This window comes from Ranitomeya variabilis, chromosome 1 (genome assembly GCF_051348905.1).
Source record: "Ranitomeya variabilis isolate aRanVar5 chromosome 1, aRanVar5.hap1, whole genome shotgun sequence".
Taxonomy (NCBI): Eukaryota; Metazoa; Chordata; class Amphibia; order Anura; family Dendrobatidae; genus Ranitomeya; species Ranitomeya variabilis.
The window spans coordinates 730,831,979-730,904,067 of record NC_135232.1 but is presented as its reverse complement, the minus strand read 5'-3'; the positions used below and the strand labels follow the sequence as shown (position 1 = coordinate 730,904,067).

The 72,089-nt window shown below is 44.6% G+C and overlaps 1 protein-coding gene across 1 annotated transcript; it reads right to left on the bottom strand.

Annotated features, from left to right (window-relative positions):
• Positions 1–15,382: 15,382 nt before the first annotated feature.
• Positions 15,383–68,538, bottom strand: TUNAR (transmembrane neural differentiation associated intracellular calcium regulator). The gene is made up of 2 exons (XM_077250107.1): positions 68,065–68,538; positions 15,383–15,966 (listed from the first exon to the last, which is right to left on the bottom strand). The coding sequence occupies exons 1-2, from the start codon at positions 68,101–68,103 to the stop codon at positions 15,781–15,783; spliced, it is 225 nt and encodes a 74-aa protein (XP_077106222.1). The 5' UTR covers positions 68,104–68,538; the 3' UTR covers positions 15,383–15,780.
• Positions 68,539–72,089: the final 3,551 nt, after the last annotated feature.

The following is a 72,089-nucleotide window of genomic DNA, read 5'->3' as shown; positions in this document are numbered from 1 at the left end:
ATATCTGCTCTGATCCGACACAGCTAGCGTTTGCTCCGTACACCTCCTACACACGCGGCTCCGCTTTGTACACACACGACTGCGCTCCATGCACTTTGCACACACGGCTCCTCTCTGTACACCTCGTACACACACAGCTCCACTCCGTACACTTGTATACACACGGCTCCACTCCGTACACCTTGTACACACACGGCTCCACTCCGTACACCTTGTACACACTCGGCTCCGCTCCGTACACCTCGTACACACACAACTCCGCTCCATATACCTCGTACACACGCGGCTCTGCTACATCCACACTGTAAACACCTCCTGAGCCCACACATAAACTTACCCTCATTCAGCACCATGACAACCAGCAGAGTCCTGCATGCATACATGGAGGCCCCGATCATGTGAGCCCTGACTCCTCCCCTCCTGTGACTTCTTCACAGGTCCTGTGCGCACAGAGCAGCCATATATGTGGTGTGCTGCTCTGCGGGTGGAGGGATGAGGCTGAGGCTGACATTGCAGTGCAGGAAAACTAATGTCCCGCCCGTGACCGTGGGCCAGACTGTCAAAATGGGGACTGCCCCGCCGGATCCAGGACGGTTGGGAGGTTTGCATAAACAGTCAGTGTTAACAGAAAAAAACAGACTCTTCCAGCTAAATAAAAGGTATAGCAGAACAAAACGGAATATATCCAGTCTATATAACACACTGGCTCACCTGTTTAAATGTGAGTCTTTACCTCTCAGACTCCAGCAGGGTCTGAGCAGCACATGCAAGGCTTCCTCATCTGGCAAAACACACAGGCCCAGCTGCCTTAAATCAGACAATAAAAAAAAAAAGCAGGCAGAGATGCTTACCTGTCTAAATGGGCCACAATACAATTGCACTACCAGGGTGCAGTGGACCCAAGTAAAATGGCAACTGCACAGGTGCAATACCAAATGAAACAGCCAGCCTTCAATCAGGGATTGGCCGTGTGGTACACCAATGCAAAAAAAATATATACTCTGTATGTGGCACATATATATTTGCCACATACAGAGTATATTTTTTTGCATTGGTGTACCACACTGCCAATCCCTAATTGAAGGCTGGCTGTTTCATTTGGTATTGCACCTGTGCAGTTGCCATTTTACTTGGGTCCACTGCACCCTGGTAGTGCAATTGTATTGTGGCCCATTTAGACAGGTAAGCATCTCTGCCTGTTTTGGTTTTTTTTTTCTTGAATATTGGAGGATTTTTTCCTCTTTTTGTGGTTTTTAAATCAGACAATCCAAGACCTGGAATGGAGGTCCTACCTAGGTCTTTCAGCTGCTTGTAAAACCCGGACCCATAATCTAGGCCCATGAAAAAACACCTCTCAGCATTATGTGTGCTGGAATCTGATTCTCTGAGTCCTACATCACTGAGGCTTGGCACCTGGGGGCATATACCTCCCAACCAGGATCTGTCCAGCTGCCACCTTGTAACAGAGTGTCCCCCAAGCCTGTACACATGGACCATACTATAATCAGGCTTACATTAGCATTCCTTGTTGTGTATCTGGTGGGGGCATGCTTGTCTTTGTTCCTCTCCAATACACAAACCTGTAGACAGACTGCAGAGTTTCTGGAACATTCTTAGTCATTGAAACTATGTTTAAGTGGGTGGGTGTTTGTATCTCTGCTCAACAAGGGGGCTGATCCCAAGAGTGGTAGGACAATAAGCCACATGTTCAGTTAGTTGATGCTGTGTGCTTTGAAGAACAAGGATCTGCAGCTGCAGCTGGATCCTTGTATCATGTATGGAGATCATTTTGCCACATGGACTTGTGATGTCTCACCACCCTACTGGATTTAAGGACCAAATCTAAAGACTGTTGTTGTGTGGCAACTTGCGAGGGCTGGGATCTTATGCTGAGACGAGATCCCTGTGACCGTGTGTATTGTTAGAGGCTGCCAAGTGGGACGGTGTTGTGTCCCTCATCTCCTGGATCCATTGAATTCACCCAAGGACTATTTCTTTTTTCCTGGCGTCGGATTGCTGGGTGGCACCCCTGGATCTACTCCCTTTCTGTGGACTCATTGTGGACTCATTGTGGACTTATTACGGATGCTGCAGAATTACTTTCATTTGTGTTGTCCCAGTTCCCTGCTCCAATAAATCTTGTTGGATTGTTTATCGGTCTAGTGTCTCTTCCTGCTCTGTCGCATACCCCATCACAAACACCTTACATCTCCTAAAAAAAGTATGAGCCCCTCATAGCATCCTATATACAGTATGAGTCCTTCACAATCTCCTATATACAGCTTGAGCCCCCACATAGCCTCCTATACACAGTATGAGTCCTTCATAGCCTCCTATATACAGTATGAGCCACCAAATAGCCTCCTATATACAGTATGAGATCCACATAGCCTCCTACTTACAGTATAAACACCTACATAGCCTCCTGTATACAGTATGAGCCCCCACATATCCTTCCATATACAGTATGAGCCCTGCATAGCCTTCTATATACAGACTGGGCCCATATATAGCCTCCTATTTACAATATGAGACCCAAGTAGCCTCCTATTTACAGTAGGAGCCCCCCACATAGCCTTCTATATAGAGAATGGGCACCACACAGCTTGTCTATATACAGCATGAGCCCCACATAGCCTTTTATATACAGCATGAACCCCTACATAGCCTACTAAATACAATATGTGCCCCCACATTGCCTCTTATATACAGTATGAGCCCCACATAGCCTCCTATATATCGCGTGAGCCACCACATAGCCTCCTATATACAATGAGCCCCACATAGCCTTCTATTTACAGAGTGGGCCCCCACATAGCCTCCTATATACAGTATGAGCCCCCGCAGTACCACCTATTTACAGTTTGAGCCCCCACATACCCTCCTATATATAGTTTGAGCACCACATAGCCTCCTCCATACAGTATGAGACCCACATAGCCTCCTACATACAGTAATCTTTTTATCTTTTTATTTTTATATAGCGCTAAGCTTATAAGAGCCCCCACATAGCCTCCTAAATACAATATGAGCCCCCATAGCCTTTCTATATACAGTATGAGCCCCCACATAGCCTCCTATATACAGTATGAGCCCCATATAGCATCTCTATGTACAGTATGAGCCCCCTCATAGTCTCCAATATATAGCCTTACACAGCCTCCTATATACAGCATGAGCCCCCACAATGCTTCCTATATACAGTATGAGCCACCACATAACCTTCTATATATTGTATAGGCCCCACCTAGCCTCTCTATATACAGCGTGAGCCCCTACATATCCTCCTTTACACAGCATGAACCCCTGCATAGCCTTCTAAATACAATATGAGCCCCCACATTTTCTCTTATATACAGTATGAGCCCCCACATTCCCTTCTATATAGAGAATGAGCCCCACATAGCCTCCTATATACAATGTGAGCCCCCAAATAGCCTCGTATATACAGTGTGAGCTGTCATGACCTGGTGGTTAAGAGGCCACACTGATATGACCTGGTGGCTAAAACGCAACATGGGTTGAGCTCTGAGGAGGTGGTATCTCTACTGACCGCAGTTCCTAATCCTAAGAACAACACTAGTAATAGCCGTGGGATGTTCCTGACTCTCCCTAGACACCTCGTCACAGCCTAAGAGCTAACTACCCCTAAAGTAGGAAATAGAAAGCTATCTTGCCTCAGAGAAAACCCCCAAAGGAAAGACAGCCCCCCACAAATATTGACCGTGAGTGGAGAGGGAAATGACGTACACAGAAATGAAATCAGATTTCAGCAAAGGAGGCCAATACTAAACTTGATAGACAGAGAGAAAAGGATACTGTGCGGTCAGTATTAAAAACTACAAAATCCACGCAGAGTTTACAAATATGAACTCCACACCGACTCACGGTGTGGAGGGGCAATTCTGCTTCCCCAGAGCTTCCAGCTAGCCTGAATATGACATAGTGACAAGCTGGACAAAAAGAGACATATTTGCAGAGCAATAGAGTCCAAACAAATGGACAAACAAGAACTAGCAAAAACTTATATTTTGCTGACAAGGACAGGCCATATGAGAAATCCAAGGAGAGAACCAAATCCAACCAAGAACATTGACAGCTGGCATGAACTAAAGCCCAGAGCAGGTTTAAATAACAAACCCAGGCAAGGCGATCAGTGGAGGCAGCTGCTACAGCTACCTAAAGGAGCAGCAGTTCCACTCGAAACCACCAGAGGGAGCCCAAGGGCAGAACTCGCAAAAATACCATTAGCAACCACAGGAGGGAGCTCCAGAACGGAATTCACAACAGTACCCCCCCCCCTTGAGGAGGGTTCACCGAACCCTCACCAGAGCTCCCAGGCCGATCAGGACGAGCCAAATGGAAAGCACAAACCAAATCGGCAGCATGAACATCGGAGGCAACAACCCAAGAATTATCCTCCTGGCCATAACCCTTCCACTTGACCAGATATTGGAGCTTCCGACTCGAAAAGCGAGAATCCAAAATCTTCTCCACCACATATTCCAATTCCCCCTCAACCAACACCGGAGCAGGAGGATCAACGGAGGGAACCATAGGTACCACATATCTCCGCAACAAGGATCTATGGAACACATTATGAATGGAAAAAGAAGCTGGAAGGGCCAAACGAAAAGACACCGGATTGATAATTTCAGAAATCTTATAAGGTCCAATAAAGCGAGGCTTGAACTTAGGGGAAGAAACCTTCATAGGAACATGACGAGAAGACAACCAGACCAAATCCCCAACACGAAGCCGGGGACCAACACACCGACGACGGTTAGCAAAACGTTGAGCCTTTTCCTGAGACAACGTCAAATTGTCCACCACATGAGTCCAAATTTGCTGCAACCTGTCCACCACAGAATCCACACCAGGACAGTCAGAAGGCTCAAGCTGCCCCGAAGAAAAACGAGGATGAAAACCAAAGTTACAAAAAAAGGCGAAACCAAGGTAGCCGAACTAGCCCGATTATTAAGAGCAAACTCGGCCAACGGCAAAAAGGTCACCCAATCATCCTGATCAGCAGACACAAAGCATCTCAAATAGGTTTCCAAGGTCTGATTGGTTCGCTCCGTTTGGCCATTTGTCTGAGGATGGAATGCTGAAGAAAAAGACAAATCAATGCCCATTCTAGCACAAAAGGACCGCCAAAACCTAGAAACAAACTGGGAACCTCTGTCAGACACAATATTCTCCGGAATACCATGTAAACGAACCACATGCTGAAAAAATAATGGAACCAAATCAGAGGAGGAAGGCAACTTAGGCAACGGTACCAAATGGACCATCTTAGAAAAACGGTCACAAACCACCCAGATGACAGACATCTTCTGAGAAACAGGAAGATCAGAAATAAAATCCATGGAAATATGCGTCCAGGGCCTCTCAGGAATAGGCAAAGGCAAAAGCAACCCACTGGCACGGGAACAGCAAGGCTTAGCCCGAGCACAGGTCCCACAGGACTGCACAAACGAACGCACATCCCGCGACAAGGAAGGCCACCAAAAGGACCTAGCCACCAAATCTCTGGTACCGAAAATCCCAGGGTGACCAGCCAACACCGAACAATGAACCTCAGAAATTACCCTGCTAGTCCATCTATCAGGAACAAACAGTCTCCCCACTGGACAGCAGTCAGGTTTATCAGCCTGAAACTCCTGAAGTACCCGCCGCAAATCAGGGGAGATGGCAGAAAGAATCACCCCCTCCTTGAGGATCCCAGCCGGCTCAAGAATTCCCGGAGAGTCAGGCAAAAAACTCCTAGAAAGGGCATCAGCCTTCACATTGTTGGCCAGCTGTACTGTTATGACCTGGTGGTTAAGAGGCCACACTGATATGACCTGGTGGCTAAAACGCAACATGGGACGAGCTCTGAGGAGGTGGTATCTCTACTGACCGCAGTTCCTAATCCTAACAACAACACTAGTAATAGCCGTGGGATGTTCCTGACTCTCCCTAGACACCTCGTCACAGCCTAAGAGCTAACTACCCCTAAAGTAGGAAATAGAAAGCTATCTTGCCTCAGAGAAAACCCCCAAAGGAAAGACAGCCCCCCACAAATATTGACCATGAGTGGAGAGGGAAATGACGTACACAGAAATGAAATCAGATTTCAGCAAAGGAGGCCAATACTAAACTTGATAGACAGAGAGAAAAGGATACTGTGCGGTCAGTATTAAAAACTACAAAATCCACGCAGAATTTACAAAAATGAACTCCACACCGACTCACGGTGTGGAGGGGCAAATCTGCTTCCCCAGGGCTTCCAGCTAGCCTGAATATGACATAGTGACAAGCTGGACAAAAAGAGACATATTTGCAGAGCAATAGAGTCCAAACAAATGGACAAACAAGAACTAGCAAAAACTTATCTTTTGCTGACAAGGACAGGCCATATGAGAAATCCAAGGAGAGAACCAAATCCAACCAAGAACATTGACAGCTGGCATGAACTAAAGCCCAGAGCAGGTTTAAATAACAAACCCAGGCAAGGCGATCAGTGGAGGCAGCTGCTACAGCTACCTAAAGGAGCAGCAGTTCCACTCGAAACCACCAGAGGGAGCCCAAGGGCAGAACTCGCAAAAATACCATTAGCAACCACAGGAGGGAGCTCCAGAATGGAATTCACAACAGTGAGCCCCCAAATAGTCTCCTATATACAGTATGAGACCCATGTAGCCTCTTATATACAGTATGAGCCCCACATAACCTTCTATATACAGTATGAGCACCCACATAGCCTCCTATATACAGTATGAACCCCCACAATGCCTGCTATATACAGTATTAGCCCCCACATACCCTCCTATAAAAATGAGCCCCACATAGCCTCTCTATATACAGTATGAGCCCCCACATAGCCTCCTATATACAGTATCAGACCCACATAGCTTCCTATATACAGCATGAGGCCCTACATAGCCTCATATATACAGTATGAGACCCACATAGCCTTTCTATGTACAGTATGAGCCCCCACATAGCCTCCTATATACTATATGAGCCCCATATAGCATCTCTATGTACAGTGTGAGCCCCCACATAGCCTCCAATATACAGTATTAGCCTCACATAGCCTCCTATATACAGCCTGAGCTCCCACAATGCTTCCTATATACAGTATGAGCCCCCACAATGCTTCCTATTTACAGTATGAGCCCCCATATACCCTCCTATAAAAATGAGCCCCACATAGCCTCTCTATATACAGTATGAGCCCCACATAGCCTCCTATATACAGTATGAGACCCACATAGCCTCCTATATACAGCATGAGCCCCCACATAGCCCCTCCAATATACAGTATTAGCCTCACATAGCCTCCTATATACAGCATGAGCCCCCACAATGCTTCCTATATACAGTATGAGCCCCTGCATAGCCTTCTATATATTGTATGGGCCCCACATAGCCTCTCTACCTACAGTGTGGGCCCCCACATAGCCTCCTTTACACAGCGTGAACCCATGCATAGCCTACTAAATACAATATGAGCCCCCACATTTCCTCTTATACACAGTATGAGCCCCCACATTCCCTTCTACAGTCATATGAAAAAGTTTGGGCACCCCTATTAATCTTAAGCTTAATGTTTTATAAAAATGTTTTTTTTTTTGCAACAGCTATTTCAGTTTCATATATCTAATAACTGTTGGACACAGTAATGTTTCTGCCTTGAAATGAGGTTTATTGTACTAACAGAAAATGTGCAATCTGCATTCAAACAAAAATTGAAAGGTGCATAAGTATGGGCACCCTTATCATTTTCTTGTTTTAAATACTCCTACCTACTTTTTACTGACTTACTAAAGCACTTTTTTTGGTTTTGTAACCTCATTGAGCTTTGAACTTCATAGCCAGGTGTATGCAATCATGAGAAAAGCTACTTAAAGTGGCCACTTGCAAGTTGTTCTCCTGTTTGAATCTCCTCCGAAGAGTGGCATCATGGGCTCCTCAAAACAACTGTCAAATGATCTGAAAACAAAGATTATTCAACATAGTTGTTCAGGGGAAGGATACAAAAAGCTGTCTCAGAGGTTTAACCTGTCAATTTCCACTGTGAGGAGCATAGTAAGGAAATGGAAGAACACAGGTACAGTTCTTGTTAAGGACAGAAGTGGCAGGACAAGAAAAACATCAGAAAGGCAGAGAAGAAGAATGGTGAGATCAGTCAAGGACAATCCTCAGGCCACCTCCAGAGATCTGCAGCATCAACTTGCTGCAGATGGTGTCACTGTGCATCGGTCAACTATACAACGCACTTTGCACAAAGAGAAGCTGTATGGGAGAGTGATGCAAAAGAAGCCGTTTCTGCAAGCGCGCCACAAACAGAGTCGGCTGAGGTATGCAAAAGCACATTTGGAGAAGCCAATTTCTTTTTGGAAGAAGGTCCTGTGGACTCATGAAACCAAGATTGAGTTGTTTGGTAATCCAAAAAGGCGTTATGCATGGCGGCAAAAAAACAAGGTGCGATGTATAGTTGACCGATGCACAGTGACACCATCTGCAGCAAGTTGATGCTGCAGCTCTCTGGAGATGGTCTGAGGATTGTCCTTGACTGATTTCACCATTCTTCTTCTCTGCCTTTCTGATGTTTTTCTTGTCCTGCCACTTCTGGCCTTAACAAGAACTGTACCTGTGTTCTTCCATTTCCTTACTATGTTCCTCACAGTGGAAATTGACAGGTTAAATCTCTGAGACAGCTTTTTGTATCCTTCCCCTGAACAACTATGTTGAATAATCTTTGTTTTCAGATCATTTGACAGTTGTTTTGAGGAGCCCATGATGCCACTCTTCAGAGGAGATTCAAACAGGAGAACAACTTGCAAGTGGCCACTTTAAGTAGCTTTTCTCATGATTGCATACACCTGGCTATGAAGTGCAAAGCTCAATGAGGTTACAAAACCAAAAAAAGTGCTTTAGTAAGTCAGTAAAAAGTAGGTAGGAGTATTTAAAACAAGAAAATGATAAGGGTGCCCATACTTATGCACCTGTCAAATTTTGTTTGAATGCAGACTGCACATTTTCTGTTAGTACAATAAACCTCATTTCAAGGCAGAAACATTACTGTGTCCAACAGTTATTAGATATATGAAACTGAAATAGCTGTTGCAAAAAAAACAATTTTTATACAACATTAAGCTTAAGATTAAAAGGGGTGCCCAAACTTTTTCATATGACTGTATATAGAGTTTGAGCCCCACATTGCCTCCTATATACAGTGTGAGCCCAAAATGGCCTCCTATATACAGTATGAGACCCACGTAGCCTCCTATGCACAGTATGAGCCCCACATAACCTCCTAGGTACAGCGTAAAACCCCACATAGCCTCCTATATACCGTGTGAGCCCCCACCATGCTTTCTATATACAGTGTGAGCCCCCACATACCCTCCTATAAAAATGAGCCCAACATAGCCTCTCTATATACAGTATGAGACCCCACATAGCCTCCTATATACAGTATGAGACCCACATAGCCTCCTATATACACAGCATGAGCCCCCACATAGCCTCCTATATACAGTGGGGCAAAAAAGTATTTAGTCAGTCAGCAATAGTGCAAGTTCCACCACTTAAAAAGATGAGAGGCGTCTGTAATTTACATCATAGGTAGACCTCAACTATGGGAGACAAACTGAGAAAAAAAATTGCAGAAAATCACATTGTCTGTTTTTTTATCATTTTATTTGCATATTCTGGTGGAAAATAAGTATTTGGTCAGAAACAAACAATCACGATTTCTGGCTCTCACAGACCTGTAACTTCTTCTTTAAGAGTCTCCTCTTTCCTCCACTCATTACCTGTACTAATGGCACCTGTTTAAAAGTGTTATCAGTATAAAAAGACACCTGTGCACACCCTCAAACAGTCTGACTCCAAACTCCACTATGGTGAAGACCAAAGAGCTGTCAAAGGACACCAGAAACAAAATTGTAGCCCTGCACCAGGCTGGGAAGACTGAAACTGCAATAGCCAACCAGCTTGGAGTGAAGAAATCAACAGTGGGAGCAATAATTAGAAAATGGAAGACATTCAAGACCACTGATAATCTCCCTCGATCTGGGGCTCCACACAAAATCCCACCCCGTGGGGTCAGAATGATCACAAGAACGGTGAGCAAAAATCCCAGAACCACGTGGGGGGACCTAGTGAATGAACTGCAGAGAGCTGGGACCAATGTAACAAGGCCTACCATAAGTAACACACTACGCCACCATGGACTCAGATCCTGCAGTGCCAGACGTGTCCCACTGCTTAAGCCAGTACATGTCCGGGCCCGTCTGAAGTTTGCTAGAGAGCATTAGGATGATCCAGAGGAGTTTTGGGAGAATGTCCTATGGTCTGATGAAACCAAACTGGAACTGTTTGGTAGAAACACAACTTGTCGTGTTTGGAGGAAAAAGAATACTGAGTTGCATCCATCAAACACCATACCTACTGTAAAGCATGGTGGTGGAAACATCATGCTTTGGGGCTGTTTCTCTGCAAAGGGGCCAGGACGACTGATCCGGGTACATGAAAGAATGAATGGGGCCATGTATCGTGAGATTTTGAGTGCAAACCTCCTTCCATCAGCAAGGGCATTGAAGATGAAACGTGGCTGGGTCTTTCAACATAACAATTATCCAAAGCACACCACCAGGGCAATGAAGGAGTGGCTTCGTAAGAAGCATTTCAAGGTCCTGGAGTGGCCTAGCCAGTCTCCAGATCTCAACCCTATAGAAAACCTTTGGAGGGAGTGAAAGTCCGTGTTGCCAAGCGAAAAGCCAAAAACATCACTGCTCTAGAGGAGATCTGCATGGAGGAATGGGCCAACATACCAACAACAGTGTGTGGCAACCTTGTGAAGACTTACAGAAAACGTTTGACCTCTGTCATTGCCAACAAAGGATATATTACAAAGTATTGAGATGAAATTTTGTTTCTGACCAAATACTTATTTTCCACCAGAATATGCAAATAAAATGATAAAAAAACAGACAATGTGATTTTCTGGATTTTTTTTTCTCAGTTTGTCTCCCATAGTTGAGGTCTACCTATGATGTAAATTACAGATGCCTCTCATCTTTTTAAGTGGTGGAACTTGCACTATTGCTGACTGACTAAATACTTTTTTGCCCCACTGTACATCGCAATACATCATATAACCCCTATATACAGTATGAGCCCCTACAATGCCACCTATATTCAGTATGAGCCCCACATACCACCCTATAAAAATGAGCCCCATATAGCTTCTCTATATACAGTATGAGCCCCCACATAGCCTCCTTTATACAGTATGAGACCCATGTAGCCTCCGACATACAGCATGAGCCCCCATATAGCCTTCTGTATACAGTGTAAGCCCCACATAGCTTTCTAAATACAAATATGAGCCCCCACAGCCTCTTATATGCAGTATGAGCCCTCACATAGCCTTCTATATACAGTATGAGCCCCCACATAGCCTCCTATATTCAGTATGAGCTTCACATAGCCTCTCTATGTACAGTAAGAGCCCCCACATAGCCTCTTATATATAGTATGAGCCCCACATAGCCTCTCTATATACATGCCAACATCCCATACACAAGAAAAAACTACCATATACTCACATATCTCCTGCTCCCCCAGTGTTCTGCCTCTGCTACTGTCTCCACAGTACACAGCTGATGCAATGAAATGATGTCATAGCTGTCTCATATGTTGATTAGTGGAAGATGGAGCTAGTGGCTCCTCCTCCACCAATATATTCTCTGAAGTGAAGGCGGCGGCGAATGGATGGTGGGAGGTAGACAGCACAGTGTAGCCCGTTGGCCACTGTTTCAGCCCTTTGGCTGTCTCAGTTCACGGGCCGGACTGGAACAGCCAGAGGGCTGGATGTTTGCCCACCCCTGTCCTAAGGTATTGTGGTTAATGTTAATTACCCATACCCCACTGTATGAAGCTGTAGTGAACCTGGAATCAGGTTTGGCCGATACGAGTTATGGCCACCACCTTTCAGGGCTGATATACAGCATTCTATAATGCTGTAATAAGCCTCGATCCGACCTGTAAGAGAAGAGAAATAAGTTTTATTGTGCGGTCCGGTCCAATGGGTGTTGCAGTTCCGGGGCCGGCACCTCCCATCTTCTTGCAATGCCGCCAACCTATTGCTTCATTGCTCCTCGGCACAGTGCTCCTGCGCAGGCGTACTTATCTGTCCTGTTGAGGGCAGAGCAAAGTATTGCAGTGCAAAGGTGCTGGTCTCCTCTGACCTTTCCTGGCGCCTGCACACTGCAGTACTTTTCACTGTCCTCAACAGGGCAGATAAGTACGCTTGCTCAGGAGCACGATGCGGGGGAGCCATGAAGCAAGCAGGAGGGCGGCATCGCAAGAAGATGGGAGGCACCAAGAAGAGCGACACCCCTCGGACCTGACCGCCCAGTAGGTGAGTATAATAAAACTTATTTTTCTTCTCTTGCAGGTTGGGTTGGAGGCAGATATACAGCATTATAGACTGCTGTACATAAGTCCTGAAAGGCGGTGGCCATAAGGCTGGGTTCATACTGCGTTAGTGTGACCCGTTTAACGGACTACGTTACACCGCGGCATAACGCCGCCATTGAATGCAATGGCGGACGCATCGCTAGCGCACACCCACAATGGGCGTGCGCTAGTGATGTGCCGTCATTGAGTGACGGACCCTGAGACGCGGGCTGCAGCGTTTCCGGGTCCGTCACTGCTAGCGCAGATAGAGCTAGCAGAGCTCTATCTGCGCTAGCGGCATATACGCGTATGTGCTGAACGGGCTGCTGCTAACGCAGTGTGAACTTAGCCTAACTCGTATCTGCCAAACCTGAAGACAGGTTCTCTTTAAGGGGTAATAATCAAAGCTCTGCTGTTTTCAACAGGTTGTCCACTACAATGTGTAATGGGCAGATCGACATAAACCTTTGAAATAAGCCTTTCGTCAAATACCTTGTGTTTCCACATGTGCCTGTCAGAGGCGCTGTCCGCTCATACCTATCACGTGACCCCCGGTTGCAGCTGTCTCTGATGTCCGGTGATGGAAGCTGACCCGGCATCACCGAGGCAGGACCCATTCTCCCTGAGTGACTGGGTTGTTGGCGGAGCTTCACCACATGTCACAGCCCAGCATGGCGTGCGCTCTCTCCTGCACTGCTTTCTTTAAAGGGAACCTGTCACCCCGTTTTTTCAAGATGAGATAAAAATAGCGTTAAATAGGGGCAGAGCTGTGCTTTACATTAGTGTATTTTTTGTGCCTTTATTCCCCACCTATGCTGCCGAAATACCTTTGTAAAGTCGCCGTTTTGGGCTGTCACTCACGCTGGTCTGGTCATATGGGCGTGGTGACATCGCTGTTTCTCCCCCAGATCCTGCTCATCTTTCCGTTGGTGGTGTAGTGGTGTGCGCATGCCCAACAGGTTCGCATCTCGGCTTCAGGAAAATGGCCGCCGCGATCTCCATCTGCGCACGCGCGGCATCCCGCGGCCATTTTCCTGAAGCCCCGGGAAGCCGAGCACTACCATCTGCGCACGCGCAGCCTCAGGAAGATGGCCGCGCCCACCGATAAACCGCTGAATAGCGCAGATCGCGCTCTTTTCCTTCAGCTGCTCAGTGGATTCGCCTGTTGGGCATGCGCACACCACTACGCCACCAACGGAAAGATGAGCAGGATCTGGGGGAGAAACAGTGATGTCACCATGCCCATATGACCAGACGAGCGTGAGTGACAGCCCAAAACGGCGACTTTACAAAGGTATTTCGGCAGCATAGGTGGGGAATAAAGGCACAAAAAATACACTAATGTAAAGCACAGCTCTGCCCCTATTTAACGCTATTTTTATCTCATCTTGAAAAAACGGGGTGACAGGTTCCCTTTAACGGAGCGCAGCAAGCCCACGCCATGCTGAGCTGTGACGTGTGGTGAAGCTCCGCCCACAGCCCAGTCACTCAGGGAGAATGGGTCCCGCCTTGGTGATGCCGGCTCAGAGTCAGCTGTAGCCGGGTGTCACGTGATGGGGATGAGCGGAAAGCGATAGCGCCTCTCACAGGCATATATGGAAACACAAGGTATTTGAACACAGGCTTATTTCAAAGGTTTATAGTGATATTCCCACTACACATTGTAGTGGACAATCTCTTTAAAGGGAACCTGTCAACATCTGAAGGCAGCATGATGTAGGGCCATAGACCTCACCCACAACTCTGATTGACACTTTGAGTAGTCAGAAAGCTGACAATTAGTAATGGGGTGACTGTCAGGGTGCTCCCACACCTCCTGTGACCATATCTGAGTTTTGTCCACCACTAGCACTTATGTTGGACAATCATTAAAGATTATTTGCATGAAAACTCTCGACTGTGGGGTGAAACAATTTATCTACTATATCATCCAGGAGTTTGCCACTCGGCCGGCACCTCTTCCTCCAGCTGTGTGCACGCCATCTTCTATAATAAAACTACAGCATGCAGCCCAGTAGGTGATACAACACAGGAATCAGGAACTCTGTCCCTACATCTTGCAGCTCTCAGATAAAATGAAAAAAAATTGATTGCAGATTCCATTTAAGGTAAATGGCAAAAATCCATGCTCTGTGGCATTGTGGTTAGTCATAATAACCCATGTACTGCTGTATTAAGGTAAAAGGTAATAAACCATGCCCTGATGTGTGACAGTAAGTGGTAATAATCCATGCCCTGATGTATTAAGTTAAGTGATAATAATCCACATCCTGTTGTATTAAGGTAAGGGACAATAACTCATGCCCTGATGTATTATTGCAATTGCTAATAATCCATACAGGTATTACAGTAAAAGGTAATAATCCATGCCCTGATGTATTATGGTAAATGGTAATAATTTGTGTCCTGATGTATTATGGTAAATGGTGATAATCCATGCCCTGATGTATTATGGTAAATGGTAATTATCCATGCCCTGATGTATTACAGTAAGTGGTAATAATCCATGCCCCGATGTATTAAGTTTAGTGATAATAATCCACATCCTGTTGTATTAAGGTAAGGGGCAATAACTCATGCCCTAATGTATTATTGCAATAGCTAATAATCCACACAGGTATTACAGTAAAAGGTAATAATCCATGCTCTGAGGTATTATGGTAAATGGTAATAATTTGTGTCCCGATGTGTTATGGTAAATGGTAATAATCCATGCCCTAATGTATTATGGTAAATGGTAATAATCTGTGCCCTGAAGTACTAATGTAAGTGGTTATAAATAATCCATTTCCTGATGGATTACAGTAAGTGGTAATAATCTATGCCCTGATGGATTACAATAAGTGGTAACCAGATGACAGGCCTGTATCTCCACACGCTGTCACATGACGTCTCGCACACACCTTACACATCGGAATGGAAATTTCTTTTAATGGCTATTAAACCCCCGGATATAGTTGGCACATGCTAGAAGGTTTTGCACTTATAGCACAGATAGAAACATTCATATCAACAGGAGGAAATTCAAGAAAGAGAAAAAAAATTGTGTTAGAAGTTCATGATGCGGCTCAGTCTCCGCCTAAGTGAGAAACGTAAAAATCAGCAGGAGCGGTGGGCAGGGACTGATTCCGCTCCCACCAAGTTCATATCCCGTTGGTGGTGTAGGGGTACAGATATACACAGCAGGTCCACAGGGCGCGCTCTCCAGTGGAAAACTTTACAGTTTGTTTTGTAATAAAGATGACTGTTGAGCTGCTTGTGCTTCATCTCAGGCTGGAGCGTCTTAAAGGGCCGACGGCGCGTCATTCGTTTGTTACGTCTTTATAAAGTGGTATAAATGTAGACAAATATTATGACAATCAGGTTAAGGATGGTCCCTATGATCCCCAGCATGGCCAGAATAGTCTCCTCCTTGCTCTCCTTTTCTTGGCTTCCTCTGTCGTCTTCATTTCCGCCAGTGATTACCATCTTGGTCATGTATTCCAATGTGCCTCTTCCCTGTCTTACCTGAAATCAGAAGAGTATGGTGTTACATATTGAGTATAGGATGATTAATACCGCACTGACAGCACAAAGTGTGTCATACAGTGAAAACATCACAATGCAACAAAGTTCCCAAATAACAGTACTATATAGTGCTTATATTATACTGCCTAATAGTAACCCTATATTGTCATTGCAGATAACAGTGTCACACTGTGCTCATATAATACCACCACACAGTGCCAAATACAGCCGTCCTGCCTGCACATAAGTGCAAAGAAGACAAACTTACTACATAACTGCTGAGGTAACTAAATTATACTGCCATACTGTCCAACCCCAACCATCTATTGTCATATATTGAACAAATCTCATAGTGATGAAATAATACCGCCACACAGTGCTAAATTACAGAACAGCACTGTTATTTTATAATACAGCCCTCTGCCTGCACATAAGTGCCACAAAGTGAATAGTTTACCCAATAAATGCCATATAAGTGTCATATACTGCTATAATGTGTCACATATCAGTACCGTGCCATTTCCTTATATGTTGCCACATTGTCTGCACAACATTGATGCATGGAACAGATTATAGTACCACTGTTACCTCAGTAGGATCTAATGCAGGGCGCTGCGTCCTGCTCTTAGCACATCACATCGCAGCCCTATACGCACCATTCACACCCTTCTCCCGTATATGCCGGCTCAGGTGGCGGGATGCGACCTGAGTATTCATGCAGTAGGCATCTATATCTCTACTACTGTGGACTGCTTCTCTGCATCAGATCTGCATCAGCCCTGCTGATTAATCCAATTCTGCTACACACCTGGCTGACTCTGCTATACCGCTGATAGGACACAGTGACAAGCCCAGCTCTGCTACATTTTTTTGTGCTATACTATATGTCTGGTCACTTCTGCACTGTACTTGTAACAAACCTAGATCTGATACTTTGCATGGTAACTTTGCTATATTGCTGCCCAGTTCTGTATTGGACAGATTACTGAGTTAATGTCGCCATACTTCTGCCAATTCTGCACTGAAACTCCCCTGCAACTCAGCTCTCCTTCACCAGCTCCTCATCACTGAGCCATCTCTATTCCCCTGGATTACAACTGTATTATGTGCAGCACCCCAGGCAACCGGTTGCTGCAGTGATGTTGCTTTTCCTTCGGGGAAGGTGATGGCATGCTCAGAGGCAAAGGAGTTCTCTTCACCAGGTAAGGCATACACATGCAACATATTCTGAATCCAGGCCAGGAGGGGGAGCTCAATACCCATATTCAGGGGAGTTTCCCTATGCTTTAAGTATCCTGACCTGGAGGGGGGGCGAGTTCAGTTGGTCCTGGGAGACCAAGCAGAGCAGACGTCTAGGAGAGACACAGTGCAGACAGAGAGGCCTGGCAGCCACGAGGGAGCTGCAGCCTCTGGAAGGAGGAAGACCTGAAGGGTTGGATGTGGAGTAGCCGGAAATGAAGGAGCACAGGAGAGGAACAGAGCTCAGAGGGGAACTGTGGCAGGGCACCCTCAGAGCTGAAGCGCAGTAGCCGGAACCGGGAGCCCGAGGCTTTTGTGGGACTCTAGGACACAGAGTAGACCGGAGGGCACGACACTATGCATTACCTGCCCACACCACACCTTAGACGCAGCAGCACCTGAGGAGCCCGGGGCGTGTTAAAGTCCCTGTAAAAAGGCTCAGGCTGCCCGTCATGCAGGTACCTGTCCCAGGACAGTGGGAAACTGGAGGACCCTGTAGGAAGATTCAGGCATCAGGGGCCTTACCTTGAAAGGCGCTAGTTGGAAAGGCTCACAGACCTCTACTGGTACAGGAGAACTCTCACTTGCCTCTGAGCTGGCCGGACCACCATCATCCGTGCCTGGTACCCTGGACTGTGGCCAGCAACCTGCAGTAAACCAGGTAAAGACTTGCAACTTGTCTCCTCTCATTTATTCACCGGCTACACCATCCACGCCCTACACCATAGGACCCCTGGGGACCCTGCTTCACCTATGGGAAGTGTAACATCTGTGCTGCCGCAACATCCCCCAGGGGACCCCTCTAATGCAGCGTCGGTCCCCCTATTGACCGAACTCCACAGGTGGCATCACGACAAACTCTGAACATTTAATTCCCTTTAACGTTGATGCCCAGGGCCACAGACTGGGTCGCAGCCACCGTGACATTCCCGTTTGCGAGCGGACCCAGTACCGAGTACCCCACTGCCCTGTGGGCGCGTCATATGTCTGCTGCCATAATCTCAACTCTGCTTCATCGGTGGTTCCTCTTTGCTCCTCCTGCTGCTGTTCTGCCACCTCAGTTTCCTGCTGTTTCATGTGGATCTGCAGCCACATCATCTGTCCATACTGCATAAAATTACACATCCGGACCAAAGGCTCCAGAGATCCATCTCGCCACGCAAGGCATAATAGCCGAATAGTTGTCAAATAATACTATCACATGATACCACATATACAGTATATCACAAAAGTTAGTACACCCCTGGCATTTCTATAAATATTTCATTCTTTTCATGGCACTGAAGATCTGACACATTGATACAATGTACAGTACTCAATGTATGGCTTGTACAATAGTGTCCTGGTTTGGTGCTGCATGACTGCTGACGGTTGTGGGGGGCTACAGTTCATTGAGGGTACCATGAGTGCCAACATGTACTGTGACATACTGAAGCAGAGCCTGATCACTTCCCTCTGGAAACTGGGCCACAGGGCAGTATTCCAACACCCCTCCAAGACCACCACTGCCTTGTAAGGTGCTAGACTGGCCAAGCATGTCTCAGACATAAACCCTATGGAGCATCTGTGGGACCTTTGCAAATAGAAGGTGGAGGAAGGCAAGGTCTCCTACATCCACTGCCTCCATGATGTCATCATGTAGGAGGGAAGATGATTCCAGTGGCCACCGGTGATGCTCTAGTGATTTCCATGTCCAAGAGAGAAAAGGCAGAAAATAATGGTGGCCACACAAAATATTCACACTCTGGGCACAATTTGTCCATTTTCACTTAGGGGTGTACTCACGTTTGTTGCCAGTGGTTTAGTAACTAATGACTGCGTTTAATTATTTAGAGGATACCACATTTACACTGTTACGGCTCATACTCATTTGCGAGAAAAACGCAGGAGTGAAATCTGATAAAAAATCGGATAGCACTCTGACCAATGTTATTCAATGGGTTACATCTCATCTGCGATTTTTTTCTCAGCTGAAATCGGACTGAGAAAAAAATCGCAGCATACTGCGTATTGCTGCGTATCTCAGACGAGACTTGCCAATGCAAGTCAATGGGCGCAAGAAAAAAACAGCACTCAGACCATGTGAGTGCTGTCTGATTTTTACGCATCGGTGTCCTTTGAAAAGCCGGTAATTCAGTGAGGTGTACAGTAAAACCACACTGAAAGGTTAGAATAGAATAGATATATACACATAGAATACATAGATATATAGATGTCAGTAAAAAACACACATATATATATATGTATTTATATTGCACAGAAAGATAGAAGAAAAGCCGGTAATTCATCTGCCAGCTTCTGTAAAATCACTGCAGGAGCCGACAGGATAGAAGACATGTCATGGATTACTACTGTAGAAAACATGGTAAAAAACGAACATACTTGGCACACTAATTGGCCAATTTGTGAGAGCCCCACAGCCTGAGACCTAAACTGAAAGCTTAAAAGAAGAAACTTAGTGAGCATCGAGTGGAGGTCCTAAGACAACTGTCCTTTTCCCACACATTATCCAACTGACTGTGCTGACTTTACATGATATCACCCCCAGAGCAGCATTCATAGTTCTGCTGGTCCCCGGTCTTGCATTGCTGGAGCTTGAACGACATCAATACAATCCTTCCCATCGTTCGCCAGCAGATCTTCCTGCACAACTCCTACTTTTGCCTATGCTGCCTTTCTGATAATCCAGAACGCTCTGTGATGTAGAAGCCATCAGTGTCAGTATGTCGGTGCATTGTATCACTGGCTCTCCGGGCCTCCTCAGACCTGGGACCGCTTCATATAAAGGTTTCAGATGTGGTTTCATTTCATTGGAATTTTTCTTGAGTTGCCCAGAAGCGAAAAACAACAAACAGAAGCTCCTGCTGCAAATCTCGTCTGTCACATGTGCTACATATCATGGAGGAGAATTAGAGTGTGAATTGTGTTACTCCCACTGAAAAACCATTGTGGCGAGCCGTGGCGGTCACAGGCACGACCCGGGAGTCATTGACAAGTCGTGATGAGGGGAACGAGAAGGATGTATCCACAGCTCTACTATCAATCATCTATTTATTCTGCCCATATTCTGCACTATTTCTTTCTTTGTATGTATCTATTTAATATCGACCATCTATCTCATATGTATCATCTCATATCTATGTATCTGTTTGATGTCTGTCATCTCTCTGCTCAGAATTACAGCAATGTACCGTCCTCAGAAGAACAATCTGTTAGGTGTTGTATTCAAACATTTATCAAAAAGTTTCTGTTCAGACAATTTTACAAGGCGTTCTGTCTGCGGCCCCATACAAATCTTCTTCCATTAAGTTATCACTGTTCCCTAATGTTATGACTCCGGCTACAAACCTGTCTAATACTTTCCCGACGCCGCAGGTGACCTTGCCTCTTATGACTCATGGCTGTGCCTTTATAGAGAAGATAAAATGTATCTATCTCTCTTCAAGGGTCACCGGCTGCGCACAAAATATCACTTTACTAGGAAAGAAGGAACCGCGCTCATTCTTCTCCCATAATCTATAATCTCTGGGGCGCTGATCATTTCTTTTATTCTTTTATATATGAAATATCCCTTGAGAAATGGATCTTATTATCTCTCACTGGGGTTAATGCAGGAACATTAATATGGTCAGTGTAACACAGAGGAGAGTTACTTCTGCTGGTACAATGTGTGTGATATCATCCAATGTTCTGGAATCAGATAAATCACACTTTAGTGATAGAGATAAAAGGACCAAAAGACGTGAGAATAATGTGAAGGAGATATAAGGAAATTAGAAGGGGAGCAGGGTTGTAACTACAATAGGTACAGAGGCCCTGGAGCCTAAGGGGCCCAAAATGTCTCTTTGGCCTATATGAAAAGACCAATACTATTAAAGATTTGCGCCCCCGTTGGAGCTTTTCCATTAACACCCATGAGCTTCAAGTTACCCCTCTGGGGAGGAGAGTTACTAAAAAAAAACATGAGGACAGCATGCAAAATATTAGAGGGAAATAATGCAGAATAACACTCATTGACAAAATTCAAGAATGAAATAAACTCAAAAGAGAGGAAAGAAAAGAATGGCAGTTTTGGAGCAAAGTGCAGCAGAGAATGGGCAAAAAATAAGTAAATGTGGGCCAATATTAGGAAATATGGACCAGATAGAGGAAAGAAAACAAAAAAAAGTTAAAAAAAAAAGCAAGAGAAGAGACAGAAGAATGATAAAAAAAAGTGCATTAAAAGAAGAAAATAGGTATACATTTTTAAAAAGATAGATAAAAAAGATAAATTAGGAGAAGATGAGCAGCAAGTAAACAAAGAAGATGAACAAAGAAGGAAAAATAAGATAAGGAAGAATGAGTGTGTAAAACAAGTGGAAGAAACAGAAGAATAACAAACAGAGGATGAGGAAGAACAAGTCAAACATCGACATGAAAAGAAAGAAGGAGGTAGAGGAGCAGAAGTGATAGGCGTCACTAACACAAGTGTATACATCGGATGGTTGCTATCCAATGTTTTATCGGATAGCACTGGGGCCAATATTTCTCTGTGGGGAAATGCTGAGCTTTTTTCATGCTGATGTTGTGCAAATTGCATCATACTCATCATACTTATCATACTCGTCTATGAGTGCATGGAAGCCATCAGTTATGGCCCCATATAATGCCCCATATAATGCTCCATGCAGTTCTTTATGGCCCCATAGATGCTCCATACAGCATTGTGCCATATGTAATGCTGCTGCTGCAATAAAAAAAAAATCACATACTCACCTCTTGTCGCTGCTCCTCAGCGTACCGTCTCTCCGCACTGACCTCCTTCAGGCCCTGGGATCCATATTCATGTAAAAAATAAAGAATAAAAATAAAAAATATGGATATACTCACCCGTCCGGCGGACTCTGGACCTTAGCGGTGTAACCGGCAGCCTCCGTTCCTAAGAATGCAGAGTGAAGGACCTTCGATGACGTCGCGGCTTGTGATTGGTCGCGTGACCGCTCATGTGACCGCTCACGCAACCAATCACAAGCCACGACGTCATCGCAGATCCTACACTCACTGCATTCTTAGGAACGGAGGCTGCCGGTTACACCGCTAAGGTCCAGGGTCCGCCGGACGGGTGAGTATATCCATATTGTTTATTTTTATTCTTTATTTTTTACATGAATATGGATCCCAGGGCCTGAAGGAGAGTCTCCTCTCCTCCAGACCCTGGGAACCATACACTGGGAACTTCCGATTCCGAGTTTTCCGATATCACAAAAATATCGGAACTCGATATCGGAATTCCGATACAGCAAATATCGGCCGATACCCGATACTTGCGGTATCGGAATGCTCAACACTACTTGTGGCACTTTGCACTTTATTTCCTCTTGATACTCATGATTATATATGGGTTCTAAAGGCATTGGCACTTTATAATTTTTTACTCTCGCCAATTTGAATATCTATGTTTGCTACTTTGCACTTTACTCCTGTGTGGAGATCATCAGTTATATGATTGTATTTTCTCTCTAATATGGCACTTTTTGCACTTTTTGCACAACTTATATTTTTGTATTATTATTTACATTTTTTATTACATTAATTACATCAAATTGTTGGTCTGGCAGGAGGTATTACATTGTGATCTAGTGAGTTACCCTTTGGTCATATTATGCTTTTGTTTTTAAGTCTGGTATAATAATAATTTTTGTTTATTTTTGTCATGTCATGTGCACACTTTTAATGTATTATTTCTATTGCTATTTGTATTAATAAAGGCATTTTAATTAATATTACTTTTGCCTGGAATTTCATGGTCTTTCATGGTGTTGGTTCTTTTCACTTTGCGAGTATTAGTTTACTCACTCTCTTTTTAGTACACCGGGTGTTTTTAATATAATATTATATATTTTACTATTATCCAAAATTTTACGTTATCCCGAAGGTGTTACTATTGCGGTTCTTGTCTCACATTAGTATATGTAGAGGGCGTAGAAAGCTAGCACTCGACTATTGTGGTTCACGGTGCCAGTGAAAGGGGCCTTAGGTCCCATAAATCATAAAGTAGAATAATCACTGCACTCATATGGTTTTTTGTTTGCTCCAAGTGAAAAAGTTTATTTAGACAATAGTGGTGGTGAAGCGATAGGCACAAAAACGTTTCGGCCAACTCGTGGCCTTGATCACAATATCGCTGTAAAAATAGAAAAATAATAATCAAATTATAAACTATATACAATATATACAATTACAGAGGCCTATATACATACTGAAGAATACATGTCATGGATAATCACCATAAATAAATAAAGATCTCAAAATAAAGTACATGTTACATCTGGTAAACATTGTATAATGCCTGGACATGAGAAGGATGGTTTCCAGAGACAGAACATATAATCCCCAGATCGGTAAGACAAATGAACATACCCTATTGGGACGTCTCACTAGACTAGGTATACTGTGAGGCCGTGATGGTTATTGTTATGGACACAGTTGTATGAACCAGTGTATTGCTGATGTAGCTCAAGCCAAGTACACAGTAGTATTAGTTTAGTATTAGATGGTATAGCTGTCTCATATGAGAAATGTAATATGCCAAATGTGGCTGGAGGGTTCCTGTGTCGTTTTTTATGTGTCTCCAAAGAAACGGGAGAGGATAGAGATCCGTAGGTAGATATTTTCGGTATGCTGCACAGGGAGCCAACGTGGGTGGATTGGTGGGAGCAGGCCGACACAGTCCGTGTCTAGGCTGTAGGAGCTAGTGCTAGATGAAAAAACGCCGCTTGTTATAGGGCTCCAGCCGGTCATGTGACCGGATAAGTGTTGTGCACGCTGGCAGCTGCGCAGTGTGTACTAGGAAGAGGAGAGCAGGAGAGCAGGATCACTCCCCTGGCATCTGCGCACTGTGTTCTGGGGGGAGGAGAGCAGGATCATGTGACCAGAGCATTGTTGAAAGTGCTGGCACTATGTTAGGGGGAAAACTTTTCAAGAAGGGTGGTGACCATGGCGGCCATTTTGAAGTCGGCCATTTTGGATCCAATTTTATTTTTTCCAATCGGAAGAGGGTCATGTGACACATCAAACTTATTGAGAATTTCACAAGAAAATCAATGGTGTGCTTGGTTTTAACGTAACTTTATTCTTTCATGAGTTATTTACAAGTTTCTCTTTGTTTACAGCCATTGACATGTCGCAGAGATTAACACGTGAGGAGCGGATAGAAATTGTGTTGATGTCTGGTGAACGCAGTACCCGGGTCATTGCAGCAGATTTCAATGCAAGACACCCTACGCAAGAAAACTGTCACCATTCCCATTTGATTTAGGTGTATCCATATAAATGGCCCACCCAAAAAAGTTTGCCTCATCACTGAACATAATGTTCTGTGTAAACTGAGGGTCCTGTTCAAATTTTTGTTTTGGCCATTCTGCAAATTCAGCCCGCCGATCTGGCATCAATCGAACATCCCTTTGGCGGATATTAGCTACTCACAAATGGCACCCTTAGAAAATCCAGCTGCTGCAGCATCTCAACGAGGATGACCCAGATCGAATTTGCAGAATGGGCAAAACAAAAATTTGAACTAGACCCTCAGTTTACACAGAACATTATGTTCAGTGATGAGGCCATTTATATGGATACACCTAAATCAAATGGGAATGATAACAGTTTTCTTGCGTAGGGTGTCTTGCATTAAAATCTGCTGCAATGACCCGGGTACTGCATTCACCAGACATCAACACAATTTGTATCCACTCCTCAAGTATTGAAATGGCGATATGTCAATGGCTGTAAACAAACAGAAACTTGTAAATAACTCATGAAAGAATAAAGCTACGTTAAAACCAAGCACACCATTGATTTTCTTGTGAAATTCTCAATAAGTTTGATGTGTCACATGACCCTCTTCCCATTGGAAAAAATAAAGTTGGATCCAAAATGGCCAACTTCAAAATGGCCGCCATGGTCACCAACAATCTTGAAAAGTTTTCCCCCTCCCATATACTAATGTGCCACAAACAGGAAGTTGATATCACCAACCATTCCCATTTTATTTAGGTGTATCCATATACATGGCCCACCCTGTGTATACAGTTAGGTCCATATATATTTGGACAGAGACATTTTTCTAATTTTGGTTATAGACATTACCACAATGAATTTTAAACAAAACAATTCAGATGCAGTTGAAGTTCAGACTTTCAGCTTTCATTTGAGGGTTTCCACATTAAAATTGGATGAAGGGTTTAGGAGTTTCAGCTCCTTAACATGTGCCACCCTGTTTTTAAAGGGACCAAAAGTAATTGGACAGATTCAATAATTTTAAATAAAATGTTCATTTCTAGTACTTGGTTGAAAACCCTTTGTTGGCAATGACTGCCTGAAGTCTTGAACTCGTTGACATCACCAGACGCTGTGTTTCCCCCTTTTTGATGCTCTGCCAGGCCTTCACTGCGGTGGTTTTCAGTTGCTGTTTGTTTGTGGGCCTTTCTGTCTGAAGTTTAGTCTTTAACAAGTGAAATGCATGCTCAATTGGGTTGAGATCAGGTGACTGACTTGGCCATTCAAGAATATTCCACTTCTTTGCTTTAATAAACTCCTGGGTTGCTTTGGCTTTATGTTTTGGGTCATTGTCCATCTGTAGTATGAAACGACGGCCAATCAGTTTTGCTGCATTTGGCTGGATCTGAGCACACAGTATGGCTCTGAATACCTCAGAATTCATTTGGCTGCTTCTGTCCTGTGTCACATCATCAATAAACACTAGTGACCCAGTGCCACTGGCAGCCATGCATGCCCAAGCCATCACACTGCCTCCGCCGTGTTTTACAGATGATGTGGTATGCTTTGGATCATGAGCTGTACCACGCCTTCGCCATACTTTACTCTTTCCATCATTCTGGTAGAGGTTGATCTTGGTTTCATCTGTCCAAAGAATGTTCTTCCAGAACTGTGCTGGCTTTTTTAGACTTTTTTTAGCAAAGTTCAGTCTAGCCTTTTTATTCTTGATGCTTATGAGTGGCTTGCACCGTGCTGTGAACCCTCTGTATTTACTTTCATGCAGTCTTCTCTTTATGGTAGATTTGGATATTGATACGCCGACCTCCTGGAGAGTGTTGTTCACTTGGTTGGCTGTTGTGAAGGGGTTTCTCTTCACCATGGAGATTATTCTGCGATCATCCACCACTGTTGTCTTTTGCATTGATGAGTTCACCAGTGCTTTCTTTCTTTCTCAGGATGTACCAAACTGTAGATTTTGCCACTCCTAATATTGTAGCAATTTCTCGGATGGGTTTTTTCTGTTTTCACAGCTTAAGGATGGCTTGTTTCACCTGAATGGAGAGCTCCTTGGACCGCATGTTTACTTCACAGCAAAACCTTCCAAATGCAAGCACCACACCTCAAATCAACTCCAGGCCTTTTATCTGCTTAATTGAGAATGACATAACGAAGGGATTGCCCACACCTGTCCATGAAATAGCCTTGGAGTCAATTGTCCAATTACTTTTGGTCCCTTTAAAAACAGGGTGGCACATGTTAAGGAGCTGAAACTCCTAAACCCTTCATCCAATTTTAATGTGGATACCCTCAAATGAAAGCTGAAAGTCTGAACTTCAACTGCATCTAAATTGTTTTGTTTAGAATTCATTGTGGTAATGTCTATAACCAAAATTAGCAAAATGTTGTCTCTGTCCAAATATATATGGACCTAACTGTACATATATATGTGTGTGTGACTGACAACTATATCTATGTATTCTATGTGTATATATATATATTCTATCTATTCTAACCTGTCAGTGTGATTTTACTGTACGCAGCAGATGAATTGCCGGCTTTTCTAAGTACATAGGTGCATAAAAATCCGACAGCACTCGCATGGTCCGCTTGCATTGGCGAGTCTCGGAGGAGTCTCAGAGCCAATCACAGCATGCTGCGATTATACACGCACTTCAAATACGCCTGAGAAAAAAAGCACTGATGTGAGCTGCCCCATAGATTATCACTGGGCCGAGTGCTATGTGATGTTTTCACGCATAGCACTCGCCCGTATCCTACGGTAGTGACTCTGGCCTAAGTGTAACAGCAATAATAGGAGTAACAGCAATAATAGGAGCAAGTAACGGCACCAATAAGAGTAACAGCAACAAAAGGAGGAGTAACAGTAACAAAGGGAGTAACAATAAAACCTCTCTGACTACAGCTCCAATTCTCCAGTTTGCTCCAGAATTCAGGGGGAAACTGTGTGAAACATAAAATGTTTGCTGTTTGGAGTTTTGCTACTTTTGATGTTTTTACACCAGCTCTTCCAAATTTGACAAATTTTTGAAAAGTGAGTGGAATTTATCAGGGAAGGTCATGGTGGAGCGCAGGTTGCAAATTCATCAAAACTTACCACACAAAAGGGCCGAAAAATTTTCATAAAGTGTACTCTAGTCCATAAGTGCGATACATTTCTACCTCTGGCAAAGGACACCTGAAAGCTTCACCATAGTTATTAAGAGACATAAGCCTTGAATTTGGTGCATCTTACTCCAGTGGACCCATCATCTAGACCAGCTTATAAACACCAGCCTGATGAATCAGCCCCTAAGTCGTAGGAGAAGAAAGATCAATTAAAGGACAAAGAACATTAGAACTAACAGCAGGATCCAAGAGAACAACTTCAAGATAAAGAATGCGCTGGTAACACAAGAAGGACTAAAGAAGAAATAAAAATGAAAGGAAAAAGAAGAAAAACATTAAAATCAGGGGAAAGATAACTAAAGCAATTGTTACCATCCACCTCTTGTGTCTCCCCTTTTCCTCATAGATTGTAAGCTTGCGAGCAGCAGGGCCCTCATTCCTCCTGGTATCTGTTTTGAACTGTGATTTCTGTTATGCTGTAATGTCTGTTGTCTGTATAAGTCCCCTCTATAAGTTGTAAAGCGCTGCGGAATATGTTGGCGCTATATAAATAAAATTATTATTATTATTATTAAGGAAGGGATGAAATATAAGCAAAAGCAAAAAGCAGGTAGAAAGATAACAAGAAGATGCATTAAAATGGAGTTGGAGAAAAAGATCAAAAGTAAGAGGCAGAGACAAGCACCCAGAGCCATAGCTAGACGGCGCCATCGTTGTTCCCCTGTGGAGCCCCCTGCAGTGAAGGAGCGGCAAACAACAGAGCCCAGGAGCGGACACACTACAGAGAGGCAAGGAGGGGGATTGCGGCGCATCGCAGCAGGTCCGGTGAGTCGGGGATCGTGAGCGGTACAGGGGGAGGCCGCCCGTCACCCCCGCAATCAGCACTGCTCAGAGGTCGCGCGGCTAAGACCAGTGAGTCCAGTCATTTAAGGAGGACTCCCACGCTGCCCATCCCTATCGTCCCCTCGCACTCACCACTTCCTCCCAGGCTCAGGAGAAGAGCGGAGGTCTGCGAGAAGCTGGAGTGGAGTTAGTCCTCGCTCTCCCTCTCCCCCACTCTGGTCCCTCATTTCGGCGCCAAACGCCGCCATTACAAGCAAGCAGGAGCGGGAACAGCTTCCCCACAGTGACGTCACACCACCTCTGGTCACAGTTTAACCTGGAGAGTCTGCCCTGCACCGGCAAAGCCCCGGTTTAACCCCCGAAACCTAAATAAAGGGGATGTCTTTCTGGGGAGGGGTTCTAGCTGAACGGGGAGTAGGATACGTCATGTAGTCCCACGGATCTCCTGTGTACCCCCCTCGGCCATTTATTAGCTTATAAAATCATTAAAGTTCATGGGCAATCCCAAAAAACGCCCAGAGGTACTCCTGGACTCTGCAGCCCACTCCTCAGACATGGATCGCTACTTAACCAGTAACAAGCAGCACAGAAATACCAGGTCCCAGTCCTCCATTAAGGTCTCTGGGGATCGTTCGTCCTCACAAGGCTCATTGACTCATCACAATTCACCTGAAAGAGCATCTGAGGAAGGTGATGACAGTAATGATCTCCTTGATGATATGAATGTGCAGGACCTTAGCAACTTAATAAGAACCCTTCCCACCAAAATAGACCTGGAGAAATTTGCCTGTAGAATAGAAAATTCCTATAAAAAGGAGCTCCATGCCTTAAAATCAGAATTTACAACAAGAGTGGAGGAGGTAGAGAAAACCCAGGATATTGTACTACAAGAACTACAAACCCACAGAGAGGTCATAACAAGTCACGCACTGAGACTAGAAGAACTAGCAACCGGAATGGAGGATCTAGAGAATCGTAATAGGCGTAATAATATCAGGATACGTGGTTTGCCAGAGTCCATAGGCCAAGCTGAACTAGATCCCACAGTACAGAAGCTATTTCTCGAAATCTTAAATGAAGATGGGTCGGGCTCCATAGAATTTGACCGAATCCACAGGTCCCTCGGCCCGAAACCACAATCAGACTCCAGACCCAGGGACGTCATCTGCAGAGTGCACTATTATAAAACTAAGGAATCTATAATGCTAGCGGCTAGGCAGAAGGGCACAATCCATTTCTGTGGAACACAGATCCTAATACTATCAGACTTGTCTAGACGGACCCTGCAGTTGAGAAGAGCCCTACGTCCACTACTGTCCCTACTCCAGGGAAAGGATATCCCTTATAAATGGGGTTTCCCATTTCAACTGATTGCCTTCAAAGGTGGGAAAACAGCTACCTTCCGCAACCTGGGGGACCTGCCCAATTTCCTAGGTACCTTTGAACTGCCGATGACTGCCCTACCTGACTGGCCTAGCTCTCCTCTGCTTCCTGATATTTCACTGAGATGGTCAAGGGTCCAGCGCGCTAAGCAACACAAGAAACATGATTTGTCCCCTGACCAGACCTGAGAACTTTTTCCCGATGTTCTACCTACCCTTATTGCGATTCAAACTGTTCTACTACAGTATACTTCATGGAACCTCTCTACTCCTGGGCTTGATATGTTACAGGAATTAACCGAGTTTCGTTATATAAACTGTCTCCACATAAGTTAAACTTATTTGTCTACTATGAATGTTTGATATAATATTGGAGTTTAATTAATCTAATTCCTTTCTTTACCATTTATACTTTCTGGTTAGAGTTCCAGCTTAACCTAAATGGGTTTAGTTACTAAATACATGATGTTTGCTTTTATGTAATGTTACACAACTGTTGATTTACCCTTTAGGCCGGGGGGTGCCCCTGGAGACCGAGCCTCGCTTTTGGCTCTACCTCACCCAAATTTGTGCGAGCGGTGACATCTTGGTACGCTGCCGCACCAAGACTTCCTTATCTAGGTGCTCAATCTCTATCCTCTCATTCTCCTTTCTTGACCTATACTATATAGGTTCCTCTCTCCTCCTTTTCTTGGTCCTCTTCTGCCAATCCCCTACCCCACTCTCAGCCCAAACAACACACATGGATCCCCCATGGGCCTGGTTTCACTGTCCTCACGGTCGGCTGTTTATCCACCACCTTGATTATGGCTAGAATTAAATTTTGCTCTTTTAATGTTAAAGGGCTCAACATACCAGAAAAAAGAAGACAGGTACTATGCTCTAGCCACAAGCAACGTGTCTCAATATTATTGCTACAGGAGACTCACTTTAAGTCAGGACTGGAGTGACTCCTAATTGTACAGCGTATCACTACCCCAAATGGTTCCACAGCACTAACCCTCACTCAAAATCTAAAGGGGTGTCTATTGGTTTCCATAAGTCCTTCCTCCCGGAGATCCTCGACTCCATAGTTGATACAGAAGGGAGATTTATCTTTTTGAAACTGGCTTGGAGATCTCGTGAACTCATATTGGCAAATGTTTATTTCCCTAATCAGGGTCAGCACAAATTCGGCTCCACATGTAAACAGCTTCTAGAAAAATTTGCTGGAGGTGCACCGATAATCCTCGGAGGTGACTTCAATCTCCCAATGAATCCTCTACTTGACGTGTCGTCAGGAAAGTCCTCATACCCTGTATCCTCTATCAAAAAAGTGAAGAGGCAGCTGAGTGATTTGCGGTTGATGGATGTGTGGAGGGCGCTGCACCCAGGCGTGAGGGACTATAGCTTCTATTCCCCAATGTACATATAGTAGAATTGACTACTTCTTTCTCTCTCACTCTCTGCTGGATAGCGGGGTGGAGGCTGACGTGGGGTCGATCTTGCGGTCTGACCACGCACCTATCTACCTTACGGTGCAACTGGATCCCTTTGCGAGATCCAGGTTCTCTTGGAGATTAAATGAAAATCTTCTACAGGATCCGACCTGTGTTTCGGAAGTGAAGCGTTCCATTAATGGATTTGTGGTGGACCATATTAACGATCCCACGCCCCCCTCGATTAAATGGGAGACTCTAAAATGTATCTTGAGAGGTGTGTTTATATCACATGGTGCTCGTCTTAAAAGAGAGCGCACCGCAGAAATTGCGGAGCTCTCTTCCCAGATTCACAAACTTGAAGCAAAACATAAACAGGACCTTTCCCCATTCACTCTGTCGGACCTGTCCACGGCTAGACAAAAACTACTTACTATCCTAGATCAGAAGTCCCGGAGCTTGAGAGAAAAGTTAAAGAGTCGCTTCTATCATCTGGGCAACAAAAGTGGCAAATTCTTGTCAAGGGCCCTACATCCCCGAGGTCCCCAAACATTCATCCCATACATTAAAAACGCTGGGAATAAAAAAGTTTACAGTACACAGGACATACTCGCTAGCTTTCATGACTATTATAGCTCTCTCTATAACTTAAAGGGCCATTATAATGATCTCCCCCCGCACTCACTTTGAGATAAAATTAAATCGTATATCCAGTTAAATCGGCTGCCTACTGTCTCGGAGGGGTGCTTGGCGAGATTGGAGGATGATTTTTCCCTAGAGGAGATTTCCTCAGTGGTTGGGGACCTGAAGTCGGGTAAAAGTCCTGGACCTGACGGCTTCACAGCTAGCTTTTATAAACAGTTCTCAGATTTGCTGTGCACTCCGCTCTTAACCTCTTGTAACTATGTGGCATCGGGGGGATCCTTTCCACCACAGGCCCTGGCTGCGCATATAACAGTCATCCCAAAGCCGGAGAAGGATCTCGCGCTCTGTAGCAGCTATCGTCCTATCTCACTTATTAATATAGACGTCAAAATCTACGCTAAAATGATTACCAAAAGGTTAAATAGTCTTTTGCCCCATCTGATTAACCAGGACCAGGTTGGTTTTGTTCCGGGAAGAGAGGCAAGGGATAATACCATAAGATCCATCTCTCTGATTGATAGGGCTAATAGAGGAGGCGATCCCATGTGTATACTTTCAATTGATGCCGAGAAGGCATTTGATAGGGTGGGATGGGAGTTCATGCACGGAGCCCTGGAGGGTATCGGGCTTAAAAAGAAGATGCTGAGGAGTATCATGGCACTCTACGAGGCTCCCTCGGCACAGATTAAAGTGAATGGGTCTCTGTCAAACCCTATACAAATTCGCAATGGTACTAGGCAGGGGTGTCCTCTTTCACCCTTGCTATATGTTTTAACCATGGAGCACTTAGCCAATGCGATCCGCAACAATCCATCCATAAAGGGAATAGAGATTCAGTCAGAAGAACACAAACTGGCCCTGTTTGCTGACGACGTGCTTGTGTACAACACCTCTCCTATAACCACCATCCCCAATATCATCTCAGAGCTTCAGAGATTCGGGCTCCTGAGCAATTTCAAGATAAACTCACATAAATCGGAAGTTCTAAATGTCTCACTCTCGCCCTCCCTGGTCTCCCAATTGAGCTCCTCTTTCCCGTTCAGATGGCGAACAGATTCACTTAAATACCTGGGCATTACACTGACCTCTAAATCAACACAGTTATACGAAGCTAACTACAGACCGGCCCTTCGCAGAGTAGAGATAGATCTGGAAAGGTGAAATAAACTTCATTTATCCTGGCTAGGCAGAATAAATTCCATCAAGATGGATTTGCTGCCACGTCTCCTCTACTTTTTCCAGACTATCCCTATGGCCCTCCCACCCTCCTTTTTCTCCAGGCTTAAGGCCATGATCACACGATATATTTGGTCTGGCAAGAGCGCACGTATATCACAACTACTCTTAAGCAGGTCTAAACAGGTGGGAGGATTGGGCCTTCCAAACTTCCAACTCTACAACTATGCATCCCTGGGAACCTGTGTTATGGACCTCTTCCATCACGCCCGCAACAAAAAATGGGTGAACTTAGAACTTAAACTCTCGGCGACCAATCCTATTACCAACATTTGGCAAAAGAAAAACGCACATGAAAGGAGAGAGGACCTTCCCCTCCTCACAAGAAATTTAGCGCTTTTCATCAAAAATGGTAGCCAATAACTCAATATCTCCTCGATACCTGGCCCCATGACCCCGATTATTGATAACCTAGACTTTCCGGCCGGACAGGGTAAAGCCTTCTTTTTGCACAAGCACAGAGACAGTCATCCGATAGTCTATGATTATATAACCCAATCTACAATAAAACCCCTTCGGTCCCTCTTTGCTGAATCAGATCCACCTCCTGGCTCATGGTTTTTCTATGAACAGATCAAAAGTTTCATTAATGTGATTTCTAGACAGACCAAGATATTTAGACCCCTCACTCCCTTTGAGTCGGCATGCCTGGGTGCGGGCCCTCCTACGCGTTCGGTATCATTCTTATATAGGATGTTCCAAGATCATCAGGTTTCCGCGTTTGGCTCCCCTGCTTTCTTTGCGAAATGGGAGAATGATCTAAACAAAACTTTATCATTAGAGGATAGATCCAAGTGTCTCCTTCATACTTTCAGATCTTCGCTGTGTGCCGACCACCAAGAGAGAGGTTACAAAATACTGTCCCGGTGGTATAGATGCCCGGACAGTATCTATAGTATGTTTCCATCCACCCCAGATGTATGCTGGAGATGTTGGACAGAAAAGGGATCATATTCACACATTTGGTGGTCTTGCCCTCCCATTCATAAATTCTGGAAGGATGTTTTTGATTTACATAACAAACTATCCTTTTATAGGATGCAGCCGACTATGGAGCTGGCCTTGTTATCGATATGCGATCTCTCCATTGCCAGATTTAAGAGAGGTCTTCTTAGACACTTCCTCACAGCCGCACGAAATCTAATACCTAGGTGTTGGAAACAATCCAAATCCCCATCACGCTCTGATCTTGTTTTAGAATTGAACCATATATATAGAATGGAGCAGTTGATCGGGCAGGATACGGGAACCCTAGACAAAGTGCTGAATATATGGTCTCCATGGATGATGTTCAGAGAGACTCCAGATTTGACATCTTGGATAGGGCATGGTTGACCGCGGACGGGAAGCCAGGAACCCAATTCCCCCCTCTTGTTCCCCTTATCTTTCCCTTTTCTCTCTCCTTTCTCTTTCCTTCTCTATATCTTCTTAAACATAATTAAAGTTTAAGCTATTTCATAGTTATCACTTGATGTTATTGCAGCGCCCCAGAGTCCTGGTCGTTGCAGTACTGTGGCTCCGCCACTAAGGGGAGCTATGGTACGTCCGATGGCACTGAAGGAGTTCATCTGATCAGGTATCACAGACACCAATACATTTCACCGCCGGGCCTCCAGGGGGAGCTAAGGGTTCTATTCATTAGGCCACTCCTCACATACTGGTAAAACTGGGGGTCAGGCAGGAAGTTAGGAGAGAAAGCTGACTGGGTCGGAGCCAGGCAACACCTTGTGGCAGAGGGTGTTGCGGGAGAAGATTCGGTAGGGTCTCTGGCAGGAGTGGGATCCTGACAGAGGCTTGGCAACTAGAGAGAACGTAACGGGACCGTGCCTGCTCAGTATAGCGGCGGTGCCCAAGGAGGGATTGGAAGCGAGATAGATTGTGCTGAGTGAGAAATGAGATCAAAGCAAGAGGAGAATACCAGTAGGGGTCATGCTGTAAAACCGAGGCAACATCCTACTGAGGCGCACAACCGGCGGCCGGAACGCCGAAGGAGTATTACAATATTCAGCTTCAAGCAATACTCTAAACAGCGGCAGGACAGTCAGTCTAAGGCGGGCTGTCTCACCTAAATCACCTATGCAGTCTTGGGGGGCAACTTGTGGAGAGGGGCGACTCTAGGGTCCCGGAAGAGCTCCGAGCCTACCTGTCAAACGGGTGCCGTTCTAACCGTAACAACAGGGAGGAACGGGAAATTAGCAGAACATCATCTAATTGAGTTGTGAGGGAACTTAAGAAACGGACACAACAGTTGTGGGGACTTTCCGTAAGCACAGCAGGGAAGGACCGCAACACCTAGCGCTAGAAGGAAGGCACAGATTTCCACCTGTTAAGAGAACTCTGGAGGTGCCATTGGACCGGCCGGACTTGCGCAGCCTGGTGATCTGGATTCCGGACTGAGGACCCAGAGATCTTCAGTAAAGAGGTAAAGAGACTGCAACCTGGTGTCCTCGTTATTTACTGCACTACACCACTATACCACCATCACCATCATATCACATCCTTCACTGTACGTCCCCCTGACAGGCAGGGCCATGGACCGGGCTTAGCCGCCGTGACAACCCCAGAGCAGAGACTGAGAGGCCCGGTACCGGGTACCCCTCAGCCCTGCGTCAGTGGGGGCGCTGCATTATGTTATAGCTATCTCAACTCTTAAAACTCAGCCGATTCCATGTGCTCAATCAAGGACGTTAGAAATAATTGTATCACTCAAGTTACTTCAAACCTTAATGCATTTTATTGTTTAAAAATGCCTACATCAAAAGTTATTTACTTACACTTATGTCTGCTAATGATTTGAACTATAATGAATATATGTACACAATTTGCTTCAATAAAAGATTTACACAAAAGTAAGAGGCAGAGAAAAAAGATAAACTATTAGAAGGAGAACAGGGTGAGAAAGATCAACTTCAGTATGAAGAAAGTGAGAAGAAACATAACAAATTGAAGATCTGACAGGTAAAAAAAGAATAAACATTAAGAGAAAAGTCAGAAGAAGCAGAAGAGGAAAAACATCAACATGAGGAAAAAGGCGAATGAAAAGAAGAAAGGATACAAGTGGCAGAAAAATGTATAAGAAGGACAAAAGAGGAGAAAAACTATAAAAGAGGCTAACGAAGAAAGCTGAAGTAAAGGAACAAGAATAAGATCAGGTGGAAGAGAAAGATGAAGAAAAACAACTTGAATATGAAAAAAAGAAGAATGACAGGAAGAGGAGGAAGACACAACAATAATAAAAAGATAAAGAAGAGGAAGGGAACAAAAAATTAGATGCAGAAGAAGAAAGATAAAGAAGAAAAACATCAATTTCATCAGTAAGAAGCAGAACAACTTTAGAGAGAAGAAAAATGGGAAAATTAGCATGAGAAATAATGAGGTGGTAAACTAGAGGAACGAGCAGATCAAAAAATAAGTGGAGAAAGTGGAAGAAGACAAACAAACTTAGCGAAAAAAGCGGCAAAAAAGAACAACAAGGAAGATGCATTGAAAGAACTATGATAATAAGAGGCAGAAGAAGAAATATACATAAGAGGAGGAGGAATAACATCAGCTCCAAGGGTAAGATTTAAAAAAAATTCTAAATATGCACCAAATCTATCAGTGTGAGCCACATTTTCTGTGTAAGACTCATCAACAGACAATCTGGACTTAATTTATTCTGTCTATTAGGAAGAAAATGGAGATCAATGCAAGGAAAAAGTTGGGATGTTAGAAGAAAAACAAAACAGCAAGCACCAGGAAGAGGACCAATACAGGAAGATGCATTAGAATACAAGAATAAGAGGTGTAAGAAAAGAAAGTTAACTTATACAGAGAAGGACATAATCTCCAAGAGTAAGATGCCAAAGAAAACTGTCAACTTGAAGAACAACATGAGAAAACAATGTAAAGAAGACTAAACGGGAGGGAAAAGAAATCAACAACCAGCGGAAGAGAAGGAGAACAGTAACAGGAGAACCAAAGGGAGAAAAACAAGAATAAGAACAAACAGAACAGTTATGTAAAAAGAAGCAGAAGATGAAACCAACAAGCAAAGATAGGCAGAAGATGAACAGTAACATGAAGATGATTAAAAGAAAAACAAGGAGGAAGGTAAGAAAAACATCAATACTCAAGACACAAGTAAAAAGATAAACTAAAGCAAAATAAACATTATCTCTAAGGGTACCGTTACACTAAACGATTTACCAACGATCATGACCAGCGATACGACCTGGCCGTGATCGTTGGTAAGTCGTTGTGTGGTCGCTGGAGAGCTGTCACACAGACAGCTCTCCAGCGACCAACGATGCCGAAGTCCCCGGGTAACCAGGGTAAACATCGGGTTACTAAGCGCAGGGCCGTGCTTAGTAACCCGATGTTTACCCTGGTTACCATTGTAAATGTAAAAAAAAAACCCACTACATACTTACATTCCGATGTCCGTCAGGTCCCTCGCCGTCTGCTTCCCTGCACTGACTGTGTCAGTGCCGGCCGTAAAGCACAGCACAGCGGTGACATCAACGCTGTGCTCTGCTTTTACTTTACGGCCGGCACTCACAGTCAGTGCGGGAAGCCGCCGGCGAGGGACGTGACAGGCACCGGAATGTAAGTATGTAGTGTTTTTTTTGTTTTACATTTACGATGGTAACCAGGGTAAATATCGGGTTACTAAGCGCGGCCCTGCGCTTAGTAACCCGATGTTTACCCTGGTTACAAGCGAACACATCGCTGGATCGGTGTCACACACACCGATCCAGCGATGACAGCGGGAGATCCAGCGACGAAAGAAAGTTTCAAACGATCTGCTATGACGTACGATTCTCAGCAGGGTCCCTGATCGCAGTAGCGTGTCAGACACAGCGAGATCGTATGTATATCCCTGGAACGTCACGGATCGTGCCGTCGTAGCGACCAAAGTGCCACTGTGAGACGGTACCCTAAGAACAAGATGCAAAACACCAACATAAAGAGAAGAAACCTGAAGAGGAAGAGGAAGGAAAAACAACAACAAGGGGTAAAGGCAGAAAAAAATAAGAGGTAGAGGTTTTAAAGGAGAATAGAAACAAATAAGAGTAAGAAGCAGACAAAGGTGGATAAAGTTACAAGAGTAAGATGTAAAAGAACATAAAGAAACAGAAGAGGAGCAAACCTTATAGGAAAGAATGAGCAGGTAAAGCAAGAGGAAACAGAAAAGTAAAAACAACAGAAAAAGGAAGAAGACAAACATCAACATGAGAGAATACAATGGAAATAAAAATAATAAGATGCAGCAGGAGCAAGAAAAACAGTAAACCAAAAGGAGAGGAACTGGAAGGACAAGGAAAAGATGATGATTGATGATGATGATGGATGATGTATAATGGTGATTATGGATGATGGTGATAATGGTGATGGTGATGATGATGAAAGATAACAAGTGAGACATGAAAAAACAAGAAGACGCAGAAACAGAAGAGAAGTTGTAAGACAAGAAGAGGGAAGATAAGGAGAAGGAATGAAGAGGAGAGAAGAGAGGGACAAGAAGATGGGAAAAGGAGGAAGAAGTGAAGATTAGAGTAAACTGCATTCTTCCTTTGTATCACCGAGGATTTGGTTACATAATAAGAAATATCCTTTGGAGTTTTGAGAGTAAGCGGCAATTCTGAAGTGTCAGGACACAGTGAATATTACATAAGTTCAGAATTGGAGGACCTCTACCCCCATTTCAAGACCAAAATTCACAGGAGCAGATTTTCTAATCATATTAACTATTTAGACTTGCAGGTTGCAGGTCTGTATCCACAAACTTCTTACTGCCAAACACAGAACATGTCCAGCAATAGAGAGGTAAAAAGTGATGAGCTAACAAACAGGCAATCCCTGCATGTGTTCAGGCAAATCATGCAGCTGCGGCGACACAAACATAATCTACGAGCACACCCAAGACTCGGAGAACACCAAAGCATGGTCGGAAATCTTGAGTAATGAGCATACTCGATCATCACTAGAGATAATCCCTTAAGACTTAATGTTTATTGCATCATGGTTTGAAGTAAGGTTTCAAGAATACAGGCGCCCATGATTTCCTACATGTCTCAGCAGTCAGCAGGTTATCCCTTATTTATGGCCAATGTCTTTTGGTACATTTTTTTTTTTAGTTTATCGGAGCATTTTTGGACTCTTTTGTCAAACCTTTACATTGCTTCATCTTTGGCTCTTTTATGCACACTAATGTTGTTGCAATTTAGCACACATGTTAAGAAACCCCCTCCCCATCTCCGCAATGCCATCCCCCTTGGGAGGCAGTGAGGGGAATTATACAGGAGGGATGTATGTATCCCCCAGGATGCGCATAAAAGTGTATTGAGGCTGCTGGAGTGCGTTGCAGTCACAGAAATAAAAAAAACACCATAAAAGGAAAAACCTCCACTATTCTAGACAAAAAACACCAGTACACAGGCAGAGATGCTTACCTGTCCAAGGCCTCCAAACAATTGCACTAGCTAAGGTGCAGCGGACCCAAGTTAAGATGGCGGATACACAGGAGGCCTTGGACAGGTAAGCATCTCTGCCTGTGTACTGGTGTTTTTTTGTCTAGAATAGTAGAGGTTTTTCCTCTTATGGTGTTTTTTTAGGACTGCCAATATGTAAGGACCCTTGACGCGGGTTGGCAGCTTAAATATTGTGGCCATAATATCGACCAATACCTTGCATACATTGTTATGTTTTTGGTGCACTGTATATTTTTCCGGGGTGCTGCTGGGCCCTAGATGGCTCTGTACACTGTGGCCTCTGTTCACACAGGATGCAGTATAGTTAGCCTGCTATATGGTGTCATTAATAGGCTTTGAGCCATATACTTTGCATTCCTGTGTGAACACGCCACATACAGACTATTTGTTTGCACAGGTGCACCAAGTGGCCAATTCCTGATTGTAGGGTGGCTGCCTTATCGGTATTATTGCACCTGTGTATCTGCCATCTTAACTTGCGTCCGCTGCACCTTGGCTAGTGCAATTGTTTGGAGGCCTTGGACAGGTAAGCATCTCTGCCTGTGTACTGGTGCAGTCACAGAAATAGCTGTGGTTGCAGTGCAGAATAAAAGTAAGTGTGGACTTGGTCAAGCTATTTGGCCAAGGCAGATTTAGAAAACTCGGCACAGGCTTTTTATTTATTTTTTTAAGTGAACTACAGGACGGTAGTGGGGCAGTTTGCTCACTCCAGCCGGGTCTTAGAAGTGGCCCATAGCCACAGATCCCATTTAAAAACCCTGCAGCAAAGTGTTGGTTGTGTCAGTGTTTGTTTGCAAGTGGCTGAGCAGGTGGCTCTACAACATCTGCGTGTGTAGAGTTTAAAACCGAATCAAGGGAAGCAAAACTCCTGGCGCCCCTCAGCGAGAAGCGGTGCAGTCACCCACAGTAACAGGTCTCAGATACGGACTGTTTTGACACCATGGCTGCGATCGAGAGGATAATGTTTTGGCTTTGAGAGTTTTTGGACAGTAAAGACATTTGCGTTGAACTTTACTGGGTCATTGCCTCATTACCGCACGGTGTGAACACCGCCACACTATAATATGGTGGAGAATGCGGGCAGTGGGAACTGAGGCATACCCCTACACCATCTGTATGTCTGTCATAACCACACTGCAGCCCAGGCCTGAAGACAAGATGGGCCAAAGTGGTGGCTCTGTTCCTGAGGGGTGACATGCTAAAGGCCTACTTTGACCTTATTCAGGAGAACGCCCAGGACTATGCAAAGCTAAAAGGTGAGATCCTTGCCCGACTGGTGGTTAATCCTTATGTGAGAGCACAATGGTTGTTTTCATGGGCTTTTGTGGAGGCCCAGCCTGTTGAGAATTCCGTTCTGGAGCTCCCTCCTGTGGTTGCTAATGGTATTTTTGTGGGTTCTGCCCTTGGGCTCCCTCTGGTGGTTTCGAGTGGAACTGCTGCTCCTTAGGTAGCTGTAGCAGCTGCCATCACTGATCGCCTTGCCTGGGTTTGTTATTTAAACCTGCTCTGGGCTTTAGTTCATGCCAGCTGTCAATGTCTTAGGTTGGATTTGGTTCTCTCCTTGGATTTCTCATATGGCCTGTCCTTGTCAGCAAAAGATAAGTTTCTGCTAGTTCTTGTTTATCCATTTTCTTTGGACACTATTGCTTTGCAAATATGTCTCTTTTTGTCCAGCTTGTCACTATGTCATATTCAGGCTAGCTGGAAGCTCTGGGAAGCAGATTTGCCCCTCCACACCGTGAGTCGGTGTGGAGTTCATTTTTGTAAACTCTGCGTGGATTTTTGTAGTTTTTAATACTGACCGCACAGTATCCTTTTCTCTCTGTCTATCAAGTTTAGTATTGGCCTCCTTTGCTGAAAACTGATTTCATTTCTGTGTATGTCATTTCCCTCTCCACTCACAGTCAATATTTGTGGGGGGCTATCTTTCCTTTTGGGGTTTTCTCTGAGGCAAGATAGCTTTCTATTTCCTTCTTTAGGGGTAGTTAATTCTTAGGCTGTGAAGAGGTGTCTAGGGAGAGTCAGGAACATCCCACGGCTATTACTAGTGTTGTTGTTAGGATTAGGGACTGCGGTCAGTAGAGATACCACCTCCTCAGAGCTCGTCCCATGTTGCGTTTTAGCCACCAGGTCATATCAGTGTAGCCTCTTAACCACCAGGTCATAACACCAGCCCGTCCGGTCTCAGGTTTATGATTTACTGCAGCTTGTGAAAAGGTGGCTCCAGCTGAGACCTTGACTCCGGCTCAGATGGTGGAGAGGGTGGTGGTCGACTGGCTGGTGAGAGCTCTGCCAGCAGCCATACAGTGTTGGCTCTGGAAAGGGGACCCGGTTACTCTGGAACAGGTGGTGGGACTGATCGCGTGGTACACAGCCACTCAGGACTTTATACGAGACTCTGCCCCATTTTGGCTGTCACACCGGACCCTGCAAGCCTGCGGGTTTATGTGCAGAGTCTCTATGTATGCCCAGTCAGTGTGTACTGCATCTCCAGGCACTGCATGCAGCGAACTCCAACTGTGCCAGGTACTCGTCAACGGGTACCAAGCGGAGGCTCTTTTGGACTCAGGGAGCTTAGTGACTCTGGTCCATGGAACACTAGTTGCCGGGGACAACCCTAATGGTTGGAAAGTGGTGGTGGAGGGTATACATGGCGACCTCTCAGAGCACCCAACAGCGGAGGTTGTTTTGTCCACTCCCTGTGGAGAGAAGAAACATGTGATAGGAGTGGTTTTGGTCCCTGTGGGAGAACTGAGTTAACCCTCCCAGGGTAAATATAATTCCCTGCATGGAACCCGAAGATCCAGAGTCAGGGATACCTGCCATAGGGGTCGCCAACCTAGGGACAGAGTGTAACCCCAATAGGTTTCCCCTAGAGGTATTGGCAGAAGAGGTTAAGGAGACCCCGTTGATCCCAGAGCTGGAAGTGTCCCTGGGTATGTTTGGGACAGCTCAGCTCCAGGATCCCACTCTGGCTCAGGCACGAGAAAGAGTGGTAGTAATAAATGGCATGCCTCAGCAACCGGGTGCAGAGGCAGTATTTCCCTACATGGCTGTCCACCAGGATTTATTATATAGGATTGATAAAATCTGGGATGAAGTGATAGAACAGCTGGTGGTGCCCCAGTCGTAGAGATGGCACACACACACACATTCTGGGAGGACACTTAGGGGTAAATAAAACCCAAGAATGTATTCTGCAGCGATTCTTTTGGCTCAGGATTTATGCTGAGGTGCAGGGGTATTGTGAGTCATGTCCCGAGTGTCAACTTACCACATCCACTGCAAATTTCCAGAGTCCATGGGTACCTCTACCTATTATAGAGGTACCATTTGAGTGGATTGCAATGGATCTGGTGGGGCCTATAGTCAAGTCCGCCCATGGCCAAGAAAATATTCTGGTCATAGTAGATTATGCCACTCGTTACCCAGAGGCAATACCAATTCATCACACTCCGGCAAAACTTGTCGCCCGCGAGGTATTTGCAATTTTCTGCCACCTTGGGTTACCAATGGAGATCCTTACAGATCAGGGGACCCATTTTATGTCCAGGTTGACAAGGGAGCTATGTAAGCTCCTCCGGAATAAACACTTGTGCACATCGGTGTATCTCCCACAAACCGACTGGTTGGTGATGACATTTAATAAGACCCTTAAATCTATGCTGAGAAAAGTGTTCTCCAAAGACAGGAAGGAATGGGACATGTTACTACCCTATTTGATGTTCGCTGTCTGTGAGGTACCACAGGCTTCCAGGGGCTTCTCCCCCTTTGAACTATTGTACGGTAGGCATCTGAGGGGGTTGCTGGACGTAGCCAAGGAGACGTGGGAACTGGAGCCAACTCCGCATCAGAGTGTAATCGAGCATGTGGCAAGTATGCAGGACCAAATTGAGGCGGTCATGTCCATTGTAGAAGAGCATCTAATGGATGCCCAAGTAGCGCAAAGCTGCACGTATCATAAAAGAGCCACGGTTAGGTCCTTTAATGAAGGGGACCGGGTGTTGGTATTAGTGCCCACCACAGAGAGTTAACTCATGGCCAAGTGTCAAGGGCCATATGAGTATCGGGAAAAGGTGAGGGAAGTGAATTACAGAGTGTACCAGCCTGGAAAGATAAAATGGGAACAACTGTACCATGTGAACCTGCTAAAAGGCTAGAAGGACCAGGAATGTTTGGTCACGGAGGCGACTTCAGTCGTACCATCAGAGAACCCTCTGTCTCTGGCCAAGGACGCGGCCGGGGGTGAGGTTAAGATAAATTATGCCCTCACAAAACAACAGTGACGGGAGGCTCGGTTTTTGGTGCAACAGAATACGGGCGTGTTCTCAGAACTGCCTGGTCAAACCTTGGTGATACAGCATGACATAGTCACCCAGCCTGACCAGCGGTGGATTAGCCACTATACTGCAGTCCGTTACTAATGAAGGCCAGTGAGGCTGAAACGTCTATATTATTTTCTGGCTGCATTAAAAAAAATCCAAAAATATTCTAGAAGTTGAGTGCCAAGTTTATTATACATGTATGTTGTGGGGCCCTACTTGAGCACCTTCTGAGGTTGTGCATCGGTGCTTTTGCTTTATGATAGTCATTTAAGACATGCCTGAGTATTAATAGCACAATCATCCAAATTGTTTAAAGCACACTAGGTTCTTTATGAACACTGCATCAATGGCGTCATGTAAATGTAGCGCCCCCACTGCCGCAGGGCCGAGGGGTACCCGGTACCGGGCCTCTGAGTCTCTGCTCTGGGGTTGTCACGGTGGCTAGGCCCCGGTCCGTGACCCTGCCGTGGGGCACGCGGTGAATGATACGATGTGGAAGATGGTGATGCTGTGCAGTAAATAACGAGGACACCAAGTTGCTGTCTCTTTACCTCTTTACTGAAGATCTCTGGGTCCTCAGTCCGGAATCCGGATCACCAGGCTGCGCAAGTCCGGCCGGTCCAATGGCACCTCTGGAGTTCTCTTTGCAGGTGGAAATCTGTGCCTTCCTGCTAGCGCTATGTGTTGTGGTCCTTCCCTGCTGTGCTTACGGAAAGTCCCCACAACTGTTGTGTCTGTTTCTTAAGTTCCCTCACAACTCGATTAGATGATGTTCTGCTAATCCTCTGTCCCTCCCTGATGTTACGGTTGGGACGGCACCCGTTTGACGGGTAGGCTTGGAGCTCGTCCGGGACCCTAGAGTCGCCCCTCTCCACAAGTTGCCCCCCAAGACTGCATAGGTGATTTAAGTGAGACAGCCCGCCTTAGACTAACTGTCCTGCCGCTGTTTAGAGTATCGCTTGAAGCTGAATATGGTAATACTCCCTCGGCGTTCCGGCCGCCGGTCGTGAGCCTCAGTAGGATGTTGCCTCGGTCTTACAGCACGACTCCTACTGGTATTCTCCTCTTGTGTTGATCTCATTTCTCACTCAGCACAATCTATCTCGCTTCTGATCCTTCATTGGGCACCGCCGCTATCCTGAGCAGGCACGGTCCCGTTACGTTCGCTCAAGTTGCCAAGCCTCCGTCAGGATCCCACCCCTGACAGAGACCCTACTGAATCTTCCCCCTACAACACCCTCTGCCACAAGGTGTTGCCTGGTTCTCACCCAGTCAGCTTTCTCATCTAACTTCCTGCCTGACCCCCAGTTTACCCACTATGGTGGGGAGTGGCCTAGTGAATAGAACCCTTAGCTCCCCCTGAAGGCCCGACTGTGAAATGTATTGGTGTCTGTGATACCTGATCAGATGAACTCCTTCAGTGCCATCAGACGTACCATAGCTCCCCTTAGTGGCGGAGCCACAGTACTGCAACGACCAGGACTCTGGGGCGCTGCATAAACATTTAGTGGTGCTTTTATAGGCACTAGTTTCTCTCATTTAGGTGTCAGCACAAAGCACTTTATGTCTTTTGTGAAAAGGTACAATGGATGTCATATGAACAGTGTGTTGTGCTTTTATAGCCATGTAGCCATTTAGAGGATAAAAACTGAGACAAAAATACCTTTTATGAGCTAAGCAGTTGAATAGGACTCTGTGGGCCTATGTGCCTATATGTACTGCACAATTGCCTCTTGTGCAGCTGGTGTTTTGCTCTGAACTTGATCAAATTGATCTATACAATATTGGCAGTGTTACACCAGTAGGAGCAAAATTCTTAAAGGGAAGGTGCCACCAGTTTTCTTGTAGTTTGTTTTTTTGTGAAATTAAGCTTAAAATAGTAAATAAAATGTATTAATGCAATGTTTGCACTGCTTGCAAACATTTCTATATGAAAAATATTATATATTTTCTTACAAATATATATATTGACCACTAGGGGGAGCATTTTCCGTTTTAGACCTCAAGCAGCTATAGTGAGACTTACCAGCTTTACTGTTAGCTGGAAAATCTGGGCAGTAACTGCTGACATCAGCATTTCCCTCCCCTTTTGGGTGGTCTAATATCCCTGGGGCAGAATGAAGAGCAGCATCACAGGGCAGAGCCATTTTGTGTGTTTATTTAGTACCCCCCTATTGAAATTATTTAACCCCTTAGTGACAGAGCCAATTTGGTACTTAATGACCAGGCCAATTTTTACAATTCTGACCACTGTCACTTTATGAGGTTATAACTCTGGAACGCTTTATCGGATCCTGCTGATTCTGAGATTGTTTTTTCGTGACATATTGTACTTCATGTTAGTGGTAACATTTCTTCGATATTACTTGCAATTTTCAAAATTTGGATTTTTATGCCCTTAAATCAGAGAGATATGTCACAAAAAATAGTTAATAAATAATATTTCCCACATGTCTACTTTACATCAGCACAATTTTGGAACCAAAATTTTTTTTTGTTAGGGAGTTATAAGGGTTAAAAGTTGACCAGCAATTTCTCATTTTTACAACACCATTTTTTTTTTAGGGACCACATCACATTTGAAGTCATTTTGAGGGGTCAATATGATAGAAAATAACCATGTGTGACACCATTCTAAAAACTGCACCCCTCAAGGTGCTCAAAACCGCATTCAAGAAGTTTATTAACCCTTTACGTGCTTCACAGGAACTGAAACAATGTGGAAAGGCAAAAATGAACATTTAACTTTTTTTTGCAAACATTTTGCTTCAGAACCATTTTTTTTTATTTTCACAAGTGTAAAAACAGAAATTTAACCATAAATGTTGTTGTGCAATTTCTCCTGAATACGCCGATACCCCATATGTGGGGGTAAACCACTGTTTGGGTGCACCGCAGAGCTTGGAAGAGAAGGAGCGCCGTTTGACTTTTTCAATGCAGAATTGGCTGGAATTGAGATCGGATGCCATGTCACGTTTAGAGAGCCCCTGATGTGCCTAAACAGTGGAAACCCCCACAAGTGACCCCATTTTGGAAACTAGACCCCTTAAGGAACTTAACTAGATGTGTGGTGAACACTTTGAGCCCCCAAGTGCTTCACAGAAGTTTATAAAGTAGAGCCGTGAAAATAAAAAATCGCATTTGTTTACACAAAAATGATATTTTCGCCCACAAATTCTTATTTTCACAAGGGTAACAGGAGAAATTAGACCACAAAAGTTGTTGTGCAATTTCTCCTGAGTATGTTGATACCCCATATGTGGGGGTAAACCACTGTTTGGGCGCACCGCAGAGCTTGGAAGAGAAGGAGTGCCGTTTTACTTTTTCAATGTAGAATTGGCTGGAATTGAGATTGGACGCCATGTCGCATTTGGAGAGCCCCTGATGTGCCTAAACAGTAGAAGCCCCCCACAAGTGACCCCATTTTGGAAACTAGACCCCTTAAGGAACTTAACTAGATGTGTGGTGAGCACTTTAAACCCCCAGGTGCTTCTCAGAAGTTTATAACGTAGAGCCGTGAAAATAAAAAATCGCATTTTTTCTACAAAAATGATCTTTTTGCCCCAAAATATTTATTTTCACAAGGGTAACAGGAGAAATTAGACCACAAAAGTTGTTGTGCAATTTCTCCTGAGTACATCGATACCCCATATGTGGGGGTAAACCACTGTTTGGGCGCACTGCAGAGCTTGGAAGAGAAGGAGTGCCGTTTTACTTTTTCAATGTAGAATTGGCTGGAATTGAGATCGGACGCCATGTCGCGTTTGGAGAGCCCCTGATGTGCCTAAACAGTGGAATCCCCCCACAAGTGACACCATTTTGGAAACTAGACCCCTTAAGGAACTTATCTAGATGTGTGGTGAGCACTTTAAACCCCCAGGTGCTTCACGGAAGGTTATAGCGTAGAGCCGTGAAAATAAAAAGTCGCTTTTTTTTTTCAAAAATGATCTTTTTGCCCCCAAATTTTTATTTTGACAAGGGTAACAGGAGAAATTAGACCACAAAAGTTGTGCAATTTCTCCTGAGTGTGATGATACCCCATATGTGGGGGTAAACCACTGTTTGGGCGCATCGCAGAGCTTGGAAGAGAATGAGTGCCGTTTTACTTTTTCAATGTAGAATTGGCTGGAAATGAGATTGGACACCATGTCACGTTTGGAGAGCCCCTGATGTGCCTAAACAGTAGAAACCCCCCACAAGTGACCCCATTTTGGAAACTAGACCACTTATGGAACTTATCTAGATGTGCGGTGAGCACTTTAAACCCCCAAGTTCTTCACAGAAATTTATAAAGTAGAGCCGTGAAAATAAAAAATCCTTTTTTTTTCCTCAAAAATGATTTTTTTAGCCTGCAATTTTTTATTTTCTCAAGGGTAACAGGAGAAATTGGACCCCAAAATGTATTGTGCAATTTATGCTGAGTAGGCATATGTTGGGGTAAACCACTGTTTGGGCGCATGGCAGAGCTCGGAAGGGAAGGAGCGCCGTTTTGGAATGCAGACTTTGATAGAATGGTCTGCGGGCGTTATGTTGCATTTTCAGAGCCCTTGATGTACCTAAACAGTAGAAACCCCCCACAAGTGACCCCATTTTGGAAACTAGACCCCCCAAGGAACTTATCTAGATGTGTGGTGAGAACTTTGAATGCCCATCTGCTTCACAGAAGTTTATAATGCAGAGTCGTGAAAATAAAAAAATATTTTTTTTCCACAAAAAAGATTTTTTAGCCCCCAAGTTTTGATTTTCACAAGGGAACAAAAGAAATTAGACCCCAAGAGTTGTTGTCCAATTTGTCCTGAGTACACTGATACCCCATGTGTGGGGGGGGACCACTGTTTGGGTGCACGGCAGAGCTCGGAAGGGAAGGAGCGCCGTTTTGGAATGCAGACTTTGATAGAATGGTCTGCGGGCGTTATGTTGCATTTGCAGAGCCCCTGATGTGCCTAAACAGTAGAAACCCCCCACAAGTGACCCCATTTTGCATTTTGGAAACTAGACCCCCCAGGGAACTTATCTAGATGTGTGGTGAGAACTTTGAATGCCCAAGTGCTTCACAGAAGTTTATAATGCAGAGTCGTGAAAATAAAAATAAAAATTTTTTTCCACAAAAAAGATTTTTGAGCCCCCAAATTTTTATTTTGACAAGGGTAACAAGAGAAATTGGACCCCAAAAGTTGTCCAATTTGTGCTGAGTACACTGATACCCCATGTGTGGTGGGGACCACTGTTTGAGCGCATGGCAGAGCTCGGAAGGGAAGGAACCCCATTTTGGAATGCGGACTTTGATAGAATGGTCTGTGGGCATTATGTTGCGTTTGCAGAGACCCTGATGTACCTAAACAGTAGAAACCCCCCACAAGTGACCCCATTTTGGAAACTAGAGCCCCCAAGGAACTTATCTAGATGTGTGGTGAGAACTTTGAATGCCCAAGTGCTTCACAGATGTTTATAATGCAGAGTTGTGAAAATAAAAAATATATTTTTTTTCCACAAAAAATTTTTTTTAGCCCCCAAGTTTTTATTTTCACAAGGGTAACAGGAGAAATTGGACCCCAAAAGTTGTCCAATTTATCCCGAGTACACTGATGCCCCATATGTGGGGGTAAACCACTGTTTGGGTGCACGGCAGAGCTCGGAAGGGAGGGAGCACCATTTGACTTTTTGAGCGCAAAATTGGCTGTGGCGTTTAGAGACCCCCTGATGAACCTAAACAGTGGAAACCCCCCAAATCTAACTCCAACCCTAACCCCAACACACCCCTAAGGCTTCTTTCACACTTCAGTTGTTTGGCATCAGTCAGCTCCGACATAGTGACGGATCCGTCACAATTGTTGAGAAAACGGTATTAACGGATCCGTTTTTTTGACGGATCCGTTACTTGAGGGTTGTCTGGGAACAGTATCTACTTTTTGGAGCATGCGCAATTGAAAAAGCGGATTGGGGCGACGGATCCGCCGAAATGACGGTAACAACGGATCCGTCGCCCATAGGCGGCCATTCTATGGAATGACGAACGCGACGGATCCGTCGCGAACCGCCATTTCGGCGCAGACAAAAAACGTTACAATGGCCGTCAATGTCTAGATGACGTCCGCCAAATCTCGACGGCTCCGTCACATGGCGGATGGAACGGACGACCATCCGCCACAATCCGTCGCTAATGCATGCCTATGGGAAAATAGCGGAACCGCCAAAAAAAATGGCGGATCCGCTATTTGATGAAAATGGCGGTTTCAGACTGACGCCAAAAGACTGAAGTGTGAAAGAGGCCTAACCCTAATGCCAACCCGATCCATAATCCTAATCACAACCCTAAGGATAATCGCAACCCTAACCTCAAAACAACCATAACCCTAATCAGAACCCTAAATCCAACACACCCCTAATCCTAATCTCAACCCTAACCTCAAACCTAACCCTAATCCCAATACACCCCTAATCCCAACCCTACCCCTAACCCTAATCCCAAACCTAACCGTAATCCCAAACGTAACCCTAATGCCAACCCTAATCCAAACCCTAATCCCAACCCTAACCCTAACTTTAGCCGCAACCCTAGTCCTAACTTTAGCCCCAACTCTAACTATAGCCCTAACTTTAGCCCCAACCCTAACCCTAACCCTAAATTTAGCCCCAGCCCTAACCCTAAATTTAGCCCCAACCCTAACCCTAAATTTAGCTCCAACCCTAACCCTAAATTTAGCCCCAACCCTAACCCTAACCCTAGCCCTAACCCTAACCCTAGCCCTAGCCCTAACCCTAACCCTAACCCTAGCCCTAACCCTAACCCTAACCCTAGCCCTAACCCTAACCCTAGCCCTAACCCTAACCCTAATTTTAGCCCCAACTCTTCTCTCCTGCCGGCCGACAGATGGCAGCAGAGAGCGGGCGCACTGCGCATGCGCCCGCCATTTTCTTTCTATAGGAAGAAGCCGGCCGGCAGGAGAAGACACAGGAGGACCCAGGGACACCGGTAAGTATGATAGGGTCCCCGAATCCCCCTATTTCTCTGTCTTCTGATGTGCGATCACATCAGAGGACAGAGAATTACACATCACTTTTTTTTTTTTTGCGGTCGCCGGTAAACAGTTAATTACCGGCGATCTCAAAACAGGGGTCGGTAAAAACCGACCCCGATCATGTTCTTTGGGGTCTCGGCTACCCCCAGCAGCCGAGACCCCAAAGATCTCCCAGGTGCCGGCCGGCGGGCGCACTGCGCGTGCGCCCGCCATTTTTAAGATGGCGGCGCCAATGGGGAGCCACGAGGAGCACCGGGGGAGACAGGTGAGTATCGGGGGGGCATCGGGGGCGACCGGGGACCCCACTTCTCTGTCCTCTGATGTGCGATCACATCGGAGGACAGAGAAATTAAATGGGAAATCGCGTTTTTGGGTTTTTTTTGCGATCGCCGGTAAATGGTTAATTACCGGCGATCGCAACTCGGGGGTCGGTAAAAAACCCCCGAATCATGTTCTCTGGGGTCTCGGCTACCCCCGGTAACCGAGACTCCAGAGAAAATCCGACTCTGGGGGGCGCTATTCACTTTTTCCACAGCGCCGTTAATTAACGGCGCTGTGGTTTAAGTACCCTTAGCGGCTGCCGTTAAAAGGCGTATCGGCGGTCGTTAAGGGGTTAATGTGTAGTACTTTTTTATTTGTTTTGTCTTTCCACCTGCACCTGATGGTTTCATGGTTTTAATGTACTGTATATTAATAAAGTTGATTATTTTTATCTTAAGGTATCTCTACTACAAATACTACTACAGTGCTAATTAGTGTTGAGCATTCCGATACCGCAAGTATCGGGTATCGGCCAATACTTGCGGGTATCGGAATTCCGATACCGAGATCCGATACTTTTGTGGTATCGGGTATCGGTATCGAAACAACATTAATGTAAAAATGTGTAAAAGAGAGAATTAAAATAAAAAATATTGCTATACTCACCTCTCCGACGCAGCCTGCACCTTACCGAGGGAAGCGGCAGCGTTCTTTGTTTAAAATTCGCGCTTTTCTTTCCTTTACGTGAAGTCCCGGCTTGTGATTGGTTGCGTCGCAGTCACATGGGCGACGCAACCAATCACAGCAAGCCGTGACGTAATTTCAGGTCCTTAAGGATTTTAAAATTACGTCCCGGCTTTGTGATTGGTTGCGTCGCAGTCACATGGGCGACGCAACCAATCACAGCAAGCCGTGACGTAATTTCAGGCCCTTAAGGATTTTAAAATTACGTCCCGGCTTTGTGATTGGTTGCGTCGCAGTCACATGGGCGACGCAACCAATCACAAGCCGTGACGTCACGGGAGGCTGGACACGCGCGCATTTTAAAATGCGCGCTTGTCCAGCCTCCCGTGACGTCCTGGCTTGTGATTGGTTGCGTCGCGGTCAACCAATCACAAGCCGGGAGGCTGGACACGCGCGCATTTTAAAATGCGCGCTTGTCCAGCCTCCCGTGACGTCCCGGCTTGTGATTGGCGCGCGTGTCCAGCCTCCCGGCTTGTGATTGGTTGACCGCGACGCAACCAATCACAAGCCGGGACGTCACGGGAGGCTGGACAAGCGCGCATTTTAAAATGCGCGCGTGTCCAGCCTCCCGGCTTGTGATTGGTTGACCGCGACGCAACCAATCACAAGCCGGGACGTCACGGGAGGCTGGACAAGCGCGCATTTTAAAATGCGCGCGTGTCCAGCCTCCCGTGACGTCACGGCTTGTGATTGGTTGCGTCGCCCATGTGACTGCGACGCAACCAATCACAAAGCCGGGACGTAATTTTAAAATCCTTAAGGGCCTGAAATTATGTCACGGCTTGCTGTGATTGGTTGCGTCGCCCATGTGACTGCGACGCAACCAATCACAAAGCCGGGACGTAATTTTAAAATCCTTAAGGACCTGAAATTACGTCACGGCTTGCTGTGATTGGTTGCGTCGCCCATGTGACTGCGACGCAACCAATCACAAAGCCGGGACTTCACGTAAGGAAAGAAAAGCGCAAATTTTAAGCAAACAACGCTGCCGGTTCCCTCGGAGAGGTGAGTATAGCAATATTTTTTATTTTAATTCTTTCTTTTACACATTAATATGGTTCCCAGGGCCTGAAGGAGAGTTTCCTCTCCTTCAGACCCTGGGAACCATCAGGAATACCGTCCGATACTTGAGTCCCATTGACTTGTATTGGTATCGGGTATCGGTATCGGATTGGATCCGATACTTTGCCGGTATCGGCCGATACTTTCCGATACCGATACTTTCAAGTATCGGACGGTATCGCTCAACACTAGTGCTAATATATACTAAGTGTATAACAGCTACTAATACTACTACAGTGCTAATATATACTAAATGTATAACTAATACTAATACTACTACAGTGCTAATATATACTAAATGTATAACAGCTACTAATACTACTACAGTGCTAATATATACTAAATGTATAACTACTACTAATACTATTACAGTGCTAATATATACAAAATATATAACTAATACTACTACGGTGCTAATATATACTAAATGTATCTCTCTCTACTACTAATACTACTACAGTGCTAATATATACTAAATATATCACTGCTATTAATACTACTACAGTGCTAATATATACTTAAAGTATCACTACTACTAATACTGCTACAGTGCTAATATATACTAAATGTATCTCTACTGATAATATTACTAAAGTGCTAATATAAACTAAATTTATCTCAACTGCTAATACTACTACACTGCTAATATGTACTAAATGTATCACTACTATTAGCACTACTAGAGAGCTAATATATGCTAAAAGTATCACCACCACTAATACTACTGCAGTGCTAATATATACTAAATGTATCACTACTACTAATTCTACTTAAGTGCTAATATATACTAAATGTATCTCTACTACAAGTACTCATACAGTGCTAATATATACTAAATGTATGACTACTACTAATATTACTACAGTACTACTGTATACTAAATGTATCATTACTACTACTACTTTTACAGTTCTAATATATACTAAATGTACCACTACTAATACTACTGCAGTGCTAATATATACTAAATGTTTTACGTCTATTAATACTACTAGGGTGCTAATATATACTAAATGTATCACTACTACTAGTACTACTACAGTGCTAATATATACTATAATACTATATACTATAATATGCACATTGTGACTTAATGGAGTGTCATTTTTAGGGGTCGACAGATAAGTATTTATTATTCATTATTATAATTAGACATTTTTATAGCGCCATTTATTCCATGGCGATTTACATGTGAAAAGGGGCAATTATAGACAAGTACAATAAACATGAGCAAAAAAGAAGACACACACAAGTACAGGAGGAGAAAGGACCCTGCCTGCGAGGGCTCACAGTCTTCAGGGGATGGGTGAGGATACAGTAGGTGAGGATAGAGCTGATTGTGAGGTGGTTCAGTAGACTGAGGATCACTGCAGGCTATAGGCTTGTCGGAAGAGGTGGGTCTTCAGGTTCTTTTTTAAGGTTTCTGTGGTAGGCGAGGGTCTGATGTGTTGGGGTAGAGAGTTCCAGAGTATGGGGGAAGCACAGGAGAAGTCTTGTATGCGGTTGTGGGAAGAAGAGATGAGAGGGGAGTAGAGAAGGAGATCTTGAGAGGATCGAAGGTTGCATGTAGGTAAATACTGGGAGACCATATCACAGATTTATGGAGGAGTCAGGTTGTGAATGGCTTTGTATGTCACAGTTAGGGTTTTGACCTGGAGCATCTGGACAATAGGAAGCCAGTGAAGGGCTTGGCAGAGAGGGGAGGCTGGGGAATAACGGGGAGACAGGTGGATTAATCGGGCAGCAGAGCGTAGGATGGATTGGAGGGGTGCCAGAGTGCTAGAGGGGAGCCCAGAGAGTAGGAGGTGGCAGTAGTCAAGGTGGGAGATGATAAAAAAAATCACAGAGAAAAAAGCAGAGATGGTTACCTGTGTCTGTGAGCTTTTACTCAATATTTAGCGTAGGACCCGCAAAATGTAAGGACCCTTGACGCGGGTTGCCGGCTTACGTATTGAGGCCCCAATATACACTATGTTCCAAATTATTATGCAAATTACATTTTTATCGGATTTTCCTAAATGGTTGGTGCAAATGACAGTCAGTCTAATAAAAGTAATCACCCATTAGAGTATACATCAAATTTTATTGAAAAAACCTCCCAATGATAACAGTATAATCTCCAAAATGAATAAAAACTAAAAATGCACTGTTCCAAATTATTAGGCATAGTAGAATTTCTAAACATTTGATATGTTTTAAAGAACTGAAAATGCTCATTTGTGGAATTTGCAGCATTAGGAGGTCACATTCACTGAACAAAAAAGCTCTTTAACGCCAAAACATCCTAATAGCCAAGTTACATGATAACATAGGAACCCATCTTTGATATCACCTTCACAATTCTTGCATCCATTGAACTTGTGAGTTTTTGGAGAGTTTCTGCTTGTATTTCTTTGCATGAAGTTCGAATAGCCTCCCAGAGCTGCTGTTTTGATGTGAACTGCCTCCCACCCTCATAGATCTTTTGCTTTATGATACTCCAAAGGTTCTCCATAGGGTTGAGGTCAGAGGAAGATAGTGGCCACACCACGAGTTTATCTCCTTTTATGCCCATAGCAGCCAATGACTCAGTGGTATTCTTTGCAGCATGAGATGGTGCATTGTCAGCATGAAGATGATTTTGCTCCTGAAGGCACATTTCTGCTTTTTATACCATGGAGGAAAGTTGTCAGTCAGAAACTCTATATACTTTGCAGAGGTCATTTTCACACCTTCAGGAACCTTAAAGGGCCCCACCAGCTGTTTCTCCATGATTCTGGCCCAAAACATGACTCCTCCACCTCCTTGCTGACGTTGCAGCCTTGTTGGGACATGGTGGCCATCCACCAACCATCCACTACTCCATCCATCTGGACCATCCATGGTTGCTCAACACTTATAAGTAAAAAAGACTGTTTGGAAATTAGTCTTCTTGTATGTGTGGACCCAATACAACCATTTCTGCTTGTGAACACTGTTTAAGGGTGGCCGAATAGTAGGTTTATTTACCACAGCAAGCCTTTGAAGGAGCCTACACCTTGAGGTTCGAGGGACTCCAGAGGCACCAGCAGCTTCAAATATCTGTTTGCTGCTTTGTAATGGCTTTTTAGCAGCTGCTCTCTTAATCCGATGAACTTGCCTGGCAGAAATCTTCCTCATTATGCCTTTATCAGCACAAACACATTTGTGCTCAGATACAGCCACAAATCTCTTAACAGTACGATGATCACGCTTAAGTTTTCAGGAAATTTCTAATGTTTTCATCCCTTCACCAAGGCATTGCACTATTTGATGCTTTTCAGCAGCAGAGAGATCCTTTTTCTTTCCCATGTTAATTGAAAACTGTGACCTGCTTAATAATGTGGAACATCATTTTTAAGTAGTTTTCCTTTCATTAGAATCCCCTGGAAAACAAATTATCACATGTGTTTAAGATTGATTTCAGTGATCTATTGAGCCCTGAGACACAACACCATCCAAGAGTTTATTTGAAAAACAAAACAATTAAATCTTTATGACACTTAAATCCAATTTGCATAATAATTTGGAACACAGTGTAAACTAATACCTTACATACATTGATATGTGTTATTTTTGTACTTTATCTTGCAGGGCGCAGTTGGACCAAGATGGCTCTGTAAACTGTAGGCCTCTATTCACACAGCATGCATTTTGTAGCACTGGGCGGCCCGCCTGTATGTGCATTAGTAATAGGCTGTAGACCAGATGCTCTGCATTGCCTGTGTGAACAATGCCACATACAGACTATTATCGCTTATCTTTCTGTGCACTAATGCCAAACAGCCAACACTGGATTGAAAGTGGTTGTTTCATCGGTATTTTTTGCACCTGTTTTTTGCCATCATTAATCGGGTCCGATGCGCCCTGCTGGTGCATTTGTTTGGAGGCTTCAGCAGGTAACCATCCCTGCTTTTTTCAATTTTCTGGAGGATTTTTAAGTCCTCTTTTTGTGTCGGTGAGCTTTTACTCAAGGTGGGAGATGATAAGAGCGTCCACTAGTGTTTTTGTAGTTTCGTGGTCAAGGAAAGCGCGGATCCGGGAAATATTTTTGAGTTTGAGTCTGCAGCAGGAGGCAAGGGCTTGGACATAAGGCTTGAAAGAGAGGGCAGAGTCAAGGATCACCCCGAGGCACCAAACATGTGGGACTGCGGAAAGTGAGCAGCCATTGACATTGATGGATAGGTCTGGTGGAGGAGTAGAGTGAGATGGGGGAAGTACTAAGTTTCTGATCACTGGTAATCCCACTACAGTGCTAGGGCTCCCGTCACCATGAGAATGGGGGTGTCCCATGTCCACAGCTTAAATGGAGCTATGATTGCATGTGTGACCACTGCTGTCATTATACAGGAGACACAGAAGCCCCATATTTGTTATCATTAAATATAAATATAAGGGGTGCACCCCTGTGTCAATAATGAAGCAGGGTGCAAAAACCTAGTCTGTGAGATAAACTTGGAAAAGCAAAAAAGAGAAAAGACTAAACCAATAATGGTATGCACACCCATAAATAGTACAAAAAAATCAACCAATTTTATTTACACCTCAAAAAGACAAACACAGAATAAAACCATTTAAAAAAGGCCTGAATGCAGGGCCAGTAACACTCACCCCTATGTGTATAATATATGATGCAACATAACCATAGTATAAGTCACAAATACCCATCAAGATCAATGATGTACATATTTGTTATCAGTGGTGTCTTACTGCCAGTTGTAGATTGTGGTAACATCGCTTTATTCAAAGCCGCCATGCTTTCAGATTCTCAAATGTATTCTTCAAAATTACATCTGTTTATATGTGGGTGTGTGAAAATAATAAAGACAATCTACTGCCGCTCCTGGACAAAAATGATGGTTCCTTAACTTAATATTTTGTGAAGCAATCGCAGACGATTTCTGTGCCTCTCACTGACACTTCTGCCCCATCCACAGGTATTTTGTCAGGTCCTCATGACCAGATGACTCCTTGTGTCTTAGGCATGGAGGCATCTTCTCCGCACTACAGGTCTCAGCTCCTTCCACAGATTATCTGCAGGATATAGATCTGGGCCATAGAAGCTTCTTCAGAAGAGTCCGATGCTTTGCTCTTGTATGTTCTTGGATTGTTTTAGCTGTTTTGGTTTATTATCTTGTTGGAGTAGCCATGACCTGCGATCAGACCGAGCTTCCTGACAATGGGCGGCACATTTGGCTCCATAATGCCTTGAAAGTCTTGAGATTTCATTTTACCGTGCACAGATACAAGACCCCCTGTGTTAGATGCAGCAGAGTAGCCTCACAACATCCCTAAGTCCCTCCATGTGTGGCAGCAGGTACAATGTTCTTTTCTTTGTATTATTTTTGTGTATGTGAACATAGAGCTGATGTGACGCCAAAAAGCTCCAGTTTTGTCTCCTCCGTCCACAAGACATTTCCCCAGATTCTTGTGGCTTGTCAATATGCATTTTGGCAAATTCCTGTCTGGCTCTTTATGATTTACTCAGGGTCGCCATCAGGGCATTACTGCCCTTACTGGTGTATGGGGCCCGATGATGAGAGGCCCCCTCTGTTCTGCTCACTGGGCCCGAGCGGCAGTAACTGACCGCGCGTCCTCCGACGCATGATCAGTTAAAATCTGTTACCATGCAGGAGATTCCTTCTGCACAGTAACAGTTAACAGCCTCCAGCCAATCACAGGTCAGCAGCTGACGTCAGCGCACATGTCGCCGACGTATGACGTCACTGCGCTTCAGCCAAATCGGAGAGGCGGTCCGAGGACACACCGCAGGAGCTCAGCCAGGTAGGTAAAATCTTTTTTTTTTTTTTTTTTTAAAGCCGTGGTATGGGGCATACTATACTACTATGGGGGGGGGGGGACGAGAAGAGGATGCATGTGCCTATAGGGATGCTCCATTATACTATGGAGTGCATTATATCCCTATGGGGACGCTGCATTATACTATGGGGTGGAGCCTGGGTGGAGTCTCAAGGGGGTCCCGAAAATTTTGCCAGTATGAGGCCTGAAATTCCTAGTGGCAGCCCTGAATTTACTGTTCGCAGTGGTTTCCTCCTCGGTCATCTTCCATGAAGTCGACATCGGCCAAGACAGTGACGGATGGTGTGATTTAACACTGATGGACCTTCACGTTGGAGTTCACCTTTGATCTCTTTGGAAGTTGTTCTGGGCTCGTCTTAGCTGCCATTCATATTATCCTTCTCTTCAATTTCTCATCAGTTTTCCTCTTGTGGCCATGTACAGAGAGCTTGACTACCGTCCCATAAACCTAACACTTCTGAATAATATGTGTAACTATAGTAACCTGAACCTCCGGCTGGGAGAAGACGTCTTATAGGCTTTTTCTTTAACATGTTTGTCTATGTGTCTCTATAATCTCCTGAAACAACTCTCTCCTCAGCTTTCTTTGGTCCAGGTTTATTGTGGTGCACACCATGATAACAAACAGCACAATGAACACTTTTCACCCTATAAATAGTCAGACTGACTGATTACAAGTTTGTAGACACCTCTGATGCTAATTACAGAACACACCTATGTCCCTATGGTCAAATTATTGTTGATCTTTTCTAGGGAATCATCATTTTTGGCCAGGCCATTTTCATTAGCTTGTTTGTTTTACAATTTTTTGTTCAACCAAAATTCACAAGCAAAAAAAGCAAAATATGATTCTCATTAGTATCAGGTGACTGCCCGTCGACCTCCATCAACAGCATCAGGTGACTGCCCATTACCTCCATCACTAGTATCTGGTGACTGCCTGTGGACTCCATCATCAGTATCTGGCGATTGCTCATCACCTTTGTCTTCAGTATCTGGTGACCATCTGTCACCTCCATCTTCAGTATCTGATGACTGCCCATCATCTCCATCATCAGCATCTCATGACGGCCTATTGCCTCTATCATCAGTACCTGGAGACTGCCTGTCACTTCCATCATCACCATCTGGTGACCACCTGTCACCTCCATCATTAGTACCTGGTGACAGCCTGAGGCCTCCATCATTAGTATCTGGTGATTGCACATCACCTCCATCATCAGTATCTGAGGACTGCCCGTCACCTCCTCCATCAGGATCTGGTGACCGCCTGTTGCCTCCAGCATCAGAGTGGAGGATGACACCAGAGAGATCACACAGATCCTACCATTGCCACCACTTGTGAAGGATGATACCAGAAAAATCACAAAAAATCCCTCCGCTGCCACCAAATGTGATAAACCCGCACCTCGCCACCCCACTTGATGTCACTATTATGTCAGTGAGATCACGTGGTACGCTGTCCTCACTTGCACCAACTTGATGCTCCGCACCCTCTGGGGACATGTAAAGTCAGCTTGGCACAGTTTTACACAGACTCCTCCTGTCCACACAGGTCCAGGGAGACACGGAGAGTGAGAGGATGTCCACACAGTCACTGACGTGGCACCACACTCACTCACAACCCTAACAGGCTGAGAGGCCTCTTTCACTAGCACCTGTGAAACAGAAAGTGGCCAGCACGATGGACTGCCACCAGTTTTTTGTCAGATATAAGCCTGGTCCATTAACGGCATTATATTGGGCCAGAAACCAACCCCGGTAGCTCGGGAAGTTAAACTGAGAAACAGACGTATGGATTTGTGGATCGAAATAAAAGAGCAGCCCAAGGTTGAATTATATATTTAATCACCTTAAAGGCACACTAGACAATACACGATGGTTACACGTATACAATGGTCAGATATGCAAACACAGATAGTGGTAGGACAAAAGATATCAGCAGAATACACAGTATGTCAATTACTGGGTGATGTTAGATCATGGGTTCTCTGTGCCGCAAGAGGCCATGAGCTGCGAGCTGGCTCCTAGGATCTTCACAGCATGCTACTCAACACAGCACCCACTGTCAAAGTGGACCGCAAACATCACAGAGAGAGGGACCACATGGACGTGCATTAGTCTTTATTCCCCTCCTGCCCTCTGAGCTGAACCTAAATTCCACCAACTTGCCTCTGCGGCTGCAAATTCCAAAACCATTGAAAGATCATAAGTTCACAACTCCTTTCTGGACAGTCCTAGGGCTACATTTATGGAGCCATCGGATCCAGCCTGGCCATTGCTATGCGCTAAGACCAAACACAGGTTTGCTATCTGATTTCTACTGGCTGTTCTTTGTATCTTCATACCCCTGGGTGCTAGAATGGGTCAAGACTCAGGCGGCCATAAGCCATGTTCTGGGGATCTTGGAAATATAACCGGTATGTGGCCAGAACATACGGTAAGTCCATATTCTCCTTATGAAATCATAGCTGACTCAACAAAGCAGTGGATCCACAAGGCAAGCAAGGCTTTTGCTCTGGTCTGAGCTGACAGAAGGTGTAAGATCTGTCACTTATAGCCTTTGAGGCTTAACTCCCCTGCTGAGCTAGCTGCACACTGAAAGGGGTATTACAATCCCATGCCACATAGGATACAAACGATTGGCATGAAATTATACCTTCAATATTCTTCACAATTAGTATCTGTTGATTGCCCGTTACTTCCATCATCAGTATCTGGTGACCTGGCCATGGTCTCCATCATCAGTGTTTGGTGACTGCCTGTCACCTCCACCATCAGCATCTCGTGGCTGCCTGTCAACTCCATCATTAGTATCTGGTGAACGTCCGTCGCCTCCATCATCAGTATCTGGTGACTGCTCCTCACCTCCATCATCAGTATCTGGTGACTGCCTGTAGCTTCCATCATCAGTATCTAGTGACCGCCTGCCACCTCCATCACTTGTTCTCGTCACTTGTACACAGATTATGGAGGATCACGCGAGGAGGTTGTACCAAACATCTTGGAGAACTGTATCCTTCACACAGGCTGAGGCTTCTGTGGATCCTCCTGTCTCTTCATGCGATCCCAGACAGATGGGATAATGGGAGATCAGGGATCCGTGGGGTCGGATCAGCACTTCCAGGACTCCTTGTTTTTAATGACATTGGCTAGATGTTTGGGGTTGTTGTCCGGCTGTAGAATAAATCTGGAGCCAATCAGATGCCTCCCAATGATGTTACATGATGGGTCAGTGTCTCCTGGATTTCTCAGAATTGTGGACACCATTAATCTGGACCAAATCCCCAACTCCATTTGCTGAAATGCAGTCCCAAACCTGCAGGACCCTCCACCGTCTGTACCAGCTTCTGCAGACCCTCATTATTGTGTAGGAACAAACTGCTTCTGTTACAGCTGAATGTGTCACATTTTACTCCTGTAAATATAAGGGTGAATGACCTCGGGGAGATCAAAACATCCAACACCGCGGAGACACCATCACGTGTTTCTCAACGCAGTGATCCAGAACACTGCCCCCCATCCCTAAAGGGAAATATGCAAATGCATGTAGAAAAGCCGCGGAGACGTGTTTCTCAACGCAAGCAATGAATAGCCAGGTCTTTCACCGGGAAGGAACAACCACGGGAAGGGCAGCATCCAATAAAGGAAAACCACCTATGCCAAAACAAAACATCCAACACCGCGGGGAAGGGCACATGATGGTGTCTCCGCAGCTTTTCTACATGCATTTGAATATTTCCCTTTAGGGATGAGGGCAGTGTTCTGGATCACTGCGTTGGGAAACACGTGATGGTGTCTCCGCGGTGTTGGATGTTTTGATCTCCCCGAGGTCATTCACCCTTCTGTTTATAGTCTTTTCACCAGGCACTGCTCCTAATAGCCAGTTTCCTACTCCACACTGATGAGGGGCAAATACCCCGAAACAGCTGTCTGTGGATGGATACTATGTTTTGGCATAGGTGGTTTTCCTGTATTGGATGCAGCCCTTCCCCTGGTTGTTCCTTCCCGGTGAAAGACCTAGCTATTCATTGCTTGCGTTGAGAAACACGTGATGGTGTCTCCGCAGCTTTTCTACATGCATTTGCATATTTCCCTTTAGGGACGGGGGCAGTGTTCTGGATCACTGCGTTGAGAAACACGTGATGGTGTCTCCGCGGTGTTGGATGTTTTGATCTCCCCGAGGTCATTCACCCTTCTGTTTATAGTCTTTTCACCAGGCACTGCTCCTAATAGCCAGTTTCCTACTCCACACTGATGAGGGGCAAATACCCTGAAACAGCTGTCTGTGGATGGATACCATGTTTTTGCATAGGTGGTTTTCCTTTATTGGATGCTGCCTTTCCCGTGGTTGTTCCTTCCCGGTGAAAGACCTGGCTATTCATTGCTTGCGTTGAGAAACACGTGATGGTGTCTCCGCGGCTTTTCTACATACATTTTACTCCTGAGCGCATGTATAAATGTCAATAAATGTATGTATATGTGTGTATAGAGGTGCATATGTGTAGATATATATTGCCTGTAAGTGTGTGTGCACATGTAATATAGAGCCTCTGCAGATGTATGCCTCTGCAGATGTCTAAACGTGTGCGTATAATATTGTACGTACATGTATAAATGCCTATAAGTGTGTATACAGTATGTGTGCATGTATATATCTGTGTATATATGAATATGTATCTATCTATATAATCGTCTAAGGGGTACTTCCGTCTGTCTGTCTGTAACGGAAATCCCGCGTCGCGACCAATCAGTGACAGGCACAGTCCCGCCGCAAATTAGTCCCTCCCTACTTCCATCCAGTCAGTGCCCGCTCCATACTCCCCTCCAGTCAGCGCTCACACAGGGTTAATGGCAACGTTAACGGATCGCGTTATGCCGCGGGTAACGCACTTCGTTAACGCTGCTTATTAACCCTGTGTGACCAACTTATTACTATTGATGCTGCCTATGCAGCATCAATAGTTAAAAGATCTAATGTTAAAAATAATAAAAAAAATAATAAATCATGCTATTCTCACCTTCCGTTGTCCACCGATGTGCGTGATGCTGCCGCCAGCTTCTGTTCCCAGTGATGCATTGTGAAATTACCCAGATGACTTAGCGGTCTTGCGAGACCGCTAAGTTATCTGGGTAATTTCGCAATGCATCACTGGGAACGGAAGCTGGCGGCAGCATTGCACGCATCGGGACATGTTCAGTACATGCCGGAGGGTGAGTATATAACTACGGTATTTTTTATTTAAATTCTTTTTTTTAACAGGGATATGGTGCCCACTGTTATGATCCTTAGTGGTTGAGGATCACAATTACTCCAGCAAGGTGACTAAACATAGGACAAGCTCTAGGGAGGTGGAAAACTGGACTGACCGCAAAACTGAACCTATCCAACCACACTAGAGGCAGCCGGTGAATGTGTCTAAAATCCTAGACGTCTCGAGCCAGCCTGAGGAACTAACTACCCCTAGAGAGAAAGAAAGACCTCTCTTGCCTCCAGAGAAATAATCCCCAAAGATATAGAAGCCCCCAACAGATAATAACGGTGAGGTAAGAGGAAGGCACATACACAGGGGTGAAAGCAGATTCAGCAAAAGAGGCCCACTAATTCTAGATAGCAGAAAATAGAAAAGGGGTCTATGCGGTCAGCAAAAAACCCTTACAAAATATCCACACTGAGATTTCAAGAACCCCCACACCAACTAACGGTGTGAGGGGAGAAACTCAGTCCCCTAGAGCAACCAGCAAGTAAGAAATCACATTTTAACAAGCTGGACAAAAAACATGATGAACGCTGATAATCAGAAACTGAACAAACAAAAACTTAGCTTGTCTTGGAGAGACTGGGAGCAAGGTAGTCACCAGGAATCTGAAGAGCACTGAATACATTGATAGCAGGCAAGGAACTGAGTATCCAGGTGGGCTAAATAGGAAACCAACCAAGGATAACGAACCAGCTGATAAAGCCAACCTGCAGAAAGACAACACTACACAGTACCGCTTGTGACCACTAGAGGGAGCCCAAAAATAGAGTTCACAACAGCCCACACTGTTATATAGTACTTGGGCTGTGTTATATACTGCGTGGCTACTATATACTATGTGGGCTGTGTTATATACTGCGTGGGCTGTGTAATATACTGCGTGGGCTGTGTTATATACTACATGGGCAGTGTTATATACTGCGTGGGCTGTGTTATATACTACGTGGGCTGTGTTATATACTACGTGGGCAGTGTTATATACTGCATGGGCTGTGTTATATAGTACATGGGCAGTGTTATATACTGCATGGGCTGTGTTATATACTACGTGGGCTGTGTTATATACTACGTGGGCAGTGTTATATACTGCGTGGGCTGTGTTATATACTACGTGGGCAGTGTTATATACTGCGTGGGCTGTGTTATATACTACGTGGGCTGTGTTATATACTGCGTGGGCTGTGTAGTATACTGCATGGGCTGTGTTATATACTGCATGGGCTGTGCTATATATTACGTGGGCTGTGCTATATACTATGTGTCTGTGTTATATACTACGTGGCTGCTATATAGTACGTGGCTCCTATATACTACGTGGCTGTCTGTGTTACGTGGGCTGTGCTATATACTATGTGGCTGCTATATACATACATACATATTCTAGAATACCCGATGCGTTAGAATCGGGCCACCATCTAGTAATAACTATATGTGTGTATATAAATGTGTGTATATGTATATACACTCACTGGCCACTTTATTAGGTACACCTGTCCAACTTCTTGTTAACACTTAATTTCTAATCAGCCAATCACATGGCGGCAACTCAGTGCATTTAGGCATGTAGACATGGTCAAGACAATCTCCTGCAGTTCAAACCGAGCATCAGTATGGGGAAGAAAGGTGATTTGAGTGCCTTTGAACGTGGCATGGTTGTTGGTGCCAGAAGGGCTGGTCTGAGTATTTCAGAAACCGCTGATCTACTGGGATTTTCACGCACAACCATCTCTAGGGTTTACAGAGAATGGTCCGAAAAAGAAAAAAAATCCAGTGAGCGGCAGTTCTGTGGGCGGAAATGCCTTGTTGATGCCAGAGGTCAGAGGAGAATGGGCAGACTGGTTCGAGCTGATAGAAAGGCAACAGTGACTCAAATCGCCACCCGTTACAACCAAGGTAGGCCTAAGAGCATCTCTGAACGCACAGTGCGTCGAACTTTGAGGCAGATGGGCTACAGCAGCAGAAGACCACACCGGGTACCACTCCTTTCAGCTAAGAACAGGAAACTGAGGCTACAATTTGTACAAGCTCATCGAAATTGGACAGTAGAAGATTGGAAAAACGTTGCTTGGTCTGATGAGTCTCGATTTCTGCTGCGACATTCGGATGGTAGGGTCAGAATTTGGCGTAAACAACATGAAAGCATGGATCCATCCTGCCTTGTATGGAGCATCTTTGGGATGTGCAGCCGACAAATCTGCGGCAACTGTGTGATGCCATCATGTCAATATGGACCAAAATCTCTGAGGAATGCTTCCAGCACCTTGTTGAATCTATGCCACGAAGAATTGAGGCAGTTCTGAAGGCAAAAGGGGGTCCAACCCGTTACTAGCATGGTGTACCTAATAAAGTGGCCGGTGAGTGTATATCTGCATGTGTGTGTATAAATGTCTGCTAGTGTGTGTATGTTATTAATTATTATTATTGTTATCTTTGTGCACGTTTTCAATTATTTTATTTGTAGTCAGCAAAACTGTCTCCTTTGTTTGTCACATTGTTGCGAGAGACTGAATTTTCCTCCATCTCTTTCTAATATCTGGAACTTTACATAATGTAGAAAGAGGGAAAACATCGACTAAAGCCGAACACGAGTATACAGCGATGTCTGCAGTTATCACTGGGCTGCTGAGGTATCACCTGGACTTTTCTTCTTGTTATTGCCGTCTGCCGACGCTTTTGGGATAATATTCAGCATCAGTCTGAAAGGGTTAACTCCACCTGGATATTTTTAGTGGAATATTCCATTCTAAGCCGGGAAGAGGGGGGCTTCACATGTAGAAAAGAGCAGGGAAAAATTTGATCCATGAAAAGTGCAGCTGAAACATGAGAGGGACGTTTCCTCACTTGTGCCACATTCGCACTTTTTTGCTGGGTCTCACGTCTTCTACGCTGTTGCTAGGAGACTGAAAATCTGGGTACCGGCCTGATGTGTTTCTATCTCCGTCTTGGGAAATCACTTACTGCTACTTACTAATCAAGGCAACATCGGAGCAATAGCTAATGCCAGAAAATGGGGGGCACTGAAAATAACAATGATGGAAATATCACCCCCGCAGAATAAGGGTTAGACAAACATTTCTGCATAAATTTCATTCCATTTTACATTAGTTGTTATGTTATGTCTTTTTCTCTTCTCTAACATAAAATAAAAATATTTAAAAATATAATGCAACACAAATATCCAAATATTACATTATTATTATTATTATTATTAATAAATATTGCAGCAAAAGCAAAGAGATGTCAGTGAATCTAGCGGAATGATGATAAATGAGCAAACACTGGGAAGAAGGAGTCCAGACTACTGAATGGGTAGTTAGAAGTTCAAAAGGTTTTGTTTATTTTTTTGCTGGGGGATCGGCAGAAGAAAATAAACAAATAAATAAAAATATTAAAATATGTATATATATATTTATATATTTCCCCCTAAAAAAGTTGAAAAATGGCACAAAAACATTTTTTGGTAACATTTATTTTATAATTTTTTTCTAAATATTTTTATAGTTAACTTTAACCAAATTATTTAGCTTTTAGATTTTTTTTACTTTTTTTTTCAATTATTTTTAAATTTAGAATATAATTTGAGTGTAGAGCTAATTTATTTGTTCACATTGGTAGCTGATGGGTCCTCCTATTTTTATCTCAAAACAAATTACTTAATTTTATGCCATAAATGTAAGCAACGCACATTGGTGTAACACACCTGTTACTATAGTCTTCTGTTGAGATGCAGCGTTGATGATGATGATGATGATGATGATACTATATTTGAAACTTTCCCACTCACTCATCTTCCACCCTTCCACCCCGCTGTAGCCTCCACACCACCAGAGCTACCTGCTATCAGAAGCTTTCCATTTGGTGGGAGCCCAGAAATTCCCTGAAACTGGAGACCTCAAGAACCTGAAAACTTGGGAGCTTCTCTAGACGTGCTCCACCAAGTGGGATGTGAAAACCTTCTGGTATTTGCTGCCATGTTATATAATAGGTTCTTACCCTGCACAGCATCAAGATGTGGGGTGCAGCCCCGAGCATACAGCTGGCAGTGGGGTGCCCATGCTTGTCCAAGGAGATGCGATGCCAGAAAGTGACCCAATTGTCCTACTCATCGGTCTGTCTCAGCTTTCTTGTATGACCAGAAGACAAAACCAGAGAGTAATTTCCATGGTCAATGTATCAGCTCTTCCAAAGTATCTCCGAGAAGACAATATCACAAGATGTCACATTGCAAGTCTTAGCTGGTGACTGGATGTAAAGCTGGAGGTGATCTGCTCAATCACATAAGACTTTTCCTTCTCACGCCACAGTAACTTCTTCTGGATCCACACTTCATTCTGGATCAGCTTGAATCCTTCAGAATAGAAGAAAAAGCCAAGAATATCAGATAAGAAGTTCACCAAGGAGCAACTTCCCTCCAGGCTGTTGGGTTGTGGGGTCTGTGTGTCAGTCAGGGAGAAGAGCAGCTTAGGAGATGTGTGTGGTACTAAGGATTTAAGAAGCAATATTCAATAGCTATATCTTCTCCTCTCCCTCCCTCCCGTCACTGGGAATCCCAGTACACCCCTCCTGCTTCACTAACCCTTTCACTGTAGCAGCACATGCTCGGCGTCTTACTTTCTTAGTACTTGTCATTAAGGTTCCTTCTCTCATCTATTGGGTCTGATATCAGGGAATGAGAAGCTCAAGGTCTTCATACGAAAATCTACCACAATAAGCAATGATCATTGATGTACCAAATCGATCTGCACTCATTCAGTTCCATTTGCAGGGAGCAATGATACATTGTGAGACCGAATGATCTTTAGTGGGATCTCTCGTCCCCCGTACAGCTGTATTACAGGCTGACGCACCACAAAAAAAAATTGTTATTAAGATTCATTTGCGCATGGAGATTGGCCAAATGTCATCAATTGGGGATCACATTGGGAAGAACATAACCAAGAGAACATGGCAGGAACTTCAAAACCAGAAGCCACTAAGTCCAAACACCTTTCTGGAGGATTCATACAATGAAGTGGTCGGACAGGAAATTCCTCTTTATGTGAAGGATCAGAGTCACTTATATATTAACCCTACAAATGTCTCTTGCCTGTAGTGAGAACCTTCTCCATCACTTTGCCAGGGTTATGGGACCTCAAAAAAGTTGTAAATGTCATTATAAATTTGTGTAATGGGATTGGTGGTTGAGCTGAATGAATCGATTCACAAGATCCTAAACCAGGGATCACGTCAGCGATCCATTGTCACTGGGCTGGAGCCCTGCAAAATGCCACCTACCTGTTGGTGGCACTAGTACTGATTTGCAGATCTGGCGCAACATCATTATTGTGGCTTCATACCCACAGCACTAATCGGTAGAGGCGCTGGTAGGTAGGAGGCCGTTCTTGCCAACTTCTTATCGGCTGCTCCAGACTTCTGACATGGCCGCTGATTACATGGTATGCCATAATTGAATGGTCAGATGGGGGCGAACACTGGTACCCCAAGATTAGAGCTCCTGAGTACACCATGTAAATGCAGCAATAGTGTACATGTCACCACCGCTCTATGTAAGTGATGGTATAACGCTCCCCCACCACCATACAGAGAGCACCCATTTTAATGTACGTGACTGAGCGATCAAGAAGTGGATGAAGTGGTGTCTATGCCCTATTCACATGGCATGCAAAGGACCCCTGTTCTCCATTGCTCGGACCCCTGATCATACATTTACCTCCTATTCTATGTTGTTCGTGTGAACATGAAGTTCTGTAAATCCTTCCATATAAATCATCCGTGTCACTGTGCATCTGATGGATCACTGTGGATATATAGGATGTCACCACTGTCCTGCAGTATGTGTGTGTGAACAGGCGCTGATTAACATTTTGGAGCCACCTAAAAGAAAAAAATACTTAGATACAAACTTAAACAAACGGAATAATATGAAAAGTTAATTACATTTTTTTGTATCAATTTGGGTATGTGTTCTAAAAAATGCTTTAATTTGCCGCCAAAAAGAGATGAGTCAGTCAACTTGCATGACCCTGATCCAGTGACGATGGCAGTAATCTGTGGCCCCCAGACAGGAGCCCTGCACACCGCCTCCTACCTGCCAACATCCCTCTTCTGCATAAAGCCACAAAGTCAATATCGCGCCATGTCTGCAAATCAGTACAGGTGCCCCAGAGGCCGGCAGGCAGGTGGTATTTTGCAGGGCTCCTGTCAGATCTCTGATATGATCCCTGGATCAGGATCTTGTGAATCGGTTTGCTTAGATCAACCATCAACCCAATTACTGAAAATGTTTCCAAAAGTTTTCAGCAACATTTGAAACTTCTTTTGAGGTTCCCATAACTCTGGGGAAATAAAGGAGAAGTTTCTGACAAAAGGCAGTAGATATTATATAAGTGACTCCATCCCTTCACACAAGGAGGAATTCCTTCGTCCTAGCACTTTGTAGAGTGGAAATGTTTAGTACACAGAGTGGTTTGTGGTTCTGATATCTTTCTCTGCTTGACGCCGCGTTTTCCCACAGATCTCCCAATGAAGCTCCATATTCTACTTCTTCGAGGGGAGATGTGAAAGATCCATTCAGCATTCACAGATCTGTCATCCTTCCAGTTGAAAGAAAATCAACTGTTTTCCTGCATTTTCCCTGGAGTGACTGTAACAAGACAATTTATGGCTCCAAACGTATTAATCAAACAGCAACAAAGAGCAATTAAATCTCGTCAATCTTGACAGGCGGCGACGGATCTGTCACAATCCGCCAAGCTCAGCTGAGATTTTCTTGCCTGAGCTGATTATTCATATCTGTCCTTTACGTCTGTTTACCGGGCTCCACAGAGTCTACACAACACTGTACACATGTAGCAGAGGTCACAATGTGTGACTAGTAAAATGCAGAGCAGTGCGAACCGGCATCAGGGAACTGTGTCCAAGCCGAGGTAGAGAGGCATGAAATGTATATCCCCTTGCTCCACAAGTCTTCAATAGTCTGGTTGAGCGGAAATACAGCGGGAAAGAAGTACTAAACACGTCACCAATTTTCAAAGTAAATCTATTTGTAAAGCTGGTATTGACATGAAATTCTCCCCAGATGTCGGTAACAACTCATCCATTCCACACAGATTAGAAATCCTTATAGATGTCCATAAATTCTGTGTAATAATGAGAAATGATACAGGGGAAAGTATTGAACAGGATTACTGAAATGTAATTAATTCCTTGTACAAAAGCCTTTGTTGGTGATGGAGCTTCATGACACCCCCTGTATGGAGAAACTAGTCGCAGGCATTGCTCAGGTATAATTTCTGCCCATTCTTCCACACCTGTGGGCTCCTTCTATGAACTTTGAGCTTTAGCTCCTTCCATGTATTTCTATCGGATTCAGGTCGGGTGATCGGCTCGGCCATTCTAGCAGATTTGTTTTCTTTCTCTTAAACCAATTGAGAGTTTCCTTGGCTTTGTGTTTGGGATCATTCTCTTGCTCAAATATCCATCCTCCTTTCATCATCATCATCCTGGTAGATTGCAGCAGATTTTTATTAAGAATTTCTCAGTACATTTGTCCACACTATATGAAGTTTGCCAGTGCTGTATGCTGAAAAACAACCCCACACCATGGTGTTCCCACCTCCACACTTCACTTTTGGTATAGGGTTTTAGGGCTGACATGCAGTGCCTTTTGGCCTCCAAACATGTTATATTATGGTATCCAAAGAGTTCAATTTTGTTCTCAGACTATATTCTCCAAGTATTTTACCAGCTCGTCTAAATCTTGTTGAATAAACTTTAAAAGTGCTTTTTTCTCAGAAATGGAGTATTGCATGCTAAGCATGCATACAGGCCAATAAGGTTGTGTGGTGAGCGTGCATACAGGCCATGGAGATGGAGTGCATTACTTATAGTTTTCTGTAAATAATTGTACCTTCTGATTCCAGGTCTTTCTGCAACTGGTGGTCATTGGCTCTTCAATGACTCTACTGATAATTCTTTTCACTCCTCTGTCTGAAATCTTGTGGGAGAACCTGATCATG

Coding starts and splice junctions, on each gene's coding strand:
- TUNAR (XM_077250107.1), bottom strand. CDS start 68,103: ATGCTCGGGGCTGCACCCCACATCTTGATGCTGTGCAGG. Junction 15,967..68,064: donor ACATCTTGATGCTGTGCAGG/GTAAGAACCTAT, acceptor TTCTGATTTCAG/GTAAGACAGGGAAGAGGCAC.